Below are 66501 nucleotides of genomic sequence, written 5' to 3'. Positions count from 1 at the left end.
ACTTCCAAAGATTAAATTATGGATAAAAGGAAACAGTAACTATTCAGTAGAGAATCTTGGCAAATACCACCTCAACCACATGAACAGGGTTCACTACGTGAACCACAAGTGATGAGTCTTGTTGATATCATGTACCCCGCATATGATGCAATGATAAAAGCACCTAACCACTAAGGTTTGTTCCTCAAAATCCATGACCCCAGGGTGATAGTATATATATGTATATATTGGTTTTTTTTTTTTTTTTTTTTTTTTTGAGGCGGAGTCTCGCTCTGTCGCCCGGACTGGAGTGCAGTGGCCGGATCTCAGCTCACTGCAAGCTCCGCCTCCCGGGTTTACGCCATTCTCCTGCCTCAGCCTCCCCAGTAGCTGGGACTACAGGCGCCCGCCACCTCGCCCGGCTAGTTTTTGTATTTTTAGTAGAGACGGGGTTTCACTGTGTTAGCCAGGATGGTCTTGATCTCCTGACCACGTGATCCACAGTTCCTGGCTCCTAACTCCTATGGTCCCTGTTATAATCCTTTCTTATAATGTTGAGTGTGTGAGGCCTCAAGGGGAAGGCCCCTGACCTTGTCCTGCCCTCCTGTCATCTGCCTTAAGGCAGGACTCTAACTTTTCCCTGCCTTTCAGATTGTGGGTCTTAAGACCTTCCCCAGAGAGGGTCCTGCCCTTTACTGGGGTGATGACGGGGAGGGGGTCAGGGGCAGGAATGTCGATGTCCTGAAGCTTCCATAAAAACCCAAGAGAACTGTGTCAGAATGCTTCCAGATGACTGAACCTGTAGAGGTTCCTGGAGAGCAGTCTTCCCAGGGAGGGCATGGAAGCTCCGCACCCCTTTCCCCACATCCTGCCCTACAGTTCTCTTCATCTATATCTTTTGTAATATCCTTTATAATAAACCGATAAACATAAGGGTTTCCCTGAGTTCTGTGAGCTGCTCCAGCAAATTAATTGAACTCAAAGGGGAAGTTGTGGAAATCCCAGCTTGAAGCTTATTGGTAAGATGTTCCAAGAGGCCCAAACTTGTGACGGGTGTCTGAGGGTGTGGGGGAAATTTGCCTATTGAACACCTGAACTGTAAGATCTGACACTATCTCCATGTAGATAATGTTGGAATTGAATTAGAGGACACCCAGTTGATGTCTGCTAATTGGTATGTGGGGAACACCCCTACCACATTTGGTCACACAAGTCTTCTGTGTTGATATTTGTGGTAGTGGTGGTGTGAGAGCAGAAGTAAAATGGAGTTGAAGAAAGTTTTTCCCTACATATCCAATCTAAACATGAGAAAAAAATCAGATAATTCTAAATTGAGTGGTACTCTACGAGATATCTGACCAATACTCTTCAAATACATCAAGTTCACGAAAAATAAGGAAACACTGAAAAACTGTCATAGACCAGAGGAAAACAATAAATATGACAACTAGATGCAATGTGGTATCCTGGATTGGATCCTGGAACAGAAAAAGGGCACTAGTGGGAAACTGGCAAAATTCAAACGATGCAGCAATATTAATTTCGTACATTTGAGAAATGTGCCATGATTTTTAAAAATGCTAACATTAGGGGAAATGGACTGAAAGTTATAAAGAAATATTCTGTGCTATCTTAAAAACATTTCTGTAAATCCGAAATTATTCCCCAATAAAACTTTTCTTCAAAAAAGGGGATCCATAATACAGATTAGCCATAATGCATCACATTTAATGTCTAGCATACAATAAAATATTATTAGAATCCAAAGAAATAAGAATATATGGGTCATGGATCAAAGAAAAGTCAGTAAGTAGAAAAGAAACTTATGTGACGTAGATGCTGGAACTAGCAAACAAGGACTTTAATATCCACATAAATATGTTCAAATACTTACAAGAAAATATAGTCATAATGAATAAAAATTTGAAGAATCTCAGAGAAGTAGAAAATACAAAAAAGAATCAAGTGACTATTCTAGAACAGAAAAGCATTCATAATTTTTAAAAATAACTGAATGAGGGCCAGGCACGGTGCCTCACACCTGTAATCCGAGCATTTTGGGAGGCAGGGGCAGGTGGATCATTTGAGGTCAGGAGTTTGAGACCAGCCTGGCCAACATAGTGAAACCCTGTCTCTACTAAAAATATAAAACATTAGCTGGGCCTGGCGGTGCATGCCTATAGTCCCAGCTGCTCAGGAGGCTGAGGCAGGAGAATCACTTGAACCCAGGAGGCAGAGGTTGCAGTGAACTGAGACTGCACTATGGCACTCCAGCCTAGGTGACAGAGTGAGACTCCATCTCAATAATAATAATATAATTATATAATATATAATAATTATATGATAATACCTGAATGAGATTAACAGCAAATAGAAGAGGGCAGATAAAAAGGTCAGTAAACATGAAGATAGATTGCTAAAAATAATTCAATATGAAGAATAGAGGGAAAAAATGGAAGAAAAAAATGAACACAACATCAATGACCTATGAACAATGCCAAACAGTATAAAAAAAGTGAAACTGTAAGTCCTCCAAAATAAAGGGGACATATAATGAAATTGGAAAGGAATTTGAAAAAGTAATGATCAAATATTCCCCAAATTTGGGATACAACTTACAGGTATAAGAAACTCACTGAATCCGCATCAAGATAAACATAAGGAAAATCACCCCTAAGAACATAATCTAAAACTGATAAAAACCACGGATAAAAAGAAAATACTGAAAACAGCCAGAGGAAAATAAATAACACATTAATAATGGGAAACAACAACATGAATGATTGCTAAATTCTCATCAGAAACAAAAAAGGAGAAAGGCAATGGGATGCCATCTTTAAAATGGTAAAATGGGCCAGGCGTGGTGGCTCATCCTTGTAATCCCACCACTTTAGGAGACCAAGGCGGATGGATCATCTGAACTCAGGAGTTTGAGACCAGCCTGGCTAACATGGTAAAACCCCGTCTCTACTAAAAATACAAAAATTAGCTGGGCGTGGTGGCAGGCACCTGTAATCCCAGCTACTCTGGAGGCTGAAGCAGGAGAATCGCTTGAACCCAGGAAGCAGAGGTTACAGTGAGTTGAGATCGTGCCATTACACTCCAGCCTGGGCAACAAGAGTGAAACTCTGTCTCAAAAAAAAAAAAAAAAAAAGTAAAAGGGTAAGACTGCCAATACAGAATTCTATATCCAGAAAAAGTATCCAATAGAAATGAAGAGGAAGTAAAAATATTTTCAGAGCAGAGAAAATAAAAAATTTATCATGAGCAGTCCAGCATTATAAGAAATGCTAAAGGAAGTTCTTAGAAAATAAGTGTCACTAGATGAAAACATAGATATACAGAAAACATTGAAGAGCAATAGAAATGGTAAATATATAAGTACATATACATAATTATATTTATTTTCTTTTCCCATCTTAATTTATTTTTAAAAAAATAGAAAGTAAAACAGATAAGGCAAATCATTTTTAAAAAACCAGCAAAATGATAGAGCCAATCTTGTCAATAATTGAATTCATCATAAATGAACTGCTACACCAAATAAATGGCACAAACTGTAAGACTCGAAGAAAAAGCAAGAACCAGTAAGATATTGTCTGTTCTGGCTAGGCACGGTGGCTCACACCTGTAATCCCAGAACTTTGGGAGGCCGAGGTGGGCAAATCACCTGAGGTCATGAGTTCAAGACCAGCCTAGCCAACATGGTGAAACACTATCTCTACTAAAAATACAAAAAATCACCAGGTGTGGTGACAGGTGCCTGTAATCCCAGCTACTTGGGAGGCTGAGGCAGGAGAATCGCTGGAACCCAGAAGTCGAAGGTTGCAGCAAGCCAAGATCGCACCATTGCACTCCAGCCTGGACAAGAGTGAAATTCCATCTCAAAAAAAAAAAAAAAGATATTGTCTGTTCTGGCTGTAAGATACGCACTTTAAATATAACGACAGATTAAAAGAAAGGTATACAAAATATATACTATGCACACAGTAAGCACCTGGAGTGGTGTGTTAGTTTCTTATCACTGCTGTAACAAATTACCTAACACAAACTTAGTGACTTAAAATAGCATATATTTATTTTCTCAAAGTTTTGTAGGTCAGAAGTCCAAAATCAAGGTTTTGGCAGAACTGATTTCCTTCTGGGAAAGTCAAGGAAATGTTCTCCTCTAAAGCCTCCGGAAGGAAATCAGTTTTGCCAATTTTCAAATTTCTTGGCTTGTGGATTCTTCTGCCACCTTTGAAATATATCGTTCCAACCTCTGCTTTTATTATTACATCTCTGTTTTCTGACTTTGACTCTACGGCTTCCCTCTTATAAGGACCCTCATAATTACACTGAACCCACATGAACAAACCAGCATGATCTCTCCATCTCAAGATTCTTAGCTTAATCCTATCTACAAAGTATCTGTCATATAAGGTAACATAATTATAGGCTCAAGGGATTAGGGTATTAACATATTTTAGATGGGGAGAGGCATTATTCAGCCTTCCACAAAGCGGTCACACCAATATAAGACAAAAGTAGGTGAGTATAAAGAGGTATATTTCGCCAGGCGCGGTGACTCAAGTCTGTAATCCCAGCACTTTGGGAGGCCGAGACAGGCGGATCACGAGGTCAGGAGATCGAGACCATCCTGGCTAACACGGTGAAACCCCGTCTCTACTAAAAATACAAAAAACTAGCCGGGCGAGGTGGTGGCGCCTGTAGTCCCAGCTACTCGGGAGGCTGAGGCAGCAGAATGGCGTGAACCCGGGAGGCGGAGCTTGCAGTGAGCTGAGATCCGGCCACTGCACTCCAGCCTGGGTGACAGAGCGAGACTCCGTCTCAAAAAAAAAAAAAAAAAAAAAGAGGTATATTTCATAATTACATGAGTCACTGACTGCAGCAAGCACATATGACAACTATAAATAAGTAAGCACCTAATTTTGAACTTCAAAACATATGAACAGAAGCAAAAACTGAATTAAAGAAAATTAAACATCTATAATCATAGTTGGATATTTTAAAAACCTTTTCTCAGTAACTGATAAAACTATTAAACAAAATTCAGTAATAACATAAAAATATCTCACCACCACCATCAACCACCTTGACCAAATTAAATTAATCCAACAAAATGACATTCACCAATTAAAGAATACATGTTTTTAGGTGTAAATAAAATGTTCACAAAGATATATTACATATTCAGCCATAATATATCTCAAAATATTAAAATCTTACAGACATATTTAATAACCACAATGAAATCAATAACAAGAAAAAAACTACATAATTCCTAAATATTTGGAAATTAAAACACACACTTCCAAATAACCCATGGGTAAAAGAAAAAGTAATTTTAAAAAATTAAATATTTTAAATTAAATGATTATGAAAATAGAATATGAAAATGTATAGAACACAGCTAAAACAGTCTTAGAGTGAATACTGTAGCTTTAAATGAATAGAAAAAATTAATAAATAATGCAAGTTTATAATTTATGAGGGTTAAAAAAAGAAGGGCAAATTAAAACCAATGTAAGTAGAAGAAAAGACAGAATTTTTAAATGGAAAATTAATAAAATCATCAAACAAAGACTAGAAAAATTAACAAAGTCAAAATTTGGTTCTTTGATAAGATTAAGACTGATAAACTTCTAATAATATTGAGCAAGAGGACTGACACAGCAAGAGAGCAGACTAGGATGTACCAGTCCTTATACATCCACAAAAACAACAATTGAACAATTATCCACAGATGAAAATAGCTCTGGGAGAGTTCTGGAGTACAATTAAAAACCTACTGCAACTCAGTGAAACAGAAAAACTGAGGATGGTCATGCAGAAAAGTATAGAAAGCATTTTACCTCTGTAACCCCATTCCCCAGGCTGGCACAGCTCAATGCCAAGAGGAATACCATCAGCTGTGACTTCCTCACAAGGTGAAAAGGAAAGCAAGAAAACCTATGCAACCTTTGCCACTCAGGACTCTAGCAGCCATCCCCACTGCTACAAATACCCACAGCTTTAACTGCCAAGGACCCCCACAGTCTTCAAGAATGCTGACACCAGCCAATGGAGCTGCCCAGAACTCACACTGCTGCACCCCCTCCAAAGCCAGAGCCTCAGCTGCATCCTCTGGAACCAGGGTGAATGCTGCTTATTCACCCCAAGCCTGGCATTGCATGTGTGCACTCACCTATCAGACCCAATGCCATGACACCCCCTTTAGAATTGATGCCCCTATGTGCCCCACAAGTCTCCAGTCCCATGTTGACCCAGTGCACCATGCACCTCACCCAGCCACCACCCTTGCAGGCAGTAAGAGGTGACTGCTCTTTCAAATGCACTGACACCATTGCAAGCCTACAAGGAACATAAAAAATTAAGGAAATATGACATCACCAACAAATGAAATAAATTTCCAGGAACCAACCCCAAAGAAATGGAGATCTATGAATTGCCTGACAAAGAATTCAAAGTTAAAGTGTTTTAAAGAGGCTTAGTAAGCTAAAGATAACATAGACTGACATCTCACTCAGTGATATCAGAATCAATATATTAACAAAACTAGAAGTTCAACAGAGAGATAGAAACCATGAAAAAAAAAAAAAAAAAAAACAGGGCCAGGCATGGTGGCTCACACCTGTAATCCCAGTAATCCCAGCACTTTGAGAGGCTTAGGTGGGCAGATTACCTGAGGTCAGGAGTTTGAGACCAGCCTGGCCAACATGGTGAAACCTTGTTTCTACTAAAAATACAAAAATTATCCAGGCATGGCGGCAGGCCGCTGTAATCTCAGCTACTCAAGAGGCTGAGGCAGGAGAATCGCTTGAACCCAGGAGGCAGATTGCAGTGAGGGGAGTTCACACTACTGCACTCCAGCCTGGGCAACAGAGTGAAACTCCAACTCAAACAAAAAACAAAAACAAACAAACAAACAAACAAACAAAAAAAGCAGAAATTATGGAGCTGAAGAATACATGAGTAAAATAAAAAATACAATAGAGAGCTTCAACAGCAGACTTGATCAAACAGAAGAAAGATTCAGCAACCTCAAACACAGGTTATTTGAAATTATCCAGTCAGAGGAGAAAAAAAAAGAATGAAAAAGAAAGCCTCCAGGATTTGGGGGACATGAATGTGCAAACCAATATACACATTATGGAAGTCCCACAAGGAGAACAGAGAAAGAACCAAAAAACATATGTAACAAAATAATAATTGAAAACTATCCATGGCCAGGCGCGATGGCTCAAGCCTGTAATCCCAGCACTTTGGGAGGCCGAGACGGGCGGATCACGAGGTCAGGAGATCAAGACCATCCTGGCTAACACGGTGAAACCCCATCTCTACTAAAAATACAAAAAACTAGCCGGGCGAGGTGGCGGGCGCCTGTAGTCCCAGCTACTTGGGAGGCTGAGGCAGGAGAATGGCGTAAACCCGGGAGGCAGAGCTTGCAGTGAGCTGAGATCCGGCCACTGCACTCCAGCCTGGGCGACAGAGCGAGACTCCGTCTCAAAAAAAAAAAAAATTTAAAAAAAAAGAAAACTATCCAAATTGAGGGAAGAACATAGACATCCAGATTCAGGAATACTAAAAGATTCCAAGTAGGTTAAACATAAAGAAGTCTATACCTAGACATATTATAATTAAATTGTTAAAGATCAGACAGAATTTTTGAAGTAGCACAAGAAAAATGACTCATCACATATAAGACTGTCAGTAGATTTCTCAGAAGAAACCTTATATGCCAGGAAGATGGGATGATATATTCAAAGTACTGAAAGATAAAACAGTCAAACCAAGAATAATATACTTGGAAAAATTATCTTTTAAAAATGAAGGAGAGGCCAGGTGCAGTGGCTCACACCTGTGATCCCAGCAATTTGGGAGACTGAGGCAGATGGATCACCTGAGGTCAGAAGTTTGAGGCCAGCCTGACCAACATGGTGATACACTATCTCTACTAAAAATACAAAAAAACAAAATTACCCAGGCATGGTGATGGGCACCTGTAATCACAGCTACTCAGGAGGCTGAGGCAGGAGAATCACTTGAATCCAGGAGGCAGTGGTTGCAGTAAGCTGAGATCACACCATTGCACTCCAGCCTGGGTGACAGAGCAAGACTTGTCTAAAAAAAAAAGAGAGAGGCCAGGTGAAGTGGCTCACACCTGTAATTCCAGCACTTTGGGAAGCTGAGGCAAGTGGATCACTTGAGGTCAGGAGTTCAAGATCAGCCTGACCAACATGGTGAAACCCTGTCTCTCCTGAAACTACAAAAATTAGCCCAGTGCAGTGCACATACCTGTAGCCCCAGGTACTCAGGAGGCTGAGGTGGGAGAATCGTTTGAGCCCAGGAGGCAGAGGTTGCAGTGAGCCAGGAATGTGTCACTGCACTCCAGCCTGGGTGACAGAGTGAGACTCCAAAAAAAAGAAAGAAGAAAGAAAGAGAGAGAGAAAGAAAAAGAAAAAGAAAAAGAAAGAAAGAAAGAAAGAGAGAGAGAGAGAGAGAGAGAGAGAGACTCTCACATATAAGACTATCAGTAGATTTCTCAGCCTAAACCTCATCGACCAAGACGAAGGGATAAAATATTCAAAGTACTGAAAGAGAAAACAGCCAACCAAGATATACCTAGAAAAATTATTGTTTAAAAATGAAGGACAGGCTAGGTGCAGTGGTTCATGTCTACAATCCCAGGACTCTGGGAGACCGAGGAAGTAGGATCATTTGAACCCCACATCTGGGCAACATAGTGAGAATTCATCTCTACTAAAACTGTAAAAATAATTTTAACATTTTCAAAAATTTTAATGAAGGACAAATGACATTTTTCTGGATAAACAAAACTTGAGGGAGTTCATCACCACTAGACTTGCCTTACAAGAGATACTCAAGGAAGTTCTTCAAATTGAAACATGCTAAACAGCAACGTGAAGCATGCTAACTAGTAATGTGAAAGCCTAAACCTCCTGGTGAAGGTGTACAGACAAATACAGAATCATATAACACTGTAATAGTGGTACATACAGTTTTAATCCTAACATAAAGGTTAAAAAAAAAAAAAATTTGTTAACCAATGCACACTATGAAAAGAATGAAATTCTTAATACAAAAATTTGCCGGGCATGGTGGTGCAACCTGTAATCCCAGCTACTCAGGTAGCTGAGGCAGGAGAATTGCTTGAACCCAAGAGGCAGAGACTGCAGTATGAGCTGAGATCAGGCCACTACACTCCAGCCTGGGAACAAAGTGAGATACTGTCTTGAAAGAATGAGAATGAAACTCTTAATACAGAAACACAAAATTCAGGCAGAGGAAGTAACACTGTACAGATTTGTATGCAATTAAATTATCAACTCAAAATAGATTATTCTAACTACAAGTTATTTTATTCAAGACTCAAAGTAACCACAAAGTGTTACAGAAAAGAATCAAAGCAATTCACTATAAAAATCATCAAATTAAAAAAAAAGGAAGATAGCAAAAGAGGAAGAGAAGAACAAAAGAACTATAAAACAAAAAAACAACAAAATGGCAATAGTAAGTCCTCAGTAAGAGTTACTTTAAATGTAAATAAAATAAAATCCCCAATCAAAAGGCATATAGGCTGATTAGATTTAAAAAATCAAGATCTAGGCTGGGCGTGGTGGCTCACGCCTGTAATCCCAGCACTTTGGGAGGCCGAGGTGGGTGGATCACAAGGTCAGGAGATCGAGACCATCCCGGCTAACAAGGTGAAACCCCATCTCTACTAAAAATACAAAAAAAGAAAAAAAAAAAAATTAGTCAGGCGTGGTAGCAGGCACCTGTAGTCCCAGCTACTCGGGAGGCTGAGGCAGGAGAATGGTGTGAACCCGGGAGGTGGAGCTTGAAATGAGCCAAGATCGTGCCGCTGCACCCCAGCCTGGACGACAGAGTGAGACTCCGTCTCAAAAAAAAAAAAAAAAAAAAAAAAAAAACAAGATCTAGTGATATAATGTCTACAAGAAACTCATTTTAGACTTAAGAACACACATAGACTGAAAATGAAGGGATAGAAAAAGATATTCCATGCGAAAAGTAACCAAAAGAGAGCAGAAGTGGCTATACTTAACATGAGAAAAAAATTAAACTTTGAGACTGGGTGCAGTGGCTCTTGCCTGTAATCCCAGCACTTTGGGAGGCCCAGGCGGGTAGATCACCTGAGGTCAGGCATTCAAGACCAGCCTGACCAACATGGTGAAACCCTGTCTCTACTAAAAAAAAATACAACAAATTAGCCAGGCGTGGTGGTACACGTCTATAATCCCAGCTACTTAGGAGGCTGAGGCAGGAAAAGCACTTGAACCCATAAGGCAGAGGTTGCAGTGAGCCAAAATGCATGCTACTGCACTCCAGCCTGGGCAACAAGAACAAAACTCCGTCTCAAAAGAAAAAAAAAAGTTAGCTGAGTAAAAAACATTCTCTAAAGAAAAAAGGTAATTTTATGGTGATTTTATATTGACAAAAAGGTCAATTTAATAGGAATATATAACAATTACAAATATATATGCACTCAATGTCAGAGAATCTAATATATAAAACAAATATTGATAGATGTGAAGGGAGAAATTGACAGCAATACAATAAATTAGTAGACCTCACTATACCCACTTTCAGTAATGAATAGAACATATAGGCAAAAAATCAATTAAGAAAACAGCTGATTTGAACATGATAGACCAAATGGACCCAACAAATATATACAGAAATTTTCACCCAACAGTAGAAAAAATTCTTTTCGAGAGCACAGAGAATATTCTCCAGGATAGATCACATGTCAGGTCACAAAACAAGTTGTAGCGAACATAAGCAGATACAAGTCATTACAAATATCTATCTCTTTCAATTACAATGGAATGAAATAAAAATCAATAACTAATAAAATGAGAAGATCCACATTTACATGGAAACTAAAAAACACATTCTTGAATAACCACTGGGTAAAAGAAGAAATCAAAAGGAAATTTTAAAACTATCTGCAAACAAACAAAAATGATAACACAAAATACCAAAACTTATGAGATGCAGTAGAAGCAATACTAAGAGGAAGCTTTAGAGCAATAAACGTCTATATTCAAAAAGAAAATCTCAAATAAATGATCTAACTTCACACTTTAACAAACTAGAAAAACAAATTAAGCCAAATGGTAGCAAAAGGCATAATAAAGATTAGAGCAAAAATAAATCAAATAAAGAAAAGAAAAGAATAGAAGAAAATTGACAAAACCAAGAGTTGATTTTTTGAAAAGGTAAAATCAACAAATACTTAGCTAGTCTAAGGAAAAAAGGCTGTGCCCAGTGGCTCACACCTGCAATCCCAGCACTTTAGGAGGCCAAGGTGGGCAGATCACCTGAGGTCAGGAATTCAAGACCAGCATGGCCAATATGGCAAAACCCCGTCTCAATTGAAATACAAAAATGAGCCAGTGTGATGGTATATGCCTGTAGTCTCAGCTACTCAGGAGGCTGACGTGGGAGGGTTACTTGAGCCTGGGAAGTCAAGGCTGCAGTGAGCCATGGCTGTGCCACTGCACTCCAGCCTAGGCAACAGAACAAGACCCTGTCTCAAAAGAAAAAGAAAAGAAAAGAATGAAGAAAAAAAGAGTGAAAACACAAATAAAATAAAAAATGAATGAAGAGGCATTACAATGAATGCTGCAGAAATAGAAAGGGTCATAAGGAACACTTAAGAATAATTATATGCCAACAAATTGGATAACCTACAAAAAATGGATAAATTTCTAAAAACATAAAGCCAACTGAAACTGAATTGAGAACAACTAGAAAGCCTGAAAATATCGATAATAAATGAGGAGAATAAATCAGTATTCAAAAATCTCCCAACAAAGAAAAACCCAGGACTAGATGACTCCATGGATGAATTTTACAAAACATTTAAAGAAAAATTAATACCAATCTTCTTAAACTCTTCCAAAACATAGAAAAGGTGGCCAGGTGTGGTGGCTCGTGCCTGTAACCCCAGCACTTTGGGAGGCTAAGGCAGGCGGATCACTTGAGGTCAGGAGTTTGAGGCCAGCCTGGCCAACATGGTGAAACTCCATCTCTACTAAAAATACAAAAAAAAAAAAAAAAATTAGCCAGGTGTGGTGACAGATGCCTGTAATCCCAGCTACTCTGGAGGCTGAGGCAGGAGAATAGCTTGAATCTGGGAGGCAGAGGTTGCAGTGAGCCTATATCACACCACTGCACCCCAGCCTGGCCAACAGAGCAAGACTCTGTCTCCAAAAAAAAAAAAAAAGAAAGAGGAGGAGGAGGAAAAGGAGGAGGAGGAGGAGGAGGAAACGGAGGAGGAGGAGGAGCAGAAGGAGAAAAAGAAGGAGAAGGAGGAGGAGAAGAAGGAGGAGGAGGAATGCCTCCTCATAATTATTATGAGGCAAACAACACCCGGATATCAAAGATACCACAAGAAAAGGAAACTACAGACAAATATCCCTGATAAACACAGATGCAAAATCCTCAATAAAATACCTGTAAACCAAATAACAACAGCACTTAAAAGCCTCATGCACCATGACCAAGTGGAATTTATCCCTGGAATGTAAGAATGGTTCAACACTAGCAAATCAATGAATGTAATACACCACATTAACATAATGAAAAAACCCTTTTGATTATCTCAATAGATGCAGAAAAAGCATGTAGCAAAATTCAACATTCATTCATAATAAACATTCTCAAAAAATGGGTATAGAGAGAATGTACCTCAATGTAATAAAAAACATATAGAAGAAGCCCACAGCTAACATCCCAATCAATGCAGAAAAAAACTGAGAGTTTTGTCTGGAAGATCTTGTTAAAGGAAAAGATGCCATTCTCACTATTTCCATTCAATATAGTACTGGATATCCTAGCCACAGCAATTAGAGAAGAAAATGAAATAAAGGCATCCAAATTAAAAAGAAAGAAGTAAAACAATCTCTATTTGCAGTAGACATGATTATATATAGAGAGAAAACTAAAAGACTCAACAAAAAAAAGTATTAGAACTAGTAAAGTTGCAGGATACAAAATCAACATACAAAAATCATTCATGGTTCTATACACAAAGAACTATCTGAAAAGGAAAATTTTAAATTAATACCATTTATAATAGCAAGAAAAAGAACAAAATACTTAGAAACAAACTTAGCCAAAGAGTTGAATTGAAAGACTTTAACACACTGAGAATTATAAAACATTAATGAAGGAAATTAAATAAGACACAGATAAATGCAAAGATATCCCATATTCATGGATTGGAAGAATTATTACTGTTAAAATATCCATGCTATGTCTTAGTCCATTTGTGCTTCTATAACAAAATACCTAAGACTGGGTAATTTTATTTGTCATATTCTCTGGAAGTCCAAGATCAAGGCACAGGTTCAATGTCTGATGAAGGCCTGGTCTCTGCTTCCAAGATGGCACCTTGTTGCTATGCCCACCAGAGCAAATAAACACTTGTTCTCATATGGGCAGAAGGCAGAAGGGCAAAAGGGGTCTACATGGTTTCTTCCAGCTTTTTTACAAAGTCAGGAATTCCATTCATGAGGGCAAAGCCCTCTGAATTAATTTGAGGGGACACATTCAAACCACAGCACTACCCAAATGATCTACAGATTAAATGTAATCTTTATCAAAGTCCCAATGGCATTCTTTTTTTTTTTTTTTCTTTTTTTTTGTTTTTGAGACGGAGTCTCGCTCTGTCACCCAGGCTGGAGTGCAATGGCACGATCTCAGCTCACTGCAACCTCTGCCTCCTGGGTTCAAGCGATTCTCCTGTCTCAGCCTCCCAAATCCCAGCCTCCCTCAGCCCAGCTGGGATTACAGGTGTGCACCACCATGCCCGGATAATTTTTTAATTTTTAGTAGACATGGGATTTCACTACGTTGGCTAGGTCGTCTCAAACTCCTGACCTCAGGTGATCCGCCCACCTGGGCCTCCCAAAGTGCTGGGATTACAGGTGTGAGCCACTGCGCCCAGCTACCAGTGGCATTCTTTATAGAATAATAATAATAATCCTTAAATTTATATGGAATCACAAAAGACCCCAAATAGCCAAAGTAATTTTGAGCAAGAAGAGAAAAGCTGGAAGCATCACACTTCCTGAATTCATATCAGAAAGCTACAGCAATCAAAATAGTATGATACTGACATGAAAATAGACACATAAACCAATGGATGAGAATAGGGAGCCCAGCAACAAATCCATGTATTTACAGTTAAATGATCTTTGACAAGGTTGCCAAAAACATACAAAAGGCAAAGAATACTTTCTTCAATAAATGGTGTTGGGAAAACCAGATATCTACATGCAGAAGAATGAAACTGGACTTAACTCACACCACATAAAAATTCAACTTAAAATGGATTAAAGACTTAAACATAAGACCTGAAACTGTAAAACTACTCTAAGAAAAAAGAGGGGAAATCTTTTTGACATTGGCCTGGGCAATGAGTTTTTGGATGTAACACCAAAAGCACAGACAACAAAAGTAAAAATAGACAAATGGTATTACATCAAACTAAAAAGCTTCTGCACTGCAAAGGAAACAACTGACAGAGTGAAAAGACATTCTATAGAATGGGAGAAAATATTTGTAAACCGTGTATCTGATAAAGGGGTTAATATCCAAAATATATAAATAGCTGATGCAAAACTTTTTTTCTTTTTAAACAGAGGTCTCACTATGTTAACCAGGCTGGTCTCAAACTACTGGCCTCAAGCAATCCTCCAACTTCAGCCTCCCAAGTAGCATGATACTGCACCTGGCTTCATACAACCTAATAGCAAAAAAAAAAAAAAAAAAAAAAAAAAAAGATTAAAAATGGTCAAAGGGGCCGGGCGTGGTGGCTCAAGTCTGTAATCCCAGCACTTTGGGAGGCCAAGACGGGCGGATCACGAGGTCAGGAGATCGAGACCATCCTGGCTAACAAGGTGAAACGCCGTCTCTACTAAAAAATACAAAAACACTAGCCGGGCGAGGTGGCAGGCGCCTGTAGTCCCAGCTACTCAGGAGGCTGAGGTAGGAGAATGGCGTAAACCCGGGAGGCGGAGCTTGCAGTGAGCTGAGATCCGGCCACTGCACTCCAGCCTGGGCGACAGAGCGCCAGACTCCGTCTCAAAAAAAAAAAAAAAAAAAAAAGGTCAAAGGGAACTACCATAAAATACAGCAATTTCCCTTTTGTGTGTGTGTGTGTGTGTGTGTGTGTGTGTGTATGTGTGTGTATATATATATATAGCCCATAGAAATAAAATTGTTATCTCAAAAAAGTGGTCAAAGGATCTTTTTTTGGGGGGGTGGGGTGGGAACGAAGTCTCCCTCTGTCACCCAGGCTGGAGTGCAGTGGCGAGATCTTGGCTCACTGCAAGCTCCGCCTCCCAGGTTCACGCCATTCTCCTGCCTCAGCCTCCCGAGTAGCTGGGACTACAGGCCCCTGCCACCTCGCCCGGCTAATTTTTTGTATTTTTAGTAGAGACGGGGTTTCACCATGTTAGCCAGGATGGTCTCGATCTCCTGACCTTCTGATCTGCCCGCCTCAGCCTCCCAAAGTACGATATGTGGTATTTAAAGTAGTCAAACTAAACCAGGTGTGGTGGCTCACGCCTGTAATCCCAGTGAGAGGTGACAATGTGCTAGCAGCCCTCACTCTCAGTGCCTCCTCCACCTCCGCATCCACTCTGGTGGTGCTTGAGGAGCCCTTCAGCCTGCCACCGCACTGTGGGAGCCCCTCTCTGGGCTGGCTGAGGCCAGAGCAGCCTCCCTCTGCTTGCAGGGAGATGCGGAGCGAGAGGCACCGGCGGGAACCACGGGGGCGCTCACGGGCCAGTGCGAGTTCCCGCCTGGGCAGGCTCAGGCTCAGCGGCAGGCCGGCGCCACCAGCCCAGGGCAGTGAGGGGCTTAGCACCGGGGCCAGCAGCTGTGGAGGTTGCCCTGGGTCCCACAGCAGTGCCAGCAGGCGCTGCCTGGCGGGGCAGGACTCAGGACCTGCAGCCCGCCATATCTGAGCACTCCCCTCCCCTACCCCCACCCCCACCCCCACCCCCACCCCCACCCCAGGCTCCCACATGGCCCAAGCCTCCCCGACGGGCACCGCCCCCTGCTCAGTGACACCGGGTCCTATCCACCGCCCAAGGGCTGAGGAGTGCAGACGCAGCTCAGGACTGGTGGGCAGCTCCACCTGCAGCCCCAATGTGGGATCCACTGGGTGAGGCCAGCTGGGCTCCTGAGTCTGGTGGGGACTTGGGGATCTTTTATGTCTAGCTAAGGGATTGTAAACGCACCAATCGGCACTCTGTGTCTAGCTCAGGGTTTGTAAATACACCAACTGGTACTCTGTATCTAGCTAACCTAGTGGGAACTTGGAGAACTTTTATGTCTAGCACTGTGTCTAGCTCAAGGATTGTAAACGCACCAATCAGCACTCTGTGTCTAGCTCAGGGTTTGTAAATACACCAATCAGTACTCTGTGTCTAGCTCTAGGTTTATAAATACACCAATTGGTACTCTGTATCTAGTTAACCTAGTGGGGACTTGGAGAACTTTTATGTCTAGCACTCTGTGTCTAGCTCAAGGATTGTAAACGCACCAATCAGCATTCTGTCAAAACGGTCCAATCAGCTCTCTGTAAAGTGGACCAAGCAGCGCTCTGTAAAATGGACCAATCAGCAGGGTGTGGGTGGGGTCAGATAAGGGAATAAAAGCAGGCTGCTGGAGCCAACCAGAGGCAACCGGCTTGGGTCCTCTTCCATACTTTGGAATCCTTGTTTTTTTGCTCTTTGCAATAAATCTTGCTGCTGTTCACTCTTTGGGTCCACGCTGTCTTTATGAGCTATAACACTCACCCAAAGGTCTGCAACTTCACTCCTGAAGCCAGCGAGACCACAAACCCACCAGGAAGAAGAAACTCCAGACGCGCTGCCTTTAAGACCTGTAACACTCACCGCCAGAGTCCGCAGCTTCACTCCTGAAGCCAGCAAGACCACGAACCCACCAAAAGGAAGAAGCTCCAGACACATCTGAACCTCTGAAGGAACAAACTCCGGGGACACCATCTTTAAGAACTGTAACACCGCGAGGGTGTGCGGCTTCATTCTTGAAGTCAGTGAGACCTACAACCCACCAATTCCAGACACACCAGCATCTTGGAAAGCCAAGGCAGGAGCATCACTTAAGCCCAGAAGTTCACAACCAGCCTAGGCAACACAGGGAGACCCTTTCTCTACAAAAAACCAATTTTTTAGTTATTTGGGTGTGGTGATGCGTGCCTGTGGTACCAGCTACCCAGGAGGCTGGTATGGGAGGATCACTTAAACCTGGAAGGTCAAGGCTACAGTGAGCTATGATCACACCACTGTACTCCAGCCTGGGTAACATAGCAAGGCCCCATAACCATAAATATATAAATAAATAAATAAAATAGTCAAACAAACAACAGGGCTTTATATAAGTCTAGAACAAATTTGAACACGCAAGGGAGTGAAAAGTCTTCTCAGAACTTTACTGAAAAATCCCATATATTGAGAACATCGTTCCACTCTGGCAGGTGAAAACACTATTTGTAGCCCTGTGTGAGATCTAGGAGTTGTTCTGCCTACTGCTTTGAAGTGGTTCAGCTCAGAACTCAACCAAAGGTTTGAGAAGATTCCTCTAGAGCTCACTCTTTGTGCATCTCTCTTTTCTCTGCTACTCTGACCCACAAATCTGAGCTGCTTTAGTCTTCTCAAACTCCATACACTCTCCCTCTGAAGCTCAGTGAAACTTCCAGGCTCTGTTTGGGTTCCCCCTTCCTGCACTGCACCGTGGATAGTCTCCCCATGCATTAAGCAGTGGGAATTGTGGGGCTCACCTAACTTATTCCCCTCCTCTCAGGAATAGCTGTCTTGTGTTATCTGTTGTCCAATATCAAAAAGCCATTGTTTCATATGTTTTCCCAGTCTGCCAGTTGTTTAAGATGGAAGAATAAATCCAGTCCCAGTTATACCATCATGAACAGAATCCAGAAGTCTGAAAATAGATATTAAACTAGCAGATAAATTTACTGTCTCTATATAAAATCCTAACAAATCTAAAAAGCAACTGCCATCGCTTCTCGGCCTTTTGGCTAAGATCAAGTGTAAAAAGCAACTGCCAGAATAAGTAGCAAGGTAACAGAATACAGTTACAAATACAAAAACCAATTGTGTTTCTACATACTACCAGTAAAACATTCATGAAATAAATTTTTCATGATAATTTCATTTATAAAAGCATCAAAAAATAAAGTACTTCAGAACAAATGTAACAAAAGACATGTAAGTCCTCCAAGCTGAAAAGTGTAAAACTGCTGAAAAAAATTAAGGCTTACAAAAATAGAGTTGTACCCTATTTATCATAGCCCGAGGGGTTCTTCTGGCCTGCCACCCTGAAAAAAACAATGAGAATAGCAGGTGTTGCAGCAAAGAGTTTAATAATTGCAGGGCCAGCCAAGTGAGGAGAACGACAAGACACTTTTCAAACCTATCCCCACAAGGGGCTTGGGTTTTTTAACTACTACTTTGGCAGGCAGGGGGCTGGAGAATTGAAACAACTGATTGGCTGGGGATGAAATTGCAGGGGTGTCTAAAACTGTACTCACGCAGGCAAGGCAGGTCATTTCCTGGGAAGGGGTCTGAGGACCAAGTGGCACCTCTTGGTCTCCTGAAATGCTAAATCTGAAAAATGTCTCAAAGACCAGTTCTTTAGGTTTTACAATAGTAATATGACCTATAGGAGTAGTTGGAGAAGCTCTAAATCCTGCGACCCCAGATACATGACTCTGGGGCAGTAAGCAACTTATACAACAAAAACAAGCTAAGCAGTGGCGGGTCACTATTCAACTATGCCTATTCTTTAGCAAAGTTCAAGCCCCTACCATAATTTTAACTTTGTCTTATGAATGTGTGGCTTTAACTGTAAACTAAACTGTAAACTAAATTCCTCTTACAGTTATCTTGGCCCCCACATTAGAATGAACAAAAAAACAATTTAACCTGAGAGGTTAGAAGCAAGATGGAGTCAACCATATTAGACTTCTCTCATTACTTATAGTTCTGCAAAGGTGGTTTCACATTCATGAATTATAAGATTCAACATTAAGACGTCAATTTTCCCCAAATTTATCTACAGATTCATATCAACCCCAATTGTAACCCCAGCAGGATTTTTTTCTTTTTCTTCTTTTTTTTTTTTTTTTTTTTTTGATACAAGGTATCACTCTGTTGCCCAGGCTGGAGACCACGGTTCTCTGAAGCCTTGACCTCCTGGGCTCAAGCAATCCTCCCACTTGAGCCTCCCAGGCAGCTGGGACTGTAGGCACACGCCATCACACTCAGCTAATTTTTAGGTTTTTTTGTAGAGACAGAGTCTCGCCATGTTGCCCAAGCTGGTTTGAACTCCTGAGCCCAAGTGATCCTCCCAGCTCAACCTCCCAAAGCACTGAGATTACATGTGTGAGCCACTATGCCTCGCCCCAGCAGGATTTTCTAACAGAAATTAATAGGTTGCTTTTCAAGTGTATATGGAGTTGCAAAGGACCTAGAATAGCCAAAACAATCTTGAAAAGACAAGAAAGACTTATAATACCTTTCTTCAAGACTTAATATAAAACTAGAAGAATCAGGAGTGTGTTATTAGCATAATAATAAAGATATCAATTAAACAGAATTAAGTCCAGAAATAGAACTACATTTATACAATCAATTGATTCTCAACAAAGCTCTGAAGCAATTAAGGGAGGAAAAAATAGTCAAATAATGTTATAGGAAGTCATTATATATCCATATGGTGAAAAAAAGGAACCTCAGTCCCACCTCAACCATACACAAAAACTAATTCAAAATAGATCATAGGCCAGGCACCCTGGTTCATGCTTGTAATCCCAACACTTTGGGAGGCCATGTTGGGAGAATCGCTTGAGGCCAAGAGTTTGAGACCAGCCTGGGCACTATAGCAAAAACAGCCTGTCTCTAAAAATTTTTAAAATAAATTACAGACATAAACATAAAACTATAAGGCTTCTTAGAAGAAAATACAGATACAACCCAAATGCCCATCAAAAGAGGAATGAATAAGATGAAAAATACAATAGTTCGCCACCCTTATCTGCAGTTTTGCTTTCTACAACTTCAGTTACCAATGGTCAGCCAAGGTCTGAAAATACCAGATGAAAAATTTCAGAAATAAACTACTTATACGTTTTAAATTGCATGTTCTGAGTACTGTGATAAAATCTCGCACTCTCCTGCTCCATCTTACCTGGGACATGAACCACCCCTTTGTCCAGTGGAAACATGCTGTGGACACTCCCTGCCCATTAGCGTCCCTCTCAGTTATCAGATTGACTGCCACAGTATAGCAGTGCAAGTAACTCTTATTGTACTAAATAATGTCCACAAAGCGCAAGAGTAGTAATGCTGGTTATGCAGACATGCCAAAGAGAAGTGTAAAGTGCTTCCTTCAAATAAAAAGGTGAAGTTTCTTAACTTACTAAAAAAAAAATATATATATATATATATTCTATGGTAAGAATAAATCCTCTATCTGTTAAATTGTGAAGAAGGGAAAAGAAACATGTGCTAGTTTTGCTGTTGCAACTCAAACTGCAAAAGTTACTGCCATGGACCATGATAAGTGCTTAGTTAAGATGGAAAAGGCATTAAATTTGTGGGTGGAAGATATGAACAGAAACATATTCTCATTGAAGGCAACTGGGTTAGATGCTGTCCACACCAGGGGCCTTGGAACATGTCCCCTGAGGAGGAGGGAGGACTACTGTATTCATAAAATGTAATACTACCCCACCAAAACACAAAACAAAACCTACTACTGATACACACAATTTCACAGATACTACAGTGAAAGAAATCAAACAAATGCAAAAGGAACATGCTATTGACACAGTATTTTTTGGTGTTGCTCCACAGCCAGAGACCTCCATGGCCGGGGGGCCCCTGCTCAAGATCAAGATTCACTCGTATTCACAACAGCAAAGACTTGGAATCAACCCAAATGTCCATCAGTGACAGACTGGATTAAGAAAATGTGGCACATATACACCATGGAATACTATGCAGCCATAAAAAAGGATGAGTTCGTGTCCTTTGTAGGGACATGGATGCAGCTGGAAACCGTCATTCTCAACAAACTATCACAAGAACAGAAAACCAAATACCGCATGTTCTCACTCATAGGTGGGAACTGAACAATGAGATCACTTGGACACAGGAAGGGGAACATCACACACTGGGTCCTATTGTGGGGAGGGGAGAAGGATAGCATTAGGAGATATACCTAATGTAAATGACAAGTTAATGGGTGCAGCACACCAACATGGCACATGTGTACATATGTAACAAACCTGCACGTTGTGCACATGTACCCTAGAACTTAAAGTATGATTAAAAAAAAAAATTCACTCATGACCACTAGGCTGGCTCCACCCACTGGGCTTGGCAGGCTGTGCTTGGTTCTTGGCTAGCACTACTGGCCCAGATCTCACACCCACCAAGGGCAAGCTATGCATGCTAGCTGCTACAGCAGGGCATCACCTCCAGGCACCAGCTTCATGTGAAGCTGTGGCTGGATCAGGTATACTGCAAGCAGCTTCTGCCTTGGGCACTGGCGTATGAATGAAGGGAACACAGTGGCGCCCAAAAAACTCAGACACACCAGCAACTGTGGGATTTCAAAGGCCAGGTGCAGTGGCTCATGCCTGTAATCCCCACACTTTGGGAGCCTGAGGTGGGAGAATCACTTGAGGTCAGGAGTTCGAGACCAGCTGGGCCAACATGACGAAACCCTGTATCTACTAAAAATACAAAAAAATTAGCCGGATGTGGTGGCAGGAACGTGTAATCTCAATTACTCAGGAGGCTGAGGCAGGAGAATCACTTGAACCTGGGAGGCAGAGGTTGCAGTGAGCCACGATCACACCACTGCACTCCAGCCTGGGTGATAGAGTGGGACTCTGTCTCAAAATAAAAAGAAAAAAAAATGTGGTGGGGGGTGTCACAGCATGTTACAGCTCTGGCTCGGGGAATCCCAAGGTCTGCACCCCACAGGAGTCTCAGTTCATTTGTGTTATAGTTCATTCATTCCTGCCGTCCACAAGCTTTGCTGAACGGGGCATGTCCCAGCTTGTTCAGTCCCACCAGCCTGCGGCTCCTGGTGGTGGCCTGGCCCCACCACCACTTCCCATAATGTGGGGTGGCCACCTGGTGCCAGGAATGAGCACGAGGGCTACAGTTTTGCAGCTTCTTTTGCACTCACTGTTCGACAGGTCCTGAGTTCTTGTCCTGCGTCCAAGAAGAATGAGGTTACACTGACAACTGCAGAGTGACCAAAGCAGAGAGGGCGTTTATTGAGCAACAGAACAGCTCTCAGCAGAGAGGGGACCCAAAGGTGGGTAGTCCCACTGTGTAGCTGAGTCTGGGAGTTTTTATGAGCTCAGAATGAGGAGTGTGTGCTGATTGGTCCATAGGCAGCCTGGAAAAAGTACCATTTGACTGGCTAAAAGGCATTGCAGGAGTTCTCACTTGGGTCTTGGATTCTACCCAGAACTGGCAGGTGAGTTTTCAGGTTTCAGACTGTCTTTGACTCGAAGGTCGGTTTTCACCAGGGACCCACCCGAATCTGCCTAGGAATTTGTCTGCTTCCCACCACTATCAGTATCTGTCCATTTATACTAAGTCCTAAAATAGGCAAAATTAATCTATAATTTAAAAAAAAAGAAAAATTCAAAAGACCAGGCTTGGTGGCTCATGCCTGTAATCTCAGTACTTCAGGAGGCTGAGATGGAAAGATTACTTGAACCCAGGAATTCAAGACCAGCTTGGGCAAAATAAGGAAACCTCATCTCTACAAAACATTAAAAAATTATCCTAGCATGGTGGCACACTCCTGTGGTCCCAGCTATTCCACAGGCTAACTGGGAGGATCATTTGAGCCTGGCTGGTTGAGGCTGCAGTGAGCCATGTTTGCACCATCACACTCCATCCAGCCTGAGTGACAGAGACTCTATCTCAAAAAAAAAAAAAAAAAAATCAGAGCAATAGTTGCCTCTAGGACTAGGAGAAAATGACTGGAAAGGAGCATGAGGAAATTTTCTTGGATGATGAAAATCTTCTAAATTTTTTTTATTACAGAGGGGGAACAGTTATGATGCATTTGTAGAAATTAATTGAATTGTATCCTTAAGAGTTGTACATTTCATGATTTATATATTTTGCCTTAACAAGAGAAACAGAACTTTAAACAAATATGGAACTCTTACTAGTAGGCTAGCTTCACACATCGTATAGTTAAAAAACCAGTTATCAGTTAAAAAATCACTTCCTGTGTTTTCTTATATGTGAATAAATGTATACATACAATGAATATAATGGGAACTTGGTTCACTCTTGGAAATATACAATTTCCTAGCTCTGTCTACTGACACTGAAGCAGCGACACACAAGTAGCAACAAACACAACTCATAATCACATCTTGGTTTCTCAATACCATTTTCCACTAAAAGAACCAGGACCCCTCGGTGAGATGACTGATTCTAGGATAAGGGTAAGAGAACCATAAAACTTTCCTAAAATATACATGTGAGGCCTACAAGATATTTTGATTGATATACATATACATAGTGAAGTGATTACTACAGTCAAGCAAAGTAATATATTCATCATCTCATGTAGTTTCCTTTATTTATTTATTTTTGGTGGTAAGAGTACCTCAAATCTACTCTCCTGGCAAAGTACCAGTATACAACACAATATTAACCACAGTCCTCATATTACACATTAGAATCTAAATGCAACTTTGTACCTTTTGACCTATATCTTCCCATTTCCCCTACCCCGCCCGGGTAACCATCCTCTTACTCTGTTTCTATGGTGCTTTTTGTTTTTAAGACTCTACATACAACAGATATCATATCGTATTTTTCTTTCTACGTGTGGCTTTTTTCACTCAGCATGATGTCCTCCAGGTCCGTTCGTGCTGAAGGCTACAAGACAAACATGGAACACCTTATGTGCCTGAAAGTAAAGAATTCCTCAACAAATGATATGGACATGTCAAAAGCATAAAGAAGCCACCATTAACAGATTCCCACTGGCTGCTCAACAGAGGCCCACACCCTCCAGCAACTTCTCAGCCTCATCAGTGGGTGGGTTGCATGTTCCTGTGGTAGGAAACACACCCTTCCCTCAGAGATCTGAATCTCTAATCTTGCAGTTGGGGAAGGGAGCATTTCCTTTAACTTAAGTAACTCCTTTATTAACTCTTCTTCATCCCTAGAAATAACAGCTCCTTTTTGTAGCTGATTCTTCTGTATCATAGAGTCCTCTTTTAGTAACTGATCATCTTTTACTAGAAAACAATTCTTTAAATTTTTCCTGTTAAAATCACCAATATGATATCTGTTTCTGAATGGACCCTGATTGATATAAAAACATATCACTTCTCTTGCATTTCTATCCAAAAAAAATGCACACTTAAATATAATCATGAGGAAATGATAGTGGCAGGAGGCAGACAAAAGGCTAGGCAGATCCCCAGTGAAACCCCCTCTCCAAGCTGAAGACAGTTTAAAGCCTGAAAGCCAAGCTACAAGTCAAATCCATGGACCGGATTAAGAACCTGTCTTCGAGCGAGACTCCGCCTCAAAAAAAAAAAAAAAAAAAGAACCTGTCTTCCCATTTGGCACGTTTTTCTCTGATTGATCCCACCTTTCACCCATTTTACATAGACCTACCCTTTCCCTAATTGGTTTTCTACACTGTTGTGCCCACCTTTGAGTGGTGTCTTCACTTCAATTTTTTTTTGCATACTCACAAACCAATCAGCACACACTTCCCGTTCTGAATCCATAAAAGCCCAGATCCAGCCACACTGGGTGAGAAACCACTTGACTGCAGGGGTGGGGGACCACCTCCACCTACAGCATCCTCTCTCCACTGAGAGCTGTTCCATCACTCAATAAAATTCTTCTCCATCCTTCTCATCCTTCAAATTGTCAGCATATCCTCATTCTTCTTGGATGTGGGACAAGAGCTCAGGAACTACCGAACGCAGGTACAAACTATAACACAGGCAGTGGGTCAAGTGAGGCCTGGGGGTGGGGGGTGGTGTCACTAGCTATGGAGGGGTCCTTGATTGGCAAAGTGACTGAGAAAAATCCTACATCAGATATATCAGACAAAACCAAAATGAACGACATTCTACAAAACAAGTAGCCAGTACCTATCAAAATTTCATTAAGATCAATGACAACTAATTACAATGTGTGACTCTGGCTTGGCTCCTGTGATTGTTGGGAAATGGGAAGTAATTATACAGAGCATCTACTGAAACACGTGATAAAATTTTGAATACAGACTATGGATTTGATGATATTGTATTAATACTGTAGTTCCTGATTTTGATAAGAGGATGTCCTTGCTTCTAGGAAATACACACTGACATATTTAGTGGTAATGGAAGTTTACTCTCAACTTGTTCAAAATAAACTAATGTATATGGAGGGGAAAGAGATGAATTTAGGTAAAGTGTGTGGCAGAGTTCTTTGTACTATCCTTGCATCTTCTCTATAAATGATAAATTATATTAAAATTGAAAGTTACCAAAAACTATATTTAGTCCTTAAAATATGGTAAACATGATCATTTTGAAAAGTATCTGAGCCGGGCTCAGTGGCTCACACCTGTAATCCCAGCACTTTGGGAGGCTGAGGAAGGCAGATTATTTGAGTTTAGGAGTTCAAGATAAGCCTGGGTAAAAACGTGAGACCCTGTCTCTACAAAAAATACAAAAATTAGCTGGGCATGGTGGATTGCACCTGTGGTCCCAGCTACTCGGGAAGCTGAGGTTCTAGGACCATTAGTTACCTTCCTCTCTTATGATTATATGGAACAGGAGGCATCCTTCCCATTTGATTCAGGACAACAATCCCAAAACTTCTTTCTAAACAAAGTGAACAATTTACCTTGTGTGGGAGAAGGTAGTGTGGGTGTAGGTTTATTGTGGGGAGTGTGCTGGTTAATAATGAGGCTAGAAAGGAGGCAGGCCAGAAATGCAAACAACAACAACAAAAACCCTGCTCATTTCGATTTTTGCCCCAGCAAGAACCTTGAGCTCAGTTCCCAGGGATGAGAATTCTAACACAGAAAGCACCCAGAAAGGGCACTGAGGTCTGAGAAGCAAGGAAGTGACCCAGGTTGTTTGCCTGTGGTTGGAAAGGGAAACTACCCCTGCTTCCACTGACAGCAGACAAGTTAGTCAAGCTACTCAATTGCATTTCTGGCCCATTCCCCATTTCTAACATGAACACTTCCTCCTCTCCAGCCCAATGCTACTCTAGGCAGTCACCAAGAGGCAAGATTTCTGAAATCAAAACTTGAATTAACCAACAAAGGAACATCAGTTCTAGAATGGATTGTAACAGGGATTTTTGTCTGTCTTCTCTGCTGTATCCCCAAGACCTATATTATATATTATGTAGTTTTGGCACATAGTAATTGCGTAGTAAAGCTGTGTCGAGTTACTTGATAAAAGCGAGTCTGTAGAAATAACTAAAATGCTCCACATTAATGTCATTGGTTAAGTAGCAATGCATAGAACTAAATATTATGCTATTAAAAAGTTTATTTGTGAAGTTAAGGGTATGGAAAAATATTTGATACATACATATATTTTTGAGATAGGTTCTCACTCTTTCACCAAGGCTGGAGGGTAGTGGCAGGATCATAGCTCTAACTCCCAGCCTCCAACTCCCAGGCTCAAGCAATCTTCCAGCCTCAGGCTCCCAAGCAGCTGGGACTACAGCTGTGCACCATCACATCCAGCTAATTTTTTTTTTTTTAAGAGAAGGGGTCTCACTATGTTGCCCAGACTAGTCTTGAATTCCTGACCTCAAGTGATCCTCCTGCCTCGGAATCCCAAAGTGCTGGGATTACGGGCATGAGCCACAGTGTGAGACTGATACATTAAATTTTCGAAAAAAGGAAACAACATATATTCATGAAGGAAATACACACCCTCCTGGTGAGTTTATGTATTTTTGTTTCATTGTTTTCTGTGTTACCTGATCACAAATTCCTTTTATTTTCAGAAAGAAAAAAATTTCAATTTTATTTTTTTTTGGGGGGCAACATCCAACCCAGATATGATTACTACCTAGCCTGAACTGAATGTGTTACTAATAAACGAAGAAATGATGCAGAATGGCATAGAGTAGGTACAGCGTAGTGCTTGAGAGCATTGATTATGGAGACTATTTAAATACTGGCTCCATAACTTAATAGCTGTGGGACCCACGTTGTTACTTAGCTTCTATCTGCTTTAATTTACTCATCTGTAAACTTGGGATAACATACTTCCTCATAAGGTTAGTGTGAAGACCAAGTGAATTAACTATCGTTTAAAGCACTTACAAAAGTGCCGCGCACCACCGAGATATGCATCCGTTCTCTTTCATTAGTATTAGACTCAAAACACTGTAGTAGTTCTAATGAGAGGGGTAAGAATAAAAAATCCAGGCATCTGCGTAGAGCCACACATAAAAGCAACCTAAGAGTGGAAGCCGAATGAAAACATGCCAAAGCCAGGTACAAGCCACAAGCGGGGGTCCACAGGAAGAAATGGTTAATTCTGAAGAGAGTGAATGCAGGAAGTTACAGGAGAAATAACGTTTGAACAGAGTTTAAGAACGAGCAGGACTTCAACAAGTGGCTAATAAGACACGAGGAACCTGCTAAAGATCTTAGCAAAGGCACAAGGATTACCATCGTGTTGCTCGTTTCTTCCTACTTTGCACAAGTAACCTCTGGCGAACAGAGGTGGTTGCAGAGCATGCTTATCAAGTAAAATACCACGAGGCAGTAAGGAACGACAGAGGTAACAGTAACAATAATAATTCACCCCAAGGTACTCAACTGGGAAAAGGAAATACATAGGAGCGATGTCGTTAAGAAAGCCAGGACGCACATGGCCCCGTCGCTGCACTACTCTCGTCTAGGGGTCGACAGTGGAGTCGAGACTTGAAGCTTGCACGCGGCGGAACAGCGTCCCTCTCGGGCGGCGAACGATCTAGGACAGCGCTCGAGGAGACCCAGCGTGAGAACTACAACTCCCGCCGAGCCCGAGGGCGAGCTGCCTGCGTAACTTCCGCTTCCGCCACCTGCCCCTCGCGCTTCACTCGGACCCTACACGGGAGCGGTCCGGCGCGTGACCCCGCGTGACCGGGGCGCGCAAGCCGAGAGGCCCTGGAAGCGGGACTTTGGGACCCTGTTGGAAGAAAGGCAACCAGAAAAGGCGAAACTAGACAACCTCGATAGTGATTGGAGCTGATGGAACGAGGGCGGAGCTAAAATCCCAGAATACAGGCCAATCAGAGTTTAAGATTATCAGGGAGACCGGGAAGGGGAAAGGGGCGAAATGGTTCTTTGGTCACATGCCGCGGGGTCTGGTGGGAGGAGCGGTTGCCCAGCGGCCTCTTGGTGCTTCCTGTTTCCGGTTCCCGGAGTGGGGCACATCCAGGCGCTAGGGGGAACGCTGGCCTCTGAAACTAGCTCTGGGACCGGGGTCTGCGGCCGGCCCCTAGCTGGCCCCGTCTCCCATCCCCAGACGGGTATTCACGGGGGATTCTGAGCTTTGGCTGCTCCAGTTCCCCGCGACACGTGAGTGTGAGGGGCGTGGAGGAGGAGGCGGGCTGGGGTGCGCTCACACATAAGCGTCTATGACAGGAGCCGGAATCGCAATGGCTCCCTTGACCATGGTTCTAGCCAAAGATCTGGCTGAGGAGCCCTAAGAGTAGAATAGGGGCGGAGGCGTAAGGGCGGAGAGTCACGGAGTTCCGAAAGGTGTGAGGGAGAAAGGACTTCCAAAACCAGAGAGGGGACTTATGATACTGGAAAGCAGGGAAAGGAAGATAACCCCGAGTATGGAGTCCGTTGGAGGTGTTCGTGGATTTATTTGTAGGAGGAATTTTGGCCTGCATCATGGTGGGAGGTCAAGTGGCATCGTTTGGAGAAGGTATGGCTCCAAGCACTTGGAAAGTCGGGACACTGGACAGAGCTAGAATTTCTAGCACCCTGGGAGAGGTTTGAGGGGGATGCGACTGTGATATGGATAAGAGTGGCTGATGTACGGATTATCATGTGTTCCTCGTTGTGGCGAGCTTCCGCTCTTGGGACAAAGCCGCTACTTCTCTGAGGCTCCTTCTCTCTTGAGTTCTTCAAGCATTAGGCCTTTTAGCCAACTGGGGCTGCTTTTCTAAAAATGTAGGCTGCTGGAGAAAAAGGGAAAAGGACTGCTACGTCAGAAAGGAGCCAGCGGGAAGACAGTAGAAATTCCACTGGAAAAATGGCCATGGCTGTCTTACCAGATGGGGAAGTGAGTGCTACAGAGCTCCAGTGGTGTAAGCTGCTTCCCAATTGCTGGCTTAGTCATTGGCCACCCTAATAAAGGATAATTTTTAGCATTGCCAAATGAAATAGATGTGTCGTTAGAGAATAAGAAAATTGAAAGAGATTTTTCAAGATCATAAAATCCTGCTCCTTATTTCCAAAGTATATAGACAAACTCTTGTACCTTGAGAATCTAATTGTAGCATATTAAAAGGGGACTACCCAACCCTTCTATTTCGTTCTCTGCCTGATTGTTGCACTCCTATGTTTCTAAGTTTTCCAGCAGTTATCTTTATGCCACGAATCGTCTAAATTGCCCCAGTAACTTCACACACATGTAATATCTGTGTAATGTACAGCAAGTAATTTAACAACTAATTCTGTAAAGCATCAGTTTTCTCATTTTAAAGTATGAAAAATTATACCTATTTTTCTGGGTTGTGAAGATTAATGAACATAATCTAGGTAAAACGTTTAGCGCATATGCCACTGAATCAAAGAGAAGCAGCTTAAATTTAAAGCCAAGCCTTAAGCAGGAAAGAAGAATACAGTATCAATTTATTATCCTAACTTTTTGGATAATAAGCAAATAAAAGATAGTTCAACTCAGCTAATGGCTGAGGTGTTTAACTTTTCATTCCTTCCTAATTCTGTGAGATTCCTTGTTCTAATTTAGGAAAAGAAATCAACAACTGTGAGTTTTTAATTAGGTCCTGAGAGACTGTAAAGGAAAATGGCAGGCTAAGTCAGTCCAGAAAAAGGAGCCTCCTATTTCTTTTTAGTGAGTCAGCTGGTCAAGTTGTGTGTTGAGCAGTGGGTTAACTTAGGGAAGGTGGGAGTTGGAAGTCTAAGTTCTTTATTTCACCACCTATTCAGTCATCTGTGAGGAATCACTTCCCCTTCACTTCTTAGTAGGAAAAAAAAGAACCCCCAGTTTTGGTTGCCTACTTTCATCTCCAAAAAGTTATTATGCACATAGTGGAAATATACATGTAGTGACAGACCATGAACTCTGGAGCCAGACTCTCTGGCTAACTCCACTAGTTGTGTCTCAGTTTTCTTATTGGTAAAATAGCAACAATAATTGTATTTACTCATAAGGTTGTGAGGATTAATTAGTTATTTAATATATGTTAAGTGCTTTGAACAGCACCTGGCCCAAGGCAGTAGTCTATTGTTTCCTGCTGTTGTGTGGTTTCAGTGCATTAAATGTGTCCAGCTATGATTATTCCATGGCAACTACCATAATATTACAGTAGTGAATTGATGTTTGGGATGCAGGAAGTCAGGTAGACAATTTCCCAGAATTTGCTGCTTTAGTGGGGTGTGGGAAATAGAAGGTCAGATGTTACTTTGTTTAGGGAAATGGGGAAAGTGCATTCAGGGTCAAGGTTGGAGCTTCCATTTTCCCATCTTTAAACTCATTAGTGCCCATGAAAATTCTGCCTGTTTCAAGTTTTATATTTCAAAAATGCGGTGGAGTAAGTGGACCAGCATGAAAAAGAACTAGAGAACTTTAAAGAATATTCATACCAAAGCCCAGATTTGCAGCGTTTTATTGTAAGTGAGAAAAGTTTAGAAGAGTTAAATCAGGAAACTGCCCGTGATACTGTTGGAATAAACAAGTAGCGATGGCCTGAGATATCAGAGTGAAGTGTTTTGCAAGGGTAAATCAGTCTGTCCTGGATATGAGGATGGATTAGAGAAAACAAAATGTTAAGTTTTGGTGGGGTTTTTTTTTTTTTTGCCAAAACCACAGTTACCTTTGCACCAACCTAGTAAGTTTGGGAAAGACAGCTGTGTGTTTTCATTCCTAGAGCAGTACAAGCAGCAGGTGAATTGAATTTACTCAGTTGTAAAATGGCTTGGATGATTCCCACTTTGTTGTCATTGATTTGTAGCGTAAAAGACAACTGTACTTATTGGAAGTCTAGAAACCCTTGAGACTTGTGACCTGTAGAGGCCGAAGAGGTTTCAAAAGACTTCATCAAGCCATCAAACAGTAAAGAGGCAAGGATGGCTCCGCCCAAGCTGTCATCATTCTCTTTTAAGTTTTCTTCATTTCCCTCTTCTCAACCTTGTAGTTTGTTCTGAAAGACTCACCTATACATTAGACTAAAAGTTAAATATAAATGAGTTTTCTGCTGCAGGTGCTCTTGTTAGAGATATTAAAATGTACCATGTGTTGTATGTGCCAGAGAATCATGTACTTTCTGGATAGTCAAAATACCATCCATTTATTACACATTCATACGCTTTGTTTCTTTCCCCCTCTCCTGATCCTACCTGCCCTCCCCAACACACACTCTCTCCCAAAGGATGTTCCCTTTCTACAGCTGCTGGAGGACTGGACTCCTACTGCTGTTACTCCTGGCTGTGGCAGTGAGAGAATCCTGGCAGGCAGAAGAAAAAACTTGCGACTTGGTAGGAGAAAAGGGTAAAGAGTCAGAGAAAGAATTGGCGCTAGTGAAGAGGCTGAAACCACTGTTTAATAAAAGGTAAATGAGAAGAACCTTAAAGAGCTTGAGAAAATATTTATCTTAAGGTCTTTTCTTACTGATTTTATTTGATAACGTGCTCTCTTTTATGATACAGAGCAAATTGTCAGCCCAGCTTTTAGTTGCCGTGTGCAGTTTTCTCATCTTTCACAGAAGAGTAGCTACTTCCAAGACTGGATCCAAGAGACCAGCTTGTAGAAATTTAAGCATTATTTGATACCTGCATATAATAGGACTTTAGAAATATCGGATAAACATATTTAGGCTGACACATCATTGTAAGTGTCAGGGATCTTCAGTGATACAAATCTGAAGTTCGTCCCTAAGAAAAGAGACTATCCCCTGAACTTGGGCCCTTACTCATTGGAACATGGTTACTAACAGGCATTCTAAAAATAACTAGAATATTGAGCTGTCTTGGGTGGTGTATTTTAATAATTCATCATCAGCAATAAGGATGGTCTGTCAAGGTTATGAATATCTTAAAATTAAACAAATATTCACTCAGCCATGACCTCAAGTAAATCGAGCATGTTGTTTTGTTTTAATTAAAGGAAAGGGATGCTGTTATTCTTGAGGCTGATAGCTGGTAACTCTCCTCTTCTTTCTTCCCACTTCTCTTTACAGCTTTGAGAGCACTGTGGGCCAGGGTGCAGACACATACATCTACATCTTCAGGGTGTGCCGGGAAGCTGGCAACCACACTTCTGGGGCAGGCCTGGTGCAAATCAACAAAAGTAATGGGAAGGAGACAGTGGTAGGGAGACTCAACGAGACTCACATCTTCAACGGAAGTAAGAAAACTCCCCTTCCTACTGTTGATTGACCAATTGATCCCAACCAATCCCTCTGACAATCCTGTATGTCTTGGCCCTTTCCAGTCTCTTCGGTATATCATACGTGTGGTTCGGCACACCTGAGACTATAATATACCACAGGATGCCTTATTCCACAGCTCCTCTGTAAGTCACAGCTCAGGACAATTGTGCATTAAAATTAGTGGAAAACTTATGCAAAATGAAAACTCTAGCCAGAATTTTTTGTTGTTGTTTTGAGATGGAGTCTCTCTCTGTCACCCAGCCTGGAGTGCAGTGGCACGATCTGCAACCTCAGCCTCCTGGGTTCAAGCAATTCTCCAGCCTCAGTCTCCTGAGTAGCTGGGACTACAGGTGTGTGCCATCACGCCCAGCTAATTTTTGTATATTTAGCAGAGACGGGGTTTCACAATGTTGGCCACGATGGTCTTGATCTCTTGACCTCGTGATCTGCCCACCTCGGCTTCCCAGGGTGCTGGGATTACAGGCATGAACCACCGCTCCCAGCCAACTCTAGCCAGAATTCTATAGCCTAGAGTTCTTTTATTCACCCAAATACTTTCAATGAGTTTCACACTAGACTTAAAAATACCAACCACCACCACTTTTCATCAAATTAATCAAAAGTTGACCAGTTAAATTGTAAGAGCTCAAACTTTTTTTTTTTTTGAGGCGGAGTCTTGCTCTGTCGCCCAGGCTGGAGTGCAGTGGCTGGATCTCAGCTCACTGCAAGCTCCACCTCCCAGGTTTACGCCATTCTCCTGCCTCAGCCTCTCGAGTAGCTGGGACTACAGGCGCCCGCCACCACGCCCAGCTAGTTTTTTGTATTTTTTTTAGTAGAGACGGGGTTTCACCATGTTAGCCAGGATGGTCTCACTCTCCTGACCTTGTGATCCGCCCGTCTCGGCCTCCCAAAGTGCTGGGATTACAGGCTTGAGCCACCGCGCCTGGCCTTAAGAGCTCAAACTTTTTTTGCAAACTACTCAGTCTGCAAAACTTTACCCACTGACTTTTGTGCTATGGTGGTGATATTTCTTCAAAGTCATTGCTGGAGAGGACCACGTAAGCACCTATGGTCCAATTTCCTCCCATACAGATAAATAACTAAGTTATACAGGGTAGCTATTTACTCCTGGTAAATAATACAATAAAAAAAAAACAAAAGGATTTGGGGCTAGGGGTCATGTGACTAGGTTCTCTTCCTATTTCCTAATCCTGTGACTGGAAAGTCATATCACCTTTTGACTTTTTCTCATATGCAAAACGAGGAGCATTCACCTCACAATTATTGAATCAAATGATATTTTGCAAAATAACTGAACACAGTAAATACTAAAGAGGAGATAGGCATTCCAATCTTAAATATCCACTTTGAATTTATCTGGGGCTAAGTTGAAATCTTAGATGGGCTTACCCCTGCTGCTCAGCAATTGTATGGAACCTCTTTTTTTGCTTTTAGAAGGTATTCAGAAAATGAATCAGTGTTAAGGTATGGATCATAATTGGTTTTGCATTGTCAGCTGCCTACCTTTAATGTTAAAAATTAAGATTATTCTTAAATGAATATCTGATTCTTAAGGGAACACAAGTCTTTGTAAGCAAACAAGTTTAGCTTGGCATTTCTGGTATACTGAGTTCATACTGATGAGGGTTGTTTACTTATAACCAATTGCAATGAATTACTCAATTCCACTCTGCCATACCACCCAGATCTGTCTCTGCTTTTCCCCCACGCCATAGCTCCATTTTCCTTGTCCCTCCTCAGGTAACTGGATCATGCTGATCTATAAAGGGGGTGATGAATATGACAACCACTGTGGCAAGGAGCAGCGTCGTGCAGTGGTGATGATCTCCTGCAATCGACACACCCTAGCGGTGAGGCACCCTGGGTTGTATAAGCCGAGGGAGGAGATTGAAAGGACTGACGTGAGGTGGGGGAGAATATCCAGAGGGGACACAATACATTGGAATGGACATTAGAATACTAGCAGCTCAGTTTCTCTCTCTGTCACACACGCATCTTCCATGGAAAATAGGCTGCTGAACTAGGAAGGAGCAGGTATTTTGGGGTTTTTTATTTTGTTGCATAGGAGTCAAAACACTTTACCACCTAAATGTATTATGCCATCTCATCATCAGGACAATTTTAACCCTGTGTCTGAGGAGCGGGGCAAAGTCCAAGATTGTTTCTACCTCTTTGAGATGGATAGCAGCCTGGCCTGTTCCCCAGAGGTCTCCCACCTCAGTGTGGGTTCTATCTTACTTGTCACGTGAGTATGCCTTATCAGGACAGACCTTCTTTCCTTTTGTTTTTAAGATCAGTAACTATATGGTGGTACAAATTGTACGTGTGTATATTATACTGTAATTGATGGGGATGACTTTTTAAATCCTCTGGCTATAAAATAATTCTGCCAGGTCACAGTGGCTCACGCCTGTAATCCCAACACTTTGGGAAGCCAAGGCAGGCGGATCACCTAAGGTCAGGAGTTTGAGATCAGCCTGACCAACATGGTGAAACCCTGTCTCTACTAAAAATACAAAATTAGCCAGCACGGTGGCGGACGCCTATAATCCCAGCTACTTGGGAGGCTGAGGCAGTAGAATCACTTGAACCTGCGAGGTGGAGAATGCCGTGAGCTGAGGTCGCACTATTGTGCTCCAGCCTGGGCAACAAGGGCAAAACTCTGTCTCAAAAAAAAAAAAAAGACTGACTATACAAGTTTTTTTAAAATGAGATTTAATGTTTAGTTGCCGGTATAGATTTGCATTTGGAGGTGCTTTTTTCCCCTGCTGGAGGACTAGGCAATTTTTATATTATTTCATTCGATTATCAGAACTTTTAGAGAAATGGAATCATATACTTAACAGTGATTATTCTTGGCCATAGTCAGAATCACACCCTGTCACATTTTGTCTGGGCCTTTGTTTCTCTTGGACTGACAGCACTCTAATTGGTTTTCTAAGAGTTACCAGCCCCCCCCTTTTTTTTTTTTTTGAGGCGGAGTCTCACTCTGTCGCCCGGACTGGAGTGCAGTGGCCGGATCTCAGCTCACTGCAAGCTCCGCCTCCCAGGTTTACGCCATTCTCCTGCCTCAGCCTCCGGAGTAGCTGGGACTACAGGCGCCCGCCACCTCGCCCGGCTAGTTTTGTTTTTTTTTTTTTTTTAGTAGAGACGGGGTTTCACCGTGTTAGCCAGGATGGTCTCAATCTCCTGACCTCGTGATCCGCCCGTCTCGGCCTCCCAAAGTGCTGGGATTACAGGCTTGAGCCACCGCGCCCGGCCCCCCCTTTTTCATTTAGTGTCACTACTCATTTTTCCTTTTCAGGGAATGTATCTTAGGAAACAGCTAACAATAAATACAGAGGTTATCCTGAGTTTTACTATTTATCAGTTTTTAAGTATAGATTTCTTTCTTTCTCTACAGGTTTGCGTCACTGGTTGCTGTTTATGTTGTTGGGGGGTTCCTATACCAGCGACTGGTGGTGGGAGCCAAAGGAATGGAGCAGTTTCCTCACTTAGCCTTCTGGCAGGATCTTGGCAATCTGGTAGCAGTAAGTAACAGGGCAGCTGGTTGAATTTGTAGCCTGCAAACAAGGCTGGGTGACCAACCATCCTGGTTTGCTCACACTGAGGGGGTTCCTGGGACACAGGACATCGAGTGCCAAAACCACAAAAGTCCCAGTAAACAAGACGGTTGCCCTAGTACAGAGTAGTAAGTGGCATAGCATCCGTTTCTGGCCTTGGTAAGAAATTGCTGAAAGAGCAACACTGTTGATGACCAGGTGGGCTCTTCTAAATCTGATTTAGCTTTTAAGTGGGCCTGGGTGGGAAGAAGGTGAGCCCTAAGAAGAAACTTTTTCTCCTGTTGTCCCAAACTGAATTTAGGCTGATTGTCAGATCTTTTAGGTTTTCTCATTATCCCTGTAGAAAACCAATTCTTGCCACATTCCTAGACCGTAAGTACACTTTCTCATACCCTAAAGTTGGATGCTCCAAATTACTATTTTTTTTCTCCCCTACAGGATGGCTGTGACTTTGTCTGCCGTTCTAAACCTCGGAATGTGCCTGCAGCATATCGTGGTGTGGGGGATGACCAGCTGGGGGAGGAGTCAGAAGAAAGGGATGACCATTTATTACCAATGTAGATTGCACTTTATATGTCCAGCCTCTTCCTCAGTCCCCCAAACCAAAGCTACACAGCCAGATTTCTCAAGCAGTCTCAACTCCAGTCTCTCATCTCACCCTTAACTATTGCTCTTGCTTTCCAGTTTGCTTTTGATTTGCATCTTCTCACTAGTAAAACTGCCTTCGCTTTGTTCCTTATTTTCTGTTTTTTCTCTAGAGAGGTACAGTTGTAAGTCAGACTTAATAGGGCCTGTGAAAACAGGCTTTTGCATTGTCTCTTGACATCAGAAGGTACAACAGGCATATGGGCAAAATGGTGTGACAGGCTCACTGGCCCTTTGTTTTTTAAACACATTTTCACAAGTTTTTGAGACACTGGATTTCTTTAATTAAAAAAAAATGCCAAGAAACATTATTTATACAAGTTTGATTGCTTTCATGTTGTTATTCTGTACTCTATAGTAGTCTCCATGAGAATCTGGTATTTCTTGCTGCTTGGAACTACTTTGCAGTGATTACTTGGTTGCAGTCCAAGTACTCTCGTTTAGTCTGAGCCTGGAGATGTTCTAGTCTTGCTTCTCCCATCTCTGGGATTAGGACAGGAAAAATGTGAAATTTCCCTTTACAGGATTATACGGTACCATCACATCATTTGTGGAAATTGGAGTGACTGTATAGCTGGGATTGGGCCATGGATTGTGGTCTTATCTGTCCACATACAGCCAAAATGCCTATCCAGAAATCCAGTCCACTGGAAAGGAAGATTGGAACTCCTGTGCCACAGGGGTTCCAGAAAAGGGAAGTCACTTTACCTTGCAGTGGTGGGATCCTGATGTCTTTCTTCCATTTGTAGTAAAAGCTGGTAAAGCTTTTCTTACTCCTGGTTCCCTATACCAGTATTTCTAAACATGTGTCGCACTTTCTCCACAGGCATGTGGGTTTTGACCTTTTTTTCAATCTTCTGGAAAGGGAATGGAAGCAGAAGTGGGACACCGAGGGCTCTGCTGTCCTCTGCGCTGGGTGTGGACTGCTGCTGCACCTGTCCCTTCTGCTGGCTCAGGGAAGTGTCGTCTTGCCCACATTTCTGTGGGGAAAGGTTTTTAATCCTCTGATGCTTCCATCTTCCTGTTTAGGCCATGTGCCCAGAAACCTGGACTGATCTTTAATAGTGAACCCCTGGGCCACTGAAGAGTAACATGGCTCCACTGGACACAAAAGAGGAATGGAATCAATAGGCAGGGGCCTTTTTAAGCCTTAGGAAAAGAAAATGAAACTATTTCATCTTTGGACTTTTCAATACTATTGGAGTGATTTTTTCTTTCTAAACAAGGAAAATAATGTTACAAAAGCATCTTTTTTGTTATTTGTTTGCATCCCTCCCCCCACACCCTGGTGTTTTAAAATGAAAAAAAAAAAAAAACATCACTTTTTGTACAAAAACTTGTAATGATTAAAAAAACAAACAAAACATATTGGCCTAGTCATTTGTGTGAACGTGGGCAGACTGGAATAGAGTAAGACAACTGAAACCAATTTTCATCCTTTTACTGAGGAAAAAAATATTTAATATTTTTGTCGTATAAGGAATAGTGCCTAAGGCAGGTACTTATACTCCTGACCTCAGCCCCACGCACTCTGGTTTTATACAGCTATAGGACAGAGCAGAGTTGGAACTGAAAATTAGGGTACAAAATAACAAATTGGAGGGGAACAGTGGGATGCAGAAAGAATGAGCAGCCACATATGCCCCAGTCAAATACTTTAGTCCCTGCAGCATAAGAAAGATGCCAATCAAGTCTCTACACTGGCTGGGGATCCTGCCAGGAGAAAAGATTCAATCACAAGGGAGTGACAACAAAGAGAAAACTCTGAGCCACATCTACACTGGCAGGGGGTGTACCAGATTTTGCTACTTGTGTCACACAAGCTAGAAAAACCCTACCTCTCCCATTGGGCAGGCAATCTAACATTCCACCCAGTTCCTTGCCTTACCATACTATGTATTACCCCTCTTGGAGAATTAAGACCTGGGCTAAATGCTCCATTCCAGGATAAGGCTGAGCAGTCCTAGTTCTCTAGACTGCCTCTTTTATAAAGATTGGATTAAGGTAGGTGGAAATGGTGAGAATTGTAAAGATTTTACAAAATAAAGTAGAACCCAGAGAAAATGTCAAAGCTGCCGCCATGTAGCACCAGCAACCAATTCTTGCACTTCTCTTCCCTGTCTTGGTAATCCCCTACAGAAGGTTACATGATTGGAACAGCTCGCTCTTCCCTGCAAAGTCTCTGCTGGTACAGGTTATAACCTGGACAGTGGGGAGTGTCTGCCTTAGGCTGGTTTGTGCAAGAGGGCCACCTTAGGTCTCCTTGAGGACATTTATCTTGGCGCAGATCTTGAGGGCAGGGCCCAGCTTGATGTTCATGGCACTCATAAGATGTTCTTCTTTAAGTAATAAAAGGGCCTGTCCATCAATCTCCTGTGAGCGAAATTCCTCCGCAATCTCTTGGCAGCCTAGAAGAAATGGTGAGAACACGTAGGTAGTGCCAGATGATAGGAGGAGGGAAACTAAATGAAACAGGTCTAGCAATGATTAACTCCAAAGTACTTGTCCTAAATTCAGTAATACGAAGTCAGATGGCAAGCTTTAAAAGGAAAATGAAATTAGAAAGAACTGGCTATTTAAAAAATGGCAGAGGCTCACACCTATAATCCCAGCATTTTGGGAGACCAGGGTAGGCAGATCCCTTGAGCTCAGGAGTTGACCATCCTGGGCAACATGGCAAAACCTTGACTCTATAAACATATAAAAATTAGCTGGGCATGGTGGTGCATGCCTATAGTCCCAGCTACTTGGGAAGCTGAGGCAGGTGGATCATTTGAGCCCAGGATGCAGAGGTTGCAGTGTGCCAAAATTCATGCCACAGCACTCCAGCCTGGGCAACAGAGTAAGACTGTCTCAAAACAACAACAACAAAGCCAAGGTCCAAGATCAAGAAAGGAAAAGCAACTAAATTGTTCAACCACAGAAGTAACTTCATTCAAATAGCGTGGAGATGGGGGAAAGGGAGAGAACAAAAAAGCATGTTTTCTTTTATACTGGCAAAACGATTCTTTGTGATCTTTTTGTTTAAGGGCCCAGAATTGAGACAAATAGCAAGAAGGGTAGGGTGATTTTCATTTCTGGAGAAAACTCTTTGTCAAGAATAGCACACAGGCTGAGTGCGGTGGCTCACACCTATAATCCCAGCACTTTGGGAGGCCAAGGCAGAAGGATCTCTTGAGCCCAGGACTCCAAGACCAGCCTGGGCAACATAGGGAAACCCTGTCTCTGTTTAAAACAAACAAACAAACAAGCCGGGCGCGGTGGCTCAAGCCTGTAATCCCAGCACTTTGGGAGGCCGAGACGGGCGGATCACGAGGTCAGGAGATCAAGACCATCCTGGCTAACATGGTGAAACCCCGTCTCTACTAAAAATACAAAAAACTAGCCGGGCGAGGTGGCGGGCCCTGTAGTCCCAGCTACTCGGAAGGCTGAGGCAGGAGAATGGCGTGAACCCAGGGAGGCGGAGCTTGCAGTGAGCTGAGATCTGGCCACTGCACTCCAGCCTGGGCGGCAGAGCGAGACTCCGTCTCAAAAAAAAAACAAAAAAAACAAAAAAAACAAAAAAGACTAGCAAACAAGCCCTCTTTGAAGAGTGGGGCAACAATAGCCACTTAGTTTCTAATACCCTGCTCCACTGAAAAAAAATTTTCTCCATGGTAGGTATCATAGTTAATTACACATAAAAAATATTTTATCCAAAAATTTAGTGAGAAATGCAGCTACATCATGAAATATGAGAATCAAACACTGTAAAATTGCTGACACTATAGAAGATAATATCAACCCAGAAAAAAATTAGGAAGTCAACTTGAATAAATATTAGGAGTAGAGCCACTATATTAGCATTCAAGCTCCTACTGCTTTAAAGTCAATTACTTTCCCTCTTATCAAGGCCCCCGTGGGATGACGTAAGGAAAACAACCTGGGTTCTGAAGAGAGGGTCAGTACCTTGGAGAGAAGCAATAAACTCGTACACCTCCTCTACACTCCAACGGCTGGGATTACTGGACAGGAACACAGGGTTGATGCCATGTAATTCAGGTGTAGGTGGAGCTGTATTGGGATTCCCCAGATCGCGTTCTCCATGCCCAGCTCTTACTGATAAAGACCCAGGAGATGTGGGAGACAGTGCTTCATCATAACTGGAATTATCTGAACCTCGGCTAGAGTCTTCTTGACCCTAGAGGGAAAACAGCAAACCAGTGAGGTCAGTGTCAAAGGTTTATTCCCCTCTCTGTCTTCCCAAACCACCCTGGGTTGGGCGTAGAAGAAAAACTAATCTTACCACATATGAAATAAGCAGCACTTTATTTGCAAATGCCCAAAATCTACTCTCAAGTGGCTTTCAAATAGAAACTGTATCACCTCCTTGATTCTCCCCGTGACCTAACAATTGATCTAGATTTTCTCTACTCAAGTACAGTGTAAGGATTAATGGATATATGAACAGTTGGTCCAGAGACAAAGGGGGTCAGGATCTCTTGGAATTTGGAGTAATGCAATCAATGTGAAACCACAGTTCTCATCTCACGCCCTCTTACCTGGGCAAATGAATTGCCCTGTAGAGAAAGAAAAAAGACCCACTTTAAAGGCATCTGGCTTTGCAACAAGCAGCTCACCCGGTGGCACTTGCCCTGAATCTTGGCACGGGCAATGTCAGAGGAGCTGCGGCGGGGTCCACGCCTGCGAACGCGAGCATAGTTGGCTTCTTGAAACTCTTTCATTTTTTTCCTCTTCAGCCGGAACTGATGGCTACAGCTCACATTGTACCTACAGGACAGGGCACATACAGGATGTCAATAGTGACACAGAAGACTACCCTGCTCTAAATGTGAATTGCTGCTTATGAGCTGATTTGGGGAAGGGAATAAAAGCAAGGAGGCAGACATATAATATCAGCTATGAGACGATCCTGGGGAAGGGGTGCAACATTAGATGGAGATATCAGTGCTGAGGGCAAGGAGGAGGGTGTCCAGAGTACCTCTTAGCGCAAGTCATGGAGCAGAACCTCTTAGAGCCACGAAACTGCTCTGCGGGGGCGTACTTCCCACAGTACTCGCACTTCAGGAGATTCGCCTTCTTATCTAACTCTAAAAAACAAGGCATTGCTGCACAGTCACCATGGATTTCTGCTGCCCCTCAAGCAATCATTAGGCTCAGAGCTGGATTCTAAAATTACTCTCAGGGTTTACCCCCAAAAACCTACACAACCTAGTTGAGAATCCCTAAAACACAAAGTTCAAAATCTAAAACCATGAAGACATGTACCTTGAGAACTTTATGACGTCTTCCTGATCTTAAGCCAAACTCTTTCCATTTTAGACGTCTTACTAATTTCATCCTAATTCACACTCTTAGATTTCAGATTCAACTTCTGAGAGAGGAACTAATTACTAATGCCTAGAAAGATATAAGATCCATCTACCACAAGGATTTCCAAAAGCATGGGGAAAATGTAAATACGAGTCCTTAAGACAGATTATAAAATCTAGAATAAGGAGAACTGGAAATTAAAGATATAAATGTCCTATTTTAGATCATCTTTTGAAAAAAAAAAAAAAACTTTTTGAGACTGGGTCTCACTCTGTCATCCGGGCTGGACTGCCGTGGCACTATCTTGGATCGCTACAACCTCCACCTCCCGGGATCAAGCGATCCTCCCACCTTGGCTTCCCAAGTAGCTGGGACTACAGGCACGTGCCACAATGCCCAGTTAATTTTTATATTTTTTTGTAGAGAGAAGGTTTCGCTATGTTGCTCAGGCTGGTCTCAAACTCCTGAGCTCAAGAAATCCACTGGTCTTGGCCTCCCAAAGTGCTGGAATTATAGGTGAGAGTCATCACACTCGGCCAAAAAATACATCTATAGAGTAAAGAATAATTCAAGGGCTGGGCGCGGTGGCTCACGCCTGCAATCCCAGCACTTCAGGAGGCCGAGGCGGGCAGATCACCTGAGGTGGGGAGTTGGAGACTAGGCTGACCAACATGCAGAAACCCCGTCTCTACTAAAAACACAAAAATTAGCCAGGTGTGGTGGCGCATGCCTGTAATCCCAGTTACTCAGGAGACTGAGGCAGGAGAATCGCTTGAACCCAGGAGGCAGTGGTTGCAGTGAGCCAAGATCACACCATTGCACTCCAGCCTGGGCAACAAGAGCAAAACTCCATCTCAAAAAAAATAATAATAATTCAAAAGGTTACTTTAGCTGGATAAATTCCCCTAACCTTATATAACTCCTTTTCTGTGATTCTACATACTCTGATATATAATATGGTTTCTATGTGTAGATGGACTTCATTTTATTCCTACTTTTTTTTTTTTTTTTGAGACAGAGTCTCACTCTGTCGCCCAGGCTGGAGTGCAGTGGTGCGATCTTGGCTCACTTCACTGCAACCTCCACCTCCCAGGTTCAAGTGATTCTCCTGCTTCAGCCTCCCGAGTAGCTGGGACCATAGGCGCACGCTGCCACACCAGGCTAATTTTTGTATTTGTAGTAGAGACAGGGTTTCACTATGTTGGCCAGACTGGTCTCGAACTCCTGATCTCAGGTGATGTGCCTGCTTTGGTCTTCCAAAGTGCTGGGATTATAGGCATGAGCCACCGTGCCAGGCCTTATTTCTACTTTAAACAAACAGGTAACTACTATTTTACACTGAGTCCTCAAATGCATCTCCACAAGCCTCCTTCCCCCAAATGGGTCTCTAAATAAATACTCACCGGCAGAGGGGCTGTCTACTCCCAAAGGGCCACCTGACTGATTCTCAGTCAGCCCTGTCGGAAGGCCAGTCTGTAGTGGCTTCTCAGACTCCTTCAGTAACTGAGAACAACCCACCTGTCCCAGAAAACATTGAGAGTTAAGTTAGCCTGATCCCTTTCTGCTTCTCTATAGCTTTCCCCAACATTTCCCAATCAATATTAAGTCTTTGCTTGGATCTCTGAGTTAATGACCAAGTGTGGTTCAGGGAGAATCACTTTCAATATGGTAATCAAGAGTGGTAACCGGTCTCTATACAATGTTTGGAAATGAAAAAAAAAAAGTAGTAACTGGCTTTTTTTTCCAGATAAGCCAACGGAGAACAGGTTCCTACACTGGCTCCCTATTTTGTCCTCTTCCTTCCTATGGTGCTGAAAATGCACTAGGAGTCAAGACACCTGAGTTCTAGTCCTGGTTCTGCAAACCCTAGGAAAGCTCCTTAACTTCACTACTATTCTATTCATTAGAAAACAAACTAGTTAATCTAACTAAACATCACAGTTTTAAAGGTTACTTTCTTCCTTTTCTTCCCCTCTTCCTAACATTTTCTTTTTTTTTTTTTTTGAGACAGAGTCTGGCTCTGTCACCCAGACTGGAGTGCAGTGGCCGGATCTCAGCTCACTGCAAGCTCTGCCTCCGGGGTTTATGCCATTCTCCTGCCTCAGCCTCCCAAGTAGCTGGGACTACAGGCGCCCGCCACCACGTCCGGCTAGTTTTTTTGTATTTTTAGTAGAGATGGGGTTTCACCGTGTTAGCCAGGATGGTCTCGATCTCCTGACCTCGTGATCCGCCCGTCTCGGCCTCCCAAAGTGCTGGGATTACAGGCTTGAGCCACCGCGCCCGGCCAACATTTTCATTTTATGGTCCACACACTCCTTTTCCTTTCCTTCTTTATAACTAAATAAACAGCATAATTGAACCATTCTTTAATTAAGTAGTTCTGTGCCTTTTATTTTTACTGGAGTTTGAAAAGACAACAATCAGACCAAGTCCCCACTTCAAAGTCCCACCTTGTGGCCCTGCCCTCACCGGGAAAGGTTCTGCTCCTTCCTGGATAACAAAGCCTTCAATGATGTGGGTGAGAATCTGGGGCTTCACGATGGCCTGTGGGGGTTTTGAGTCACCCATCTGTCTAGACACCATGGCTAGTGTAGGAGGCGGTACTGATGGGGCAGGGGTCAAGGCTACTAGTTCACTGCCTGGGGTATTAGCATTCATATTGGCCACTGATTCAGCTTTTTCTGGAAAACAAACACAGATTAAGCAACAGACAGGAGATGACATATTGATCCATCTATTAGTTGAGCCAGCATGATCTTCCATAATAATCTATGTTTACCCTTGACAATTCACCCTGGATTCCCTGTTTTTGGATCTATTCATTTGTCTACCAACTTCTGGCCCATTTTCTCCTCAACCAGATTTACCTTTTAGCTCACTCAGAACATTTCTCTACTCTGTGTGCACTACAACAGCATTTTAGAAGTCAGTTACTCACCTCCAAGACTGCTCTTCTCATCCATGACTTTTGGGCTCTCTGCTACTGGAGATGCCTTGGCAGGAAGCATTGAACCCAACGTGGAGACATCATCTCTCTCCTCCTCAGAGTCAGCCTTGCGTTTGACAGGCAATGTTTGGGGTTTACCCTATAGAGTATAGAAGAGGAAAGAAACAAAGATGTACAAATGAAGGGTAATAAGGAACCACAATTATTACCATAAATAATCTCTTTCAAAGAAAATTTCCTTAGTTCCAGATTTCCCAATTTATCTACTTCCCATGGTACACTAAAATTCCTGGTCATTCCTAATAACTTTACATCAGGACAAAAGAAAATGTAACATGATTTAGTCCTGACCTAGGTCTTGAGACCCTGTATTCACGTAGACCAACCAAGAACTGTTGTTTTTTCAAGGACTGATTTGGTTAAGGCTATCTTGATCTAACTTATTACATACCCAAAACCCAGAATAGTATCAGTAACAAATTTAGGAGTATAAAGTTCAGATATTATACACATTAATGTGTCACTCTCTTACAGAAAAAGCAGATAAACACCAGTATTAACCCTCTTAACTCTTTATTCCCCTATTAAATTAAGTTCTATTTCCACTCAGCCCCAGGTCCACTCTCATGCATAGTAGTGCCCTCAAAACCATCAGACTTCACTCACCGGCAAGTGCACAGACTGCATATAGAAGGCAGCAGGGACCTGGGCTACAACAGGTGAGGAGGTGGTAGCCCCACCCTTCACCACATGCGCTGTCCCCTGCACAGGAGCAAGGGTCATCCCAGGGGCCAATGTGGGAGGGCACTCCTGCAGTGCACTAGGAGCCTGGGATGAAGGTGGTGAGGAGGCCAAATGGGCCTGACCAGACTGCACTGGACCTGGCATCCCCCGGGAAGTAGGTACAGCAGCTGCCAGCTGTGCCAACCCCAAAGCCTGTGCCTGGGCTGTACCTGGCTGTCGAGTGCCTACAACTTGCACTGGGATATGGGGTGGTGGTTGCTGGGTAGCTGACATCTTAGCAGTCCCTAACTGAGGTGGCTTGATAGGTGCTACAGGTGGTTTGGATTGGATGGGAATTGGTGGTTTAGGGGCTGCATCAGGTGGAAGAGACAAGGGTGAAGACTGAAGCATGGGCTGAACGACCAGGGTTTGGGCTTGCTGCTGGGACTGGGAAGGTGGGACCTGCTGAGTAGGTGGGACCTGTGGTGGCTGAGGGGCAGTGAGAGTGGTGGCTTGCGGCTGCTGCTGCTGTTGCTGCTGCTGCTGCTGTTGTTGTTGCTGCTGCTGCTGCGCCAACTGGAGGTGTGTAGCTGTGTGAAGGAGCTGAGACTGACGATGCTGGAACTGCTGCTGGTGGTGGATGGCAATCTGCTGCTGGATTACCACCTGTTTCTGCTGGAGGTGAATCTGTTGCTGTTGCTGAATCAGTGAATGGGGCTGGATCTGTGTGTAGGTGGCTGTAGGAACAATCCCAGAATAGAATAAAGAGAAAAAAGAGAAGAGAATAATAACCATTCTAAATTAAAAGTAAAATCATTTTTCCAAGGTATACCTAGTTTTGGAATTATGCGGTGAAAATAAATCTAGTCAGTATGAAACTTGGACATCACTTCATCCATACTCTTTCCACGGAATCAGACATTACCACTAGAGTCTTAAAGATCTCAGAGAAAGAACTCCCTTGCTCAATCATTTCAGAGCCTCAGTAATTTCTTGTGTCTCTTATCTTTGCCATACTTAAATACTGTATTCTTTTACTCTGTACTCAGCAAAGAAGAATGGTTAGCCCCTCCTCCATTAGACTTGGAGTTTCAAAAAAGGCTGAATCCATGTTTTATTTATTTTCACATCCCTAATACACAGCCCAGGGCCTGACACTTCAGAAGCACTTAATATTCACTGAAAAAATAGATACTCACAGAGTTAAAGATACCAACACTTCCCATGAATGACTTAGATTTTACAAACCATCAGCTTAGATCACTAAGTCTTAAGAGTCAGCACCTGTCAGCTCTGACCTAACTAAGTTTCCTCCACTGTAAACTGGGATTGACAAACTCTACTTCTCCATATCGCACCAGATTGTCCAGAGATCAAAGCATGTGATAAAGCACTTTAGAAATAGAACTGCTAGAGTATGTAAATATCAAGTATAATAACAACTAACTCTTAATTTTTTGTGTGAGTAAATTATCTAACTATATCAACAACTAAGGTGCTAGAAACAAAAAAGGCAAAAATCAGCATGACCAAATAAGATACACACATCTAACTACATCTTACCTGCAGTCTGAAAGCAAGTATAAACTATCGGTCTTGCCCTGTCACCTAGGCTGGAGCACAGTAGTACGATCCCAGCTCATTGCAACCTCTGCCGACTGGGTTCAAGCTATTCTCCTGCTTCAGCCTCCAGAGTAGCTGGGACTACAGGCGTACACCACTATGCCCAGCTAATTTTTGTATTTTTAGTAGAGACGGGGTTTCACCATGATGGCCAGGCTAGTCTCAAACTCTGACCTCAAGTGATCCACCTGCCTCGACCTTCCAAAGTGTTGGGATTATAGGAGTGAGCCACCACACCCCACCTCTCTACTAGTCTTAAGTGCTCTAAGGCATTTGTACTATATCTGCTCTACGCTGGACCAAGTAACCACATTAAACAGTGAGGAGAGAAGTCATCCCTTATAGTAAATGCTAAGTTACATGAAGATAAGGAATCTGCTTTTCAAAAATGTATCCCCAATAATTCCTAGAAAACAGCCAGCAATTCAGTAAGATGTGATGAATGAACAGACAGAGTGAGAAACTAAAGAACTAACAGCCTAAGAAAGCGGACAGGGCAACTTGTAAGCTGACTACTGCCTGGTAGAAACAGATAAGATCTGTATCTGTCACTTGTCCTCCCACCCTGAACTTAATATGTTCAAGGCTGATATGATTCCCATTCTTTCCACTATTCAAGGACCAACAGAAGTGGGAAAAAACCAAAAGGCGAAGGAAAAAAGGCAAAAAAAGAAAAAAAGGAAAATTTCACATTAATTCTGAGAATAATGACATTAGGAGTGACAATTTACCTGAGCTAATAAGTGTCTGGCTGGGCGCAGGTGTGGCTGTCCGTGTCAGGTTCATACCCACGTTCTGCTGACCGCTCCCATCTGCTTCTGCCTTCTTGGCTGCTGCACTTTCTGCCTCTGTCTGGCTGCCCTGGCTCACAGTCACTGTTTGGGCTGCAGGCAAGGGCTGCACCACTCCTGTGCCCTTCCTGGTACAGCTCCCACCACCCACTCCTGAGGAAGGCAACTGGCCCAAACCACCATGTGCCTGGCCACCTCCACCTGGACCCATGGACCCTGGGATGCTATTCCCACTGCCTCCACCAGCTTGACTAAGGTTGAGGGACTGGCTTGTGGCCCCAGAGGAAGCCTGTGCCACCGCTAGGGCCTGGCTAGAGGCCTGGGAGAGGCTAGAGACAGGGGAGGCTCCCGGAGGAATGGCCTTCTGAGTGGAGCCTTGCATTTGAGGTCCTTGAGCTGAGGCCTGTTGATTCCTTACTGCCAAGTTCTGCACCTGAAAGACATGAAAAAACAGACTGAGAAAAGGAGGACTGGAGGCATTAAGGTCAAAGATTCAAAAGCAGCCAGGATAGCTATTGTGTCATATTCCACAGAAGACCTCAGCTCGTATCTCTGCCTTTACAATATACTTTAAGGCCTTCCTACCTCCTAGGGAGGAACTCTGGAACCATATCTGATTTTTCAGCCACCTTCACTCACTAGCAAGTGTGTCATCAAGTGTGGTCATTTATTCCTTCAAAATCTCTCTTCAGTTATCCCTTTCCTCGCCATTCAATCATTCAGCACCTTCCAAAAACCTACTATGCTTCAGGTACTACATTGGATACTGGAAATGCAGAGAAAAGACACAGTCTCTGCTCTTAATGATTACTTTCTACTAGAGAAGACAAGAAAATTATCACTTATGATATAAGATGTACAGATATGCACCCAGTACCATAGGAGTACAAAGAAGGAAGAGCAACTAAGACTAGGGAGATCAAGAAAGGGCTTCCTAAAACACGTGATGCTGATCTGACACTCAGTAGGCAATGGTGAAGGTGAGGGTTTAAAGATATTGGTAATAGCATTTGCAAGGCCAGAACCAAAAAAGGATTATTATTTAGACGGGGCGCTGTGACTCACGCCTGTAATGCCAACACTTTGGGAGGCCAAGATGGACAGATTGCTTGAGGAGTTCGAGAACAGCCTGGGCAACACTGCCTCTACAAAAAATACAGAAAATTAGCCAGGTATGGTGGCAAACACCTGTAGTCCTGGCTACTCAGGAGGCCAAGGTAAAAGGATCACTTGAGCCTGGGAGGCAGAGATTGCAGTGAGCTGAGATCATGCTACTGCACTCCAGCCTGGGTAACGGAGTGAGACCCTGTCTGTGGAAAAAAAAAAAAGACATTATTTTTAAATATTATAAAAAATATGTATAATTTCTAAAAAGACTGTATTTTTAGAAATTATAAATATTATGTTTGGGGTGAATTACAAGGAATGGAAAGAAACGAAACTAGGAAGGCAGGCTGTGGATAAGGAGGTAGGAAGGTGCTTGGCCATTAAGGGCCTGGTGTGTTGAAATAAGGAATCTGAACTTTAGTTTGGGAACAGCAAGTTTATCTGTCTTATTCATTGTTATATTCCTAGCACCTTCATAGTTCTGGCACATAGTCAGTACTCTAAAATATGGATAAAGGGAAAGAATGATGCCCGCTTAATGGATTATAGGAAGCCAATAAAGGTTATTAATCAAAATAAACATTCATTTATACATTTATACATTTCTGATTGAAGTATAAATCAATACACTTCCTATTTTAGAAAATATTTGTTATCATATCCTAAAGTTGAACATTCACACACCCTCTAACCCAGGAATTCCACAAGAGAAACTCTTGCCATGTACCACAGGAGGCATGTATAGGAATGTCCATGGTGGCATTATTCATAGCAACCACAACCTGGAATCAACCCAAAGGGCCATCTACAGAAGAGAAGATGAATAAACTATAATATATTCACACAATAGAACAGTATGTAGAAACTACAATTAATAAACTACAATGACTCCAACAAAACAAACGGATCATGACAATGTTATTAAGAAAGCACTCTAGGCCGGGCGCGGTGGCTCAAGCCTGTAATCCCAGCACTTTGGGAGGCTGAGACGGGCGGATCACGAGGTCAGGAGATCGAGACCATCCTGGCTAACACGGTGAAACCCCGTCTCTACTAAAAAATACAAAAACTAGCCGGGCGAGGTGGCGGGCACCTGTAGTCCCAGCTACTCGGGAGGCTGAGGCAGGAGAATGGCATAAACCCGGGAGGCAGAGCTTGCAGTGAGCTGAGATCCGGCCACTGCACTCCAGCCTGGGCGACAGAGCGAGACTCCGTCTCAAAAAAAAAAAAAAAAAAGAAAGAAAGCACTCTCCAAAAGTGTACATACAGCATGAGTACCTTAGACATTTCAATACAATTAAAAAATATATATGGTGTCTGGGGTTTGCTTCAAAATACTCCACAGGCGGAGAAGGGCCTGAATGCATTGGCCATGTGTTGATAATTGTAGAAGCTGGATGGTAAGTACATAGGAATTCATACTTTTTCTATTTTTGTATATGTTTAAAATTTTCTATAATAAAAAGGGCATTTTAGAAATATAGAGAGAGGCAATAAAACTATATAGAAAAGGATCCCAGGGAAGAACGGACTTAGAAATCAGAAGGCTCCTTACTATGGGTAAGGGAAGGCAATAGATGGAACTGCACACTGCTTATTACATTATTAAAAGTTACTGAGTAAATAAATTTTAAAAGGTTATGACAAGACCAACAGTGAGAGAGTGTCATGACCCAAGGCTTATAATATTAGCAAATTCTGTGTACCAGAAGTACAATTAAAAACTTAGTAGTAACAACATGTATTTTCTTATTTTAAAAAAAGAAGTTAGTAAAAGTTTCCTGATAGTAATGCGGAAAAGAATTACAAGTAGGTAAGACTGAAGTCAAGAAGACCATTTAGAAAACTAGTACAATACACCGGTGCCGTGGCTCACGCCTGTAATTCCAGCACTCCGGGAGACCAAGGTGGGCAGACTGCCTGAGCTCCGGAGTTCGAGACCAGCAGGAGCAACGTGGAGAAACCCCATATTCAAACTAAAAATACAAAACATTAGCCAGGCGTAGTGGCACGAGCCTGTAATCCAGCTACTCAGGAGGCTGAGGTACAAGAATCGCTTGAACTCAGGAGGCAGAAGTTGCAGTGAGCCGAGATCACACCACAGCACTCCAGCCTGAGCAGCAGAGAGACTCTGTCTCCAAAAAAAAAAAAAAGAAAGAAAACTAGTACAGAACAGTTTCAAATAATTAAAACCTGAATTCAGGCAGGAGCAGAAGCAGTAGAGAAGAGTTGATGACTTTTGAGAGATATTAACAAGAATCATCAGGATTGGGTGCTTTAGTATATAATATTATCTAGTAATCATTAATATATAGTTTTTCCAATCAGCTTCATTTCCATAATGGCTATTTCAAACTTTCCCACTCTCTCCCTATACCTCAGGCTACCTTCTGTTTCTCCTCCTACTCTTCACCTCTTCAAAGAAAACAAAAACCATTATATATATGAGCATTACTTCATCACTTCCCCCTTCTCTCCCTTCTCTCCTCCCTATCAAAAGGCAATCAATCCTTCTCTGCGCTCTACATCCCATCTCCTCCTGCCATCTCAAGAAGCATATAATATCCACTGCCTCCTCTTTCACTTCTTCTCCACTGGCTCCCTCATCACCATGTATGAAATGCACATTCCCCTCCCCAGTTCCACCTTCCTTTCCTGGTGCTGATAAACTCTTAATAGCTGTTTACAGTCACTGTATTCATTCCCACCAGCCATTCACACCCCTCAAACTCATCATACTACTTTGGATTCACCACCCCCCCAAACTCAACTGAAACAACTCTCCCTCACTATTAATAAAAACCCCCCGCCCATGCACGCACGCATGCACACACGCAGGCACACACACACATCTTATAACACTTCGTTCCTTTGCCTTCATGACACTACAGTCCAGATTTTCCTATCTGCTGCTCTTTCCCATTCCCCTCTGCCGGCCCATTACCCTCTATCGATCTTGAACTGCTTTTCCAAAGTGGGGCTTCATCCTACCTCAGGGCCCCATATTAAACGTTCTTCTCCTCAATCTGTACTATCTCCCCAAACATTTTTTTTTTAAGATTGAGGCCGGGCGCGGTGGCTCAAGCCTGTAATCCCAGCACTTTGGGAGGCCGAGACGGGCGGATCACGAGGTCAGGAGATCGAGACCATCCTGGCTAACACGGTGAAACCCCGTCTCTACTAAAATATACAAAAAATTAGCCGGGCGAGATGGCGGGCGCCTGTAGTCCCAGCTACTCGGGAGGCTGAGGCGAGAGAATGGCGTAAACCCGGGAGGCGGAGCTTGCAGTGAGCTGAGATCCGGCCACTGCACTCCAGCCTGGGCGACAGAGCGAGACTCCGTCTCAAAAAAAAAAAAAAAAACAAAAAAAAAGATTGAGTTTCGCCCTTGTTGCCCGGGCTGGAGTACAATGGCATGATCTCGGCTCACTGCAACCTCCGCCTCCCAGGTTCAAGTGATTCTCCTGCCTCAGCCTCCCAAGTAGCTGGGATTACAGGGGTGCACCACCACACCCAGCTAATGTTTGTATTTTTAGTAGAGACAGGGTTTCACCATGTTGATCAGGTTGGATGGTCTCAAACTCCTGACCTCGGGTGATCCACCCGCCTCGGCCTCCCAAAGTGCTGGGATTACAGGCATGAGCCACAGCGCCAGGCCTTTTTTTTTTAAGATGGAGCTTCCTCTGTTAACCAGGCTGGGTGCAGTGGCACGGTCTTGGCTCACTGCAACCTCCAACTCCCAAATTCAAGTGATTCCCCTGCTTCAGCCTCCCAGTAACTGGGGCTATGGGCACACACCACCATGCTCAGCTAATTTTTTTTTGTATGTTTAGTAAAGACGGAGTTTGACTATGTTACCCAAGTTGGTCTCAAACTCCTGATCTCAGGTGATTCACCCGCCTCAGCCTCCCAAAGTGCTGGGATTATAGGCATGAGCCACTGCGCCCGGCCTCCCCAGGCAATTTTAAACACTGAGGAGGGTGAACTAATTTAGTAGATGGGGGACTTCAATTATCATCTATATGCCTACTACTCTCAAATGTTTATCTCCAACCCAGACCTCTTCTCTGAGCTCAAGAACCACATAATAAAACTGCAGTCTCAGTGTCTCCTCATGGATGGCTCCCAAGCACTTCTAAGCCTGTATGTCCAAAACTGAACTTCACTCTAAATACACTTCTACATTCGTTGTCTCATAAACAGCACCACTGGCCACCCACTGCTGTATCAGATCTCATATCTGGCATCTCCCTTAATTCCCCCATCTCTTAAATTCGTTTACCCTCTTCAATGATTCTTCCAAGTTATCCTCAAATCTATGCGTTTCTGTCCATCTCCACTGCTACCCCCAATACAAACATCATCTTTCCCTTAAACCGTTAGAACAGTTATTCTCCCGACAGTCACACTCACAACATATCTGTTTAGTCTCCAAAGAGGAAATCAACATGGTATTTAAAATGCAAAACAAAACAAAAATACATTCAAATCTCTCCATGACACTTCCATATTTAAAATCCTCCTACAGCTTCCAATTGCTTTTTATAAAAAGCCCAAAATCCTAAACACAGCCCCCAAGGCCCTGCAAGATAAGGTTCCTCCTACCCATCTAGCCCCACTTTGCCAAACTCCAAGAATACAAGACTGTCCATTCCTCAAACAAATCAAGTTCCTGCCCTCCTCAGGGCCTTTGGACACACTGTCCTCCTGCCTCCAACACTCTCCTTTCACATCCTTATCTGGCTAACTTTTGCACGTCCCAAGTGAAATGTCACCTCCCTGACTTCTACACCCCATGCCAAAGCTAAATTAAGTCCCTTTCTAAATTCTCAGAACACTCGGTACTTTCTCAATTATTTCCCCATTCAGGTGACTATTAGTTTAATGTCTGGTGTTTCAATGGTCTATGAGCTCCACAAAAGAAGTGATTATGACTTTCTTGGGCACCCAAGGTTACGGAATGTTTGATACATTAGTAATAGCAGTTATTCCTAAACACTCACTACATTCAGGCACTTTTCAAGCAGTTAAACACAGCAACTCATTTAGTTCTCACAACACATCCTGAGGTAGGCATATTACAATATATATTTTACAGACGAAAAAAATGATAACAGAAAGATGTCAGACGATTTGCACAGGGTCACACAGTAAGTAGTGGAGCTGGAATCTGACCCATCGGACGCGTATTTTTAACTACTGCCCTCTGTTCCTCCACATATTGACACTCAAATATCTGATGAATGAATGATTGGATAAATCAAAGAACTGGATAAGGAAATGGAACCAACCTCATTCTTGGCTCCCACTGCTATCACCAAGTCTAAAACAAAGGCTTGCCTTACAGCTAGATGACCCCAAGAGTTTCTTAGCAGGTTCCCTAACTTCTCTTCTCCAGGAACTATCAGAACGGTATTAGAACAGTTATTCTCCCTACAGTTCTTCCTAAATACTTTCCTCATCCTGTTATTCTGCAATGATCCCTGTGACCTATGAAGTTAACTAGAACCTCCTTTACTTGGCTTTTATGCTCCACCCTAGCAATGACCTCTTTTATCATCAGGCCTCTTGATTCTATTTTATTTATCCCCTCATTCCAACGCCCACCACACATACTCATATTTAAATACATGACTATGCTCTTAACGCTTGCTGTTCTCTCTCCAGTTTTCTTCTCACTCCAAATCAAATCCACTCACCCTTCAAGACTCTGCTCAAGTATCCCAATAAGGTATTACAAAGTAATGTAACCAATTCTTTTCCAAACTCATGTGTCACTCAAAGTTAGCACTATTTAGTTTAGCACTTTTTTTTTTTTTTGAGATGGAGTCTTATTCTGTCGCCCAGGCTGGAGTGCAGTGGCGCGATCTTGGCTCACTGCAGCCTCTGCCTCCCGAGTTCAAGTAATTCTCCTGTGTCAACCTCCCAAGTAGCTGGAACTACAGGCACACCACCACCAAGCCCAGCTAATTTTTGTATTTTCAGTAGAGACGGGGTTTCACCATATTGGTCAGGCTGGTCTTGAACTCCTGAACTCAGGTGATCCACCCTCCTCAGCCTCCCAAAGTGCTGAGATTACAAGAGTGAGCTACCACGCCCAGCCTAGTTTAGCACTTTCATTATCTAAGCTCTTTGAAAACCTGACTCACATTTCTTTTTCAATCCTGCAAAATTTCTAATACAATTGCTCCTTGGTATCCACAGGGGATTAGTTCCAGGCTCATGGACATCAAAATCTGCAGACATTCAATTCCCTTTTATAAAACAGAGCAGTGTTTGCATATCATCTGTGCACATAGCAAATCTTCCTGTATACTTTAAATCACCTCTTGATTAATTATAATACCTAATACAATGTATTATGTAAATAGTTACACTATGCTGTATTTTTGTATTTTTTTATTCTTGTATTGCTATTTTTAATTGGTTTTTTTCCCAAATATTTTCAATCTGCAGTTGGTTGTATCTGTGGATGTGGAAGCCAAAGATGCAGAACCTGCAGGTATGGAACCCACAAACAGGGAGGGCCAGAAGTACACATAGGAAGAACTCAACATTTACCAGCTTACTGATAAACTATAAGGATGTAATAATTATCCTAAGATCCTAGGTTGTGTCCCATCCATAAGAAGCTAAAATTTGAGGCTCAAAAATACATGTATTTTGGGAATAAGTCACAGGAAGTAACGGTGAGGAAGACCTTTACTGGGAAAAACAGTGAACAGGAAGAGGAAAGTGAAAGTTGAGAACCAGAGTAACTTACAAACAGAAGCAACCAAACATTCCTCCAGTAAGGTCATTCCTCAGCCAGGTCAGCTTTAGATCTAACAGAAGAATTCTCTCAACAATCTCTTCTCTTCTGACAGTACTATGAGAGAATTAAGACTCTCCGAATAAAACAGACCCACAGGAGACTTGAAGGATGGTGAGGAAATTTACCCTATCTTGAAAATAAAATTTCCCAAATCCACAAGACTATTTTCAGGCAAATCTCCTTGTTTTTCTAACTCAAATTAACTCAAAGGTTATACGGGATTCAAGTTCTATGGTGATTAAGGGAAGGAAAAACAAAACACAAGAAGTAAGAATTCTAAAAAGTGTAATGAAGCATAAGAGTGGACCCAGGTCCATGGTCATTCCCTTCATCCTACCCAGTGCCCACCGACAGGTAAAGTCATCCCCACTAACCTGATCTGCATCTGCATGAACTCCAGGAGACTGAGCAGATGGCACCTCCTGCTGGACTGCAGCCACTGCCCCATTAGGCATCAGGATGAGTTGGGAAGCTAGAGGCACATTCCGACCCAGGGTTCGGTTTACCTGCAATAGGTTTCCCAGCTGTGGCTGGCAAGGAGAGGAAGACGAAGAGCAAAGAGGACAAGAGGGAAAGAAGAGACAGAAGAGATGGAAAGGAAGGACCACAAGACAAAATAAACAGAAGATATTAAACAGCTGAGCCCTGTCTGTTCCACACCAACCCAGGAGCCTCATACTCTCCACGTGATGAACCATCCAGAAGAAAACCTAGAATGCACAGAAAACTACAGATTGATGTCAAAGAGTCAGACGTCGAAGAAATAGAGAAAATTAGGATTTTAGAACAAGTACTTACATATATCACTCAGTAGGTTGAGCGGTAACACAGAATTTGTATACTTGTGCCAAAGGTTTAAAGGTCGACTGTATCTAACACTAATTTAGTCAAATGTTAAGCCTGTATTTTCTTGCATAATATCTTACTTTAATCTACAGGCTACCTGTGAACAGAGAGCATCACTTCTAGGTTAAGTAAAGTATGGGAAGTAGGTCCCAGCTTCTCTCAAGACATCAGGGTAACCATGGTTTTAAAAAATGGCTTTTGGCCGAGCGCAGTGGCTCACGCCTGTAATCCTAGCACTTTGGGAGGCCAAGGCAGGCAGATCACCTGAGGTCAGGAGTTCCAGACCAGCCTGGCCAATATGGTGAAACCCGGTGTCTACTAAAAATACAAAAATTAGCCAGGTGTAGTGGCACGTGCCTGTAATCCCAGCTACCTGGGAGGCTGAGGCAGAAGAATCACTGGAACTCGGGAGGCAGAGGCTGCAGTGAGCCGAGATTGTGCCACTGTACTCCAGCCTAGGGGACATGGTGAGATTCTGTCTCCAAAAAAAAAAAAAAAACCAGCTTTCACTCAAGTATTTGCCAGGGGCAGACAATCATGCCCCTGGGTCAATGGTGGCTGCATCTGTGGCTTACCCGTAGATACATCTGGGCCTGCGACTGGTTGAGAGGTGGGGAGGTGGTGTTCCCCAGTAGCACAGATTGGGTCAAGGTGGTAGCACTGGGAGAGCTCACACTCTGGGATCGGCTGATGAGCTGGGCGGCCGATGTGGTGGCCAGATTGATCTGTGTGGTATAGAAAGGAACCAGGACTAAGGATTTGGGAGAAGTAAAAGGAAATGTACATGACTGACAAAATCAGAGTCACACAATCAAGAACAGAATATTTCACTTTCATGGAGCCGGGGGAAATGAATAATGTCTTCCTATCCAGAACTGTCATCCTGGTTACTTTAGGGTATTAACGAAGTGAAAAAAAACCAAAAGTCTCGAACCACTAGTGTTAACAGTTGAGAAGACAAAAGATTGAAACAGAACAGATTTTACTTCTCATTGAAGAGTTCAGGGATTAGTCCCTTTCTTTTGTTATTTCCTCTTCTTCCCCAGAATTTTCTTTTCTTTCTTCCTTAGACTTCCTCTTTAGAGACTCCAATATAGATTAATGTTGGTTACTTTCCCCTATACTACTATTCTCTACTTAAGAGCAGTAACTATCCACTGACGGCTCAATACACACTCTCAGATCAGCGGCACAAAGTCATTTAACACAGGGACAAAGATCCGGGTAGAGACACCTCTCAGTGGGAGAGGCAGTACTCACCGAGGCCTGGGTGGTGGTAGTCTGCTGCTGTGTAGTGCTGGTGTTTGGGGAGCTGGCCTGCCGACTGGCAGCAATTGTGGCCTGTTAAAGGGGAAGGGAAACAAGAAGTAGCAAAGACAGTGAAGGAAAAAGCTCTCAGTCTTCTAGTAATAAATCACAAGCACAAAACATAGAGATTTCACATTATAAACAGGGAGATTCCACTTTAGGGTAAAGAAAAGTATATTCACTAGCCTGATAATCCTCATATTACCACATATGCTAACCAATGAGTACCACATAACACTCCTGGGGCAGAGAGGCAACTTGCCCTCCAGTTCCCACTCTCTTTTAGGTGGAAAAGATGTGTTTTGTTTTTTTTTTGTTTTTTTTTTGAGGAGTCTCGCTCTTTCCCCCAGGCTGGAGTACAGTGGCATGATCTCGGCTCACTGCAACCTCCGCCTGCCAGGTTCAAGTGATTCTCCTGCCTCAGCCTCCAGAGTAGCTAGGATTACAGGCGCACACCACCACGCCCAGCTAATTTTTGTATTTTTAGTAGAGGGGGTTTTACCATATTGGCCAGGCTGGTCTTGAACTCTTGACCGCAAGTGATCCACCTGCCTCAGCCTCCCAGAGTGCTGGGATTACAGGTGTGAGCCACCATGCCCAGCCGGAAAAAGATCTTTTGGTCAGGTCACATCATGAGTCAATGCAAGTCTAGTCCAGAGGTATCCCATATAAATACAATGTGAACCACATATATAATTTTCTACTATGCAAATTTTTAAAAAGTAAAACAGGAAAAGTTAACTTTCATAATTTATTTTATTTAGCCCAATATAAAATATCACTTCACATGCAATTAATATTTTTTAATTACTGATATTTTACCTTTTTTATACTAAGTAGTCTAACTGTAAAATCTTATAGGACATCTCCATTTAGACTAGCCACATTTCAAGCACTCAATAGCGATATGTGGCTAGTGACTACGATATTAGACAGTGTAGGTCTAGATTATAGACAGCGCAGGTCTAGAACATAGCCACTCTATACCTAAAAAGTGATTTTATAGTTCTTACTGCAACCCCAGAAGCTAAGATGCATCCATCCTCCCACAGCAGACAGGAGGCAGAAGAGGCTGCCTGCAGCCTGGCTTAGTATAGGATGCAATATGCCCAAAAAATCTCCCCTACCCACCTGTAGTGCCTGTCCCCTCCCTCTCAGGCCAGCTGGCTGCTGACCTCTCACCTGCTGGACAGCAGCCAGGCTATGCAGCTGGGCATTACTGAGTTGCTGCTGGAGCATGAACTGGTGGAAATACTGAGCTGCATTGGGCTGCCGCTGCAGTGCCTGCAGAGCCTAGGAAAAGACAGAGGATAAAACATTTAGAATGGACTCCTAGCTCCTATTCTATGTAAATCACTATATTTGTGTGGCCATGGGAAGGACAGAAACCAGAGGAGATGGGAGTTTGGGCTAAATCTTCAACAGCTATTTTCCCTTTTTTTTTTTTGAGACAGAGTTTCGCTGGTTGCCCAGGGCTGGAGTGCAACCGCGCAATCCACCGCAACCTCTGCATCCCGGGTTCAAGCGATTCTCCTGCCTCAGCCTCCCAAGGAGCTGGGATTACAGGCATGCGCCACCGTGCCCAGTTTATTTTGTATTTTTAGTAGACAGAGTTTTTCCATGTGGGGTCAAGCTGGTCTCGAACTCCTGACCTCAGGTGATCCGCCTGCCTCAGCCTCCCAAAGTGCTGAGATTATAGGCACGAGCCACCACACCCAGCCTTTTCCTTCATTTTTTAGAACAAGGTCAACTTGCTCTATCACCCAGGATGGAGCGCAGTAGCGTGATCATAGTTTACTGTAACCTCAAACTCCTAGTTCAAACAATCCTCCTGACTGCCTCAGACTCCCAAGTAGCTAGGACTACAGGTATGCACCGCCATGTCTAGTTAATTTTTTTTATTTTTAGAGATGGGGTCTTGCTATGTTAACCAGGCTGTTCTTGAACTCCTGGCCTCAAGAGATCCTTCTGAGCCAGGCGCAGTGGCTCATGTCTGTAATCCCAGCACTTTGGGAGGCCTAGGAGGGTGGATCACCTGAGGTCAAGTTTCAAGACCAGCCTGGTCAACATGGTGAAAACTCCGCCTCTACCAAAAATACAAAAAATTAGCTGAGCATGGTGGCTGGCGGGCACCTGTAATCCCAACAACTAGGGAGGCTGAGGCAGAAGAATCGCTTGAACCTGGGAGGCGGAGGTTGCAATGAGCTGAGATCGCGCCATTGCACTCCGGCCTGGGCAACAAGAGCAAAACTCCATCTCAAAAAAAAAAAAAAAATCCTTCTGCCTCTGCCTCAGTAAGTCTATATAGTCCTTTAAAAACTGGAAGAAACAATCACAGTCATGCACCACATAACCACCATTTGGTCAATGGCAGACCACGTATACAAGAGCTGTACTATATAACCTAGCAATAGGCTATACTATATGACCTAGGTGTATAGTAGGCTATATAATCTGGGTTTGTGTACGTGCACTCTATGACAGTCACACAATTACAAAATTGCCTAACGATACATTTCTCAGAACATATTCCTGTCATTAAGTGACACATGACTGTCATTCTATGGTTTATTCTCCATAGAATGTAAGAAAAGCAAAGCAGTGCAATTTACACAAACTTATTTCTCCAATTGGGAGCTGGAAATACATGCCATAGCAAAGACTAGATAGGGTGAAAATAAACAAGATGCCGATTAATGTAAAGAAAATAAGAAAAAAAGCTGGGCATGGTGGCATGTGCCTATAGTCCCAGCTGGTCAGGAGGATAAGACGAGAGAACTGGGAGTCTGAGGCTGCAGTGAGCCCTGATCGCACCACTGCACTCCAACTTGGGCAATAGAGCTAGACCTTGTCTCAAAAAAAAAAGAAGAAAGAAAAGGAGAAAATGTAAAAGTATATTTCAGATAGACAGTAAAGGTTATAGAGCCCTAATGGGTTGGAAATAATGAAAAAATAAATGGTGGCTTCTAAAAGATTTCATCAGGTAAAATTTTCAATGAATTCAACCAATTGGCATTTTTACATATTTACAATATGCTAATACAGATTTATAAAATGAACAGTAGTTTGGTTTTAGTGCTAACTGGACTTTACTGAATTCTTATTCTTTAATAATTGGAACTATTTTTATGATATGCATAGTTATTCTAGTAACCAAAATATTTACTAAAAGACCTCATTCCCTAACAGAATTAATTTGGAATTAATTCTGGAATTTGCTGTTTGTTTAAAAATAAATCTCTAAAGAGCTCCATGATACTTCTATTACTCAAGGGGATTTACAAGAATGGCCAACGATTAAAAACCTGGCAATCCAGGATGAGAAAGGGTTAGTTAGAATCTAGCTAGATGGACTGAATGTTGTTTTTTAAATCCTTATTTGAAAGACCGGATTTCACCGTTTGCTTGCCCAAACCTTTGTAAACTCCTAAGATTCTCAGAGCTGGAAGACAGCTTAGTCATCATTTAACCCAACTCTCCCCAATTTGTTGAAAAAGAACTGAGCACAATTATTTTCCAGCATCACTGCCTACCACAAGCCAAGACTCACAGACCATGGCCCCTCAGAGCTGAGCCTCACCTGCACTGCTTGTCGTTCATATAGTGACATTTGAGCTATCTGGGGCCGAGAGCTGCCCCCTGAGCTGGAACTCCCATTGGTGGAGTTGGAGTTCTGCTCGCTCTCAGTCTCCATGATAGCGGTCCAGGGTCCCCAAGGCTGGTGCTCTGATTCAAGACCTAGATGGGAGCAGTAAAAGGTTAAAACTTGTATCTTGATCCCAAGCTGTTATCTCATGTTATTATTCAAGAACACAGGAAATCCCTAAGTATCTGAGAATCCTCCTCCTCTTCCATAAGCCATGATTTCTCATCTTAAAACTCCCAAATCTTCAGTACACTCTTGCAACCATGTCTTCCCAATATTACCATCTTTTGAAGCTATGCAGTCTCAAAAGAAACAGCCTTTACCTATTCCCTCACGGCTGTCACTAAGTAAAATGGCCAGGTGAGATGGCACCTTACAGTATCAAAGCTACCTTACGTTCCCATAACATTTTTTTTTTTTTTTTTTTTTTTTTTGAGACGGAGTCTTGCTCTGCCGCCCGGGCTGGAGTGCAGTGGCCGGCTCTCAGCTCACTGCAAGCTCCGCCTCCCGGGTTCACGCCATTCTCCTGCCTCAGCCTCCCGAGTCGCTGGGACTACAGGCGCCCGCCTCGTCGCCCGGCTAGTTTTTGTATTTTGTAGTAGAGACAGGGTTTCACCGTATTAGCCAGGATGGTCTCGATCTCCTGACCTCGTGATCCGCCCGTCTCGGCCTCCCAAAGTGCTGGGATTACAGGCTTGAGCCACCGCGCCCGGCCCCATAACATTTTTTAACAGTTTAAAATCTTCTCACTGAAAATGTTTGGCTATCTGGTTTTCGTCTCCATCTGCATCGCGTTATCATCCAATGAGTCACCATATACTGAGGAAGCACGAGTTGCCTCCTTTCACTGGGTTAGGCACTTCACCTATACTCTCTCTCTCATAGTAGTGCTGTCAACACTGGTATCCTTATTTCACAATTTAAGAAATAAGGTTTTCTGAGATTAAAGAAGTTGCCCTAATAAGTATCAAGTCTTTAGACTAATACATGCTTCTTCAAACCAAACTGTGATTAAGGCAGTGTCATTCACTATGAGAGTGAGTACTCGTTATCCTCATTTTATGGAGGAGGACCTTAAGATACAGTCATGGAAGGTCATAATACTAGGAGGCGGAAGAGCTCACCTACAGCCCACATAGCCCAAATAGCTGCCTGGTTCCAGCTCCGGCTACTAATAACACCTCAGGCATGTCGCTTTTCCTCCTTATACCTGTTTCCTCACTGCCAAGAAGGCTTCATACTGAATGTAATATATCATTTTAAGAAATGACTCCGGGGTATGCAACATAGAAATACACACAATGAAAATCTTCAAGAAAGTAAGATGCAACTTTGTAGTCTACTAACACGTCAGAATTTACCCACTGGGGACTACACTCAAATTTGCAAAAAGACACATATGAAAACATTGCTAAGAACCAAGCAAAGAGACAGGAGATAAGAATAAATATTCTTCCAAAGCAGCACTAAATGACAATAAGGTTTTTACTCATTCTTTCTGTTTTTCTCTTTTGTTAAGCTCCACACTACTTTCTCTAGTTCTGAGGCACTGGGCCACTAGAAATATCAGGTCACCAAAATATTATTTGGCTTAGGGATATAGACATCAAACCAGAATTTCTGCTAAGTGTTGTCAACAGTTTTATTAGGGTGAATGGATTGGTCACAGGGATTGCATCCAAAACAAACAAACAAGCAAAGTAAATAAAATCAAACTGCTTGGCCTTGGCAATAAAGCTGAGGATATTTCTTATTATCTCATTCCCAGTATCATCCGATCACACCATTATCCCACCCCCAAATCCTTAGTTTCACTTAGGACTACCAAATGTCACTGCAAACATGTATATAACCCAAAAAGTACATAGGAAAATTCATATCAGCTTCAACTAGTCTACCTTCTCCCCACATCTTTTGCCAAAATATCAAAGCACTAAACAGATACAGACCCATGAATCCTCATTATCAGCATGTGAAGAAAAAAAGTGGGTAAGGATTAGAGGCAGCACGGCACAGTTTTATAGATTACTGGATTTAGTTCACTGGACTCAGAGACATGAGACCCCTTTGCTCGGTATAGAGACCATAATTCCTACATTCACATGTGAAAATACTCACAAACTGTATGACCCCTCGTCTCCCCAAAACTGAATTCTTATTAACAATTTTATTTTGATTGTGAACTAGAAATAAAAATGTAAAGGGACCAACTTAAAAGTCTCAATAAAATCGAGGGAAATTGCCACCAAAACCAGGATTCCTGGATCCCAGGCACATAAATGTATTCATTTGTGATCAACATTATGACTACAAGATTAAATACAAAAAACGGAGACAAGCAGTTTGGGCAGCACCAGGAATCAAAATTTTCAAAATTAAACTGGAAGAGAGTGAGAAGCTGATCCACAGATGTCCCCAAAGGAGCTAAGCCACGGTCATCCTAAAAGGTAGCATGTGGGGTACACATGGGGTTGGCTAGGCTCACAGACCTACGAAAGGGAGCTAGAAAGGGACACTGAGGTGGACTTAGTATTGGGTCGAGAGTTGGAGAAAGTCAGTATCCCTAAGCACGAAACTCTTATCATGTAGAAAGGATGGGATATAGGAAAGGGGACGGGAGAAGGGGGTGGTTCAGGGAAGACTGTGCCAAAGACACGGTAATAATCAAGAGAACAGGGAGAGTAGACACCCAGGGGTCCTGGTTCTATATAGAACCTTGATGAAAATGATGTTTCAAAGAGAAATCAAATACACCGGGGAAAGAGGGTGGATCCAGTGGTGCGCCCAGAGTGAACTGACCCAAGTGAGCAGGGACATGTGCATACAGATAGCAGGGAGACAGGCAGAAGTCAAGGAACTGGAGGTTGAAGAACCCAGTGGACCACGAAAGCAGGGAGATAACGAGACAGCATGCTCGGCTGGAAGGACCAAAGTCAGAGAAGGAAAAATGAATAAGAAAATGAGCAGTCAGAGGCAGCTAGGGTGACGGACAGACAGCATGAAGCGCAGCAGAATGAATAGCCAGAAGACTCGGACAGGCAGAGCCGAAGGACCGCAGAGCTCAGCGCCAGAGGTAGGCAGGGAAAGCAACTGGGGGAGGTACCTGGGGCGTTACACAGATGGAGGTGGCTGAGGAAACATCCCCGCGCAGCCAAGCCCCCAAAGGTCCTGCCCCTCCCCGGCCCTCGGTCGCCCGGTTACCTTCTCGCCTGGCTCTGCACCCAAGTCCTCCCCGGGAGCGTCCACCTCATGTGCCGGGGTCCCCAGTCGCCAGGCTGGGCTGGGGGCTCGCTCGGCCTCCGCGGCGGGCTCCCCTCGCCTCCTCCCCTTCCTGGAGGGGCGGGGGCGCCGAGGGCGGGGTGGGAGGCGCCCGGCGCGGCCGCGGCTCCCCGCCCCTCCCGGTGCGGGCCCGGCAGCGGCTCAGCCAGGCCTCCGGGGCTCGCTCCGGGCCTGTCACTTCCTGCCCGGCCGAGGAGGTGGGGGCCGCAGGCCGGGGGCTGCGGGCCGGGCTGGAGGAGGGGGCTGCGGGGAGGTGCTTCCGGGGCAGCCGGACCCCTCCCCCGTCCCTCCGCCTCCCCTCGGCGCCCTCCGCCCCCTCCCACCCGCGCGTCCCTCGTTTCCTGCCGGCGCCCGTTGCCATGGCGACGCAGCTCCCGGGCCTCTGCGCTCCAGGCCCCGGGGTTTTTTCCTTTCTCGCTCTCTTTCTCCTCTTTTTTTACCCCCTTCTTTCTCTCCGAGTTCTGCTCGCCGGTTGGAGGGACGACACTAACAAAGTGCTGGCCTCTAGTGGGGAACGCACTTCTCGGAGAGGAGAGGGAGATGGGAGAAGGGAGGGAAGTGACGTGAGAAGGGGAGAAAGAAGGTATTTTCTGGAGCTGCTGGGAATAAGGGATAGAAAGAAAGGATCAAAGGGACCAAGAGGCAGAGAGGGAGAAAGAGCAAAGCTACGACCCCTAGAGAAGCGATAGACTGGGAAAGGGAATGAGGCAAAAGAAAGGGGAGAAAAGGCCAGAAAAACTTTGAGAATGAGAGAAAGGAGAGAGAAGGTTGATTGTTTAATCCCTCACCTCAACTCCAAGAAGGCGGGAACGAATGCTGCAGAAACAGCTAACCCATTCGGGGTTGACTTCATTTTCAAAGCAGCAACCTAATATAACTTCCTTTGGATAGCACTTAAGTTTGTCATTTCAGAGAGTTGTGTGTGCTTCCATTTAAATATGTATATGAGTTCGAATGACAAAAACGGGAAAAGGCCAGAGTATAGAGATGTAGAACAATGGGGCTGTTTCTGGGAACGCTAAACATTTGATCGGGGAGCCTTTGTCATTGTATTTATGATATCAACTTACCGGTTTTTAATTATTCGCTCATCGTTCAGCATTCAATAAATATTTATAGAGCGCCTACTATGTGCTAAATCATGGA

At 43.1% G+C, this 66501-nt stretch overlaps 2 protein-coding genes across 6 annotated transcripts; one reads left to right on the top strand and one right to left on the bottom strand.

Moving 5' to 3' along the window:
- Positions 1-28066: 28066 nt before the first annotated feature.
- Positions 28067-38324, top strand: M6PR (mannose-6-phosphate receptor, cation dependent). Of its 2 annotated transcripts, none has more exons than XM_033223383.1 (7): positions 28067-28683; positions 31731-31910; positions 32538-32704; positions 34491-34600; positions 34865-34995; positions 36154-36280; positions 36752-38324. In XM_033223383.1, exons 2-7 carry the CDS (start codon positions 31732-31734, stop codon positions 36872-36874), a joined length of 837 nt encoding a protein of 278 aa, XP_033079274.1. In that variant the 5' UTR covers positions 28067-28683; position 31731; the 3' UTR covers positions 36875-38324. The 2 variants fall into 2 exon arrangements, with proteins under 2 accessions (XP_033079274.1, XP_033079273.1); XM_033223382.1 differs by lacking the exon at positions 28067-28683 and adding an exon at positions 28718-29038.
- On the bottom strand, positions 37653-65587 carry PHC1 (polyhomeotic homolog 1). Of its 4 annotated transcripts, XM_033223377.1 has the most exons (16): positions 65278-65584; positions 64026-64034; positions 62011-62168; positions 59613-59723; positions 58383-58463; positions 57698-57847; positions 56651-56806; positions 48296-48788; positions 45885-46678; positions 45210-45357; positions 44741-44952; positions 43675-43789; positions 41940-42048; positions 41578-41728; positions 40907-41138; positions 38388-39366 (listed from the first exon to the last, which is right to left on the bottom strand). In XM_033223377.1, exons 2-16 carry the CDS (start codon positions 64027-64029, stop codon positions 39212-39214), a joined length of 3069 nt encoding a protein of 1022 aa, XP_033079268.1. In that variant the 5' UTR covers positions 64030-64034; positions 65278-65584; the 3' UTR covers positions 38388-39211. The 4 variants fall into 4 exon arrangements, with proteins under 4 accessions (XP_033079270.1, XP_033079268.1, XP_033079272.1 ...); XM_033223379.1 differs by lacking the exon at positions 64026-64034 and having other exon boundaries at positions 37653-39366; positions 65278-65587; XM_033223381.1 differs by lacking the exon at positions 64026-64034 and having other exon boundaries at positions 56651-56782.
- Positions 65588-66501: the final 914 nt, after the last annotated feature.

The sequence above is a fragment of the Trachypithecus francoisi genome, unplaced genomic scaffold (genome assembly GCF_009764315.1).
Source record: "Trachypithecus francoisi isolate TF-2019V2 unplaced genomic scaffold, Tfra_2.0 Lachesis_group11, whole genome shotgun sequence".
NCBI classification, from domain to species: Eukaryota; Metazoa; Chordata; class Mammalia; order Primates; family Cercopithecidae; genus Trachypithecus; species Trachypithecus francoisi.
The sequence above is the reverse complement of the archived record's forward strand: the minus strand, read 5'-3'. Positions and strand labels throughout refer to the sequence as shown.

Coding starts and splice junctions, on each gene's coding strand:
- M6PR (XM_033223382.1), top strand. CDS start 28,908: ATGATACTGGAAAGCAGGGAAAGGAAGATAACCCCGAGTATGGAGTCC. Junction 29,039..31,730: donor AGTGGCATCGTTTGGAGAAG/GTATGGCTCCAA, acceptor TCTCTCCCAAAG/GATGTTCCCTTTCTACAGCT. Junction 32,705..34,490: donor GACTCACATCTTCAACGGAA/GTAAGAAAACTC, acceptor GTCCCTCCTCAG/GTAACTGGATCATGCTGATC.
- PHC1 (XM_033223377.1), bottom strand. Junction 59,724..62,010: donor ATGAACGACAAGCAGTGCAG/GTGAGGCTCAGC, acceptor GTCTTTTCCTAG/GCTCTGCAGGCACTGCAGCG. Junction 58,464..59,612: donor GCCTGGCTGCTGTCCAGCAG/GTGAGAGGTCAG, acceptor CCCCTTTAACAG/GCCACAATTGCTGCCAGTCG.